This window comes from Lissotriton helveticus, chromosome 5_1, assembly GCF_964261635.1.
Source record: "Lissotriton helveticus chromosome 5_1, aLisHel1.1, whole genome shotgun sequence".
Lineage (NCBI taxonomy): Eukaryota > Metazoa > Chordata > Amphibia > Caudata > Salamandridae > Lissotriton > Lissotriton helveticus.
In genome coordinates this window covers 823,378,871-823,450,959 of record NC_136065.1, presented here as the reverse complement: position 1 = coordinate 823,450,959, position 72,089 = coordinate 823,378,871, and positions in this window count along the sequence as shown.

Here is a 72,089-nt window from a genome sequence, read left to right as displayed (position 1 = left end):
CCACAGTCCAGTCCTGATCGGCTGTTCAGCTCCGGGCTGTCTCTCGCTGCGGTCTGCGCCCATGACGGTGCGGGGCTGACCCCCCCCCCCCCCACTCCGGACTGCTTTCATTTCCCGAGGCTGGAGGATCCCGCGGTCCGTCCCGATCATCTCTGCCTCGCCCCCCCTTTCGCGCTGCACAGGCTGCTCAGAGCCTGAGATGGTCTCTGGCGGTGCCTCCCGGACATCGGAGCTCCCTGTGTTTCCCACTCGGGAGTTGCTGGCTCTCTGCTCCCGTGTCGAGGAGCTTGGTTCTTTGGAGCTCTGGTCCTAATTTGGCTCCTTCGACGATGCCCGGAGCTTGCTTTGATCTGCCGCTGCCGATTTGGAGAGATTGCACGCGGCGGCCTGAGGAGGCACCTTGAGGAGGTGACTGTTGTTCACTGGGCGCCGAACCCCCTGCTGTTGCGCCTCCATCCCAGTCGAGCCTGTGCGCCTGTTGCTTTGGTCCGAAACGCTGCTTTTCTGAGGCTTTGCACTGTGTGCAATCTGTGCCAAGCGCCGCATACCCCTCTCTCCAACCCTATACCGCGAGATGAGTAGGCATCGGTAAGTCTGCGGGATCTCAGCGACAGGAGCTCCAGGATAGTTGCAGTTCGCTCCCATATTTACCTTTAAACTGAATCCCGAACTAGAAGCTTATGATCCCACACCCCACTTCCCAGAAATATTTGGTCATAATTCGATTTTTGCACTATTTTTTACTCTTACTTTTTTTTCCCCTCCCTCATGACAATCTAATCTAATTGGAACTCATTTTGTCTTGTTTACTCTCGGGCAATCTACATTGTTAACTAAGACTCCATTTTGTCACTCCCCCCTGCCCATCGGAGTTATAGACACTGTGAAAGGACTAACATCACCTACACGAATTCAGCAGCCATCTTGAAAGTAGCCCTGACACCACTTTTTTATCACTAAATCCTTCGTCCCACAACCCTTAACACTCTCTACCTTATTACCTTGTGCACTTTACAAATTTATGTTCAGATTATTATTGCACTGCTGTTCACTTTGGGTACTTTATTAATTTAGATTGATACTACTATGTTTAAATCTATTATTTTCATTGTCGTTCCCCCTCAAACCTACACTGCATATCTCTCTTCGCCTCTAACCCTATAATTGTTATTACTGCTCATTATCACGTGTCCTTACTCCATTTAAATATTGTACCTTGATCATGTTCTCTTAATTTATATGTCACTCCTTTTCAATCTAAATTCTCTATATTAAGCGACTGCATCTTGATATGTCCCTCTCTCCCACATACTTTTTTTTTAGCATGCATTACCCCCGCTATCCATAATTATAACTCCCTCTTTCCACTTACTTCCCTTTCTCTTCTTTCCCTCTTCTATTCCACCTTTTAACCATTTCTTCTTCCTACTCAATTACACCACGTATTTCCATTTCCCTACCTTTACCACCTCCCTCTATTTTTATCGCCCATCCCACTGACTCTCCTTTTGAACCACCCTACTACCTATACCCCTTCCATAATATTTTCTTCCTCATTCTCTACTTCCCCCTATTCTCCAGCCCCCTCCGGGCTAACAGCTTTTTGTTCTCACTCAGTTTACAATGTTTTTATATTTGCACTACCTTTTATACCGTTACGATTATGCTTTTTTACTGTGACGCTTTCCATCTTATTTCTTTTTTATCCAGGAATGTTCGTTATACTATATCCCCTTTCTGTTATACACCCTGTTATACTGGTTTTTTATTCTCCTCTGCTTAGTCCACCCCACTGCCGATCATTGCAATATGTCTCACGATACTCTACTGAACGCTCTCAATGTTTAAACCTGTAACACCCAATAACCCTACCTACTGCTCCCTTGGTGACTGACCCCCCACGCAGCCGAGTCAGGCACTGAAGCGGGTTGAGGACAGCCGCCGTGACCCCCCCCCGGGCAACGCCCACTGAGTTAGGCCACCCCCCCCACCGCCTACGACATTTAAGAATGTGCTGCTTCCGGAGGCGCAGCGGACGGGCGCAGCGGGCACGCCGGCGGTGCGCCGAAGACGCGCCAAAGGCAAGCCCATCCGCGCCCGCCCGCGACCTGACAGGACCAGGGGCCACGCCCCCTGCCCCTCACCCCACCCAGGTCAGGACCTACAGCTCGGCTGCCATAAAAAAGATTAGGCCCTCTACCATGGCGCAATGCCCGCTCTCCTTCCTCCCAGTCGAACTTCCAATCCAATGCCCTGGCTGCAAACACTCCTTTGACACCATTGAGACGCCTGCCACGTCCCAGGAATACCAGATGTACCTGTTAAACTGTCGATCCCTTCCTCGGCACAGCACACAAATATGTCTTTTACTAGAAAATTACAACCCAGACGTTATCTTTCTGACCGAGACATGGCTCATGTCTCATTCAGAGCCAGACATAGTCTCAGCCCTACCCCCCGGGTTCCAAATCCACAGACTAGACCGGACCAAGGGAAGAGGCGGAGGCCTGGCTATCATCCTAAAAGATAAGTTTGGTTGCCGCACTACTACTGAAGCTATTCCTGAGTGCGAGAGCCTAGCATTCAGCATAGACTTCACAGCGAACAGCTCCTTCTCTGGCACCCTGATATATCGCCCCCCAGACCCAGGAAAGCTGTTCCACAGATCTCTCCCAGATATCATCGCTAATCGACTTCTAACCTCGGCCAACTATACGGTTCTAGGAGACCTCAACTTACATTTTAACTCCCCTACAGACCTTGCTGCCAGGGAACTAACAGAGGACCTAGCAGCCTTACAACTGATCCAGTTGGTGAGATCCCCCACCCATGAAAAGGGGAACTTACTTGACCCAATTTTTAGCAACTGCTCCAAGTTAATGGTCGGACAACCTATCTGCCTCCCATGGTCAGACCACTTTCTTGTCCCACTCACCTGGTCTACCACCAAGCCTCCTTCACTGACCCCCCATCCCATTACCAAGAGAAACTGGAAAAAACTTCTCATAGAGCCATGGACAACTAACCTTGAATGCTCTCGCCCACCTCCCTGCACAAACCCCAACCAAGCAAATAACAACTATGAGGGTTGGATCAGGGAATCACTGGACACGATCCTTCCTCTACGGAAATCCATTCCCAAGAGGTCACACAAATCTGCTCCTTGGTTCTCAGATTCCCTGAGAGACCTAAAACGCCTCTGCAGGAAAAAAGAGAGAGCCTGGCGACTAGACTTTCTCCCAGAAAAAAAAACCCAATACAAAGAGGCTATTAAGGCCTACAGAAATGGGGTTAGGGCGGCCCAGGCCTCCTACTTCGCAGACCAAATAATGGCAGCAAAATCAAAACCCAAGGAAATTTTCCACCTGGTCAAAAAATGCATTACCGTCAACACTGCCCCCCCAGCCCCGAAAACGCTAGAACAATGCAATGAACTTGCAGACTTCTTCCATAACAAAGTCACTCAGATCTATTCCGCCTTCCCTACAGCTGCCAACAACTCAATAACACCCAATCAGACCTCTCCGACTAATTCCCCCTCCCCAGGACAGCCAACGCTGGACCACTTCCCCCCACTAAACCTGGAGACATTGCAACAACTGGCACGCCAAGTTAAATCTGGCTCTCCCCTTGACCCTGCCCCACCAGAAATATTGCTCCAAGCAAGCCAAGCCATTCTTCCCGTGGTGCTAGAGCTCCTCAACTCATCCATATCCTCCTGCACAGTACCCAATGGATGGAAGAGAGCTATGGTACGGGCTCTGCTGAAAAAGCCCACCCTCAACCCAGAAGATCACTCCAGCTACCGCCCAATCTCACTACTTCCCTGGGTAAGCAAGGTACTGGAGAAGTACATAAATACCCAACTGACACAGTTTCTGGAAAGCCATGCACTCCTTGACCCATCCCAGACAGGATTCAGACCCAAACACGGTACTGAAACCGCCTTGCTGACAGTCACCGAAGAGTCCCGAAGGATACTAGACCAGGGAGGATCAGTGGCAGTGATCCTCCTTGATCTAAGCGCAGCCTTCGACACGGTCAGCCATGCCACCTTGCTGAACCGTCTGCGCAACATCGGTGTCGGAGGCGATGCTCTAAGATGGCTTGATTCATTCTTGCACAATAGATCCTTCCAGATCTTTGACGGGGACACAATATCAGCCAGAAAACCCCTGAATTGTGGAGTACCGCAGGGCTCTTCACTAAGCCCCGCGCTCTTCAATGTCTATATGCAACCACTGGCTGGACTCGTCGAACCCTCGGGTATAAAAATCGTATCATATGCTGACGATACCCAGCTAGTGGTTTCAATGACTCAGGAAGGCGCCGGTCACACCTCAGGAAGTCTGACGAACTGTCTAGAGGACATTAAAAAGTGGATGACATGCTCCTCTTTGAAACTTAATGGAGACAAAACCGAGCTCATGCTCTTAGGTCCCGCATCACCCACGTCACTTCCCTCCATGTGGCCTGGGTGTCTGGGCACCCCTCCCACTCCCAAAGAAAGTGTAAAAAGCTTAGGAGTATGGCTGGACAAAAACCTCTCCTTCTCCACCCAGGCTACAAAACTATCCGCCATCTGTTTTAGCTTACTCAGAACTCTAAGGAAAGTCCTCCCCCTCCTCCCAATGGAAGCCAAACAAGTGGCAGTTCAGGGCCTGATTCAGTCCCGGCTGGATTCAAACAACGCCCTGTATGTGGGTGCCCCTGAGACGTCCATGCGAAAGCTACAGGTGGTCCAGAACTGCGCAGCCCGCGCCCTGCTACAGATTCCAAGGACACAGTCTGCTAAACCCGCACTGAGCAGCCTACACTGGCTCCCAGTGAGACAGAGAGTGGCTTTCAAGGCACTATGTATTGCCCACCGAGCTTTCTGGAAGTCAGGTCCAGCGATCATTAACAAACTGGTCACTCAATACCACCCTAATAGACCCCTTCGGTCCACGGAGGCCTTTCTGGCCGTAGTCCCAAGAGTACGGAGAGCCAGGACCGGAGGAAGGATGTTTTCCTTAAAGGCCGCTAAAATGTGGAACTCACTCCCACTACAAATCCGGTCCAACCCTAACCTACTCTCATTCCGCAAACAATTGAAAACCTTTCTGTTTGCCAGGCCCACTTAAATCTCAGTCTCCGCCACCCTCAGCTCGGCTATCCATGCTCTAGCGCTTGGACGCCCATTTGGGCAGCAATCGCGCTTTACAAATCACAATACAATACAATACAATACAATACAAAAACATTGGTCAGTATTTTGGACCAGAATTGGGGATACTGCATGTAAAGATCAGCAGGTACCCCATCGGGTCCCGGGGCCTTATGTTTACTTGTGTCTTTAATGGCCTTTTCAACCTCAAAAATGTTAAAATCCATGATCATGGTATTCCGCGAAGGGACACTAGCTGGAGGGATTGGAACCTCAGTTTCATAGATTTGTTTAAAATGATTAAGCCATCTTTCGTCTTCAATCACGCAATCCATGTCTGATTTCCCATCCTCAGTGAAAAAGGGCTGGTTGATGATGGCCCAAAATTTCTTACTGTCTCTCAGTGTATCTACGGATAGTAAACTCTCCCAAGCTTCCTCCTTAATCTGAGTCTTGCGTTTGGCAAGTGCAGTTTTATATCCCCGTCGCAGACTTGCCACTAGGGTCCTGTCTCTGGGTCTCTGTTTGAGTGCTTTCAGTAGGGCGCTGTGTTTTTTCGAACATTCCTTATCGAACCATCTGTGTATATACTTATTGCCTTGCAGGGCATTCCTGGACTCCAGATTCTTGGAGATACTTAAACATATCTCAGTATAGGCGGCCACAACCTCAGACCCCAAGGAAGTAGGATCAAGGCAAACTGCCATCTTTGCCTCTGTTTCCTGTGCTAGTGTTTGGAAGAAGTTTTCGGGGACAATCTTCTCCCACTTTATCCTCCTCCCCTGCTCCTTAGAGGTGAGATCCCTTGGGGCTACCACCCCTGTTTCCCTCCCAGTCAGGAAGCAGTCCAAGTCCATGGCCAGCAAGACAGGGTTGTGGTCGCTAAAGACAGCGGTCACCACTCTGTATTCACGAGCCCTGGCTAACACCCCTGATGATACAAAAATGTAATCAATGATGGTGTTAGCATCTCTCCCGATGAATGTGGGTGCTCTGATCTCATTTGTGCCAAAGCCCAATTCAAATAGGTTTAAAGTGGCAAGAAAGCTCTCAAGCCCCTCCCCCTCCTTAGTGTGTTCAAAATGGGGGATCCCTTCAACCAATGATCCTCCATACCTGTCGTTATAGCAGTCCCCATTACAGGGGTGAATGCATCACACACCAGCTGGTTCTGAAGAAGCTGAGGGGCTTGGCTTGTGAAATGGAGTCCTGTGTAGTCCTTGATGCTGCTGTCAACAAGAGGCTTGTGACCAGGGCACAAGTCCTAAAAAAAGAAGTGGGGGGACACTGTCACCGGAAGTGATGTCGTGACAGGAAGTGACGCCACGAAAGGTGGCTTGCACCATCGGGCTCATTGCCTCCCCTCGCTTACCCCTTAGATGCGATTGCATCTGAGAAGTCAGCGCGTGAGGAGCATGCTGTGAGCTCCGAGCTCGTCGTTCCAGAGAGACCAAAGAGTGAAGTCCAGCTGTTTGGCAGGGGGGACGGTGTCCACCCGGTAAAATAAGTGGGAGGTCGCTGTCCACCCGCATGGTACCCCGACTCGAGCCATGCTTGTGATGCAAGGGCATGCATCGACAAAGCATCATGCTGTGGCCTGCGAAGCAAAGTCCTTGTGTCAGGACAGTGTATGTAGCAAAGATGTGTCCGTTTTTCTGGATCCACAGATGGGCTGATAGAGCACCTTCAGGCCCTCTTCCAAGGGTCTAGGACTGAGGAAGCACAACTTGGCAGGGTGGAAATCGCAGATGGCAGAGTCCAGGTGCTAGGTTCAAGTTATTTGGAGCCTTCTGTCCCTGAGGATCTAGTCAAGTGGCCAGCCAACTAGCAAGAGGACAGCAGGTCAGAACCGCAGGGCAGCAGTCCTTCAGGGCGGCAGACCAGCAGTCCTTTCAGCAGCATAGCTAAGGTCAGTGGCGGTTCTCCTATTGGTGCTTGGGGGCGTTGCCCTTCTGCTTTCTCGCAGTGCGAGAAGGCAGAAACATAAATGGTAAAAACTACCATTTTATGTTTCTGCTTCTCGCACTGCGAAAAAGCAGAAGTGCATGCCTGGTTGGGGGCGGGCGGGTGGGTGGTCCTGCTCGAGGGCAGTGGGGAGTGGCTTACCCACTGTTGTGGGTACTGACTGTTTGGTCGGCCTCAGGACAGAAATAACCAGTCATGCACACTCCCCCTTTTTCTCTATATAGGCTGCTGCATGCAGCCTACATCGAGAAAATGGCCCTGCCGGGGCGCTCTCCGCTGCGCCTCACCAATCAAAACGCTGCCATTGCAGCGTTGTGATTGGCTGAGGGGAGGTAGGGAGGCAGCCTTTTCTGATGATGATGAGAGCTGCAGGAATTGGAAAACAACGCGAGTCAGTACCCGTCCAGAAGCTGAGGCGGCGCGGGACGGTGAGTTTTATTTTTTATTTTATTAAACCCCTCCCGCCTCCCCCCATCCCCGTGATAACCCCATTTCCACCCCCCCATCCGCCCATCATGCCGGCTGCGACTGCAGTTATTGTTGCTTGTAGAATGTTTGTGCGCGGTGAGCTGCTTGAATGAGCCAGTCCTGCTTGGTATGTTGTTTGTGGTATGCTGTGTTTGTGACGAGGCTCTTTTTATGGAACCACTCGCAGTAGGTAGCCATGCACAGGAAACTTCTCACTTCCGTTGGTGTCGTTGGAGCAGGAGTGTCTTTGATGGTCTGTGTCTTTCTCGGGTCCACCTGAATGCTTTCCTGGTTGAATACATAGCCGAAGAACTCAAGGGAAGGTTGGAAGAACTGGCACTTCTCTTTGTGGAGAGTCGCTCTGTGGGCGCTGAGGAGCTTTAGGGTGTTGCAGAGAAATTTATGATGATTGGCGGCCGTTGCTGAGTGGATGAGGATATCGTCACTCACGTTCAATACTCCTGGTAGCCCGGACAGCAGTTCCGTATGGTGTTCTGGAACACCTCGGCTGACAAGGATATTCCAAAGTTCAGTCGTTTGTATCTCCTCAGCCCTAGGTGGGTGCTGAAGGTGATGATGAACCAGCTCTATTCTGACAGGGGCAGTTGGAGATACCCTGCATTCAGATCGATTTTTGAGAACCACTTGGATCCGTTGACATCCGCGATGATGTCATCCATTGTTGGTGTTATGTGGCGTTCCCGCTTAATCGCCTTGTTCGGCAGCCGCATATTAATGCATAAACAGATGGCTCCCGGTTGTTTGGGCTTTTCCGCGATGACCATCGGGGAAACCCACGGCGTCGGGCCGGACACTTTCTCAATAACCCTTTGCTCTTCCAGGTTTTCCAAGTCTTGCTCTACGAGTGGTCGCAGGTGGAACAGGATCCGCCGATGCCGCAGGGCGACCGGGGCAACTGACTTATCGATATGCAGCTTGATGGGTTCACACTTGATGCACCCAAGGCCTTTGAACAGCTCGGGGAATTGCCCCAGGAGTTCTTCTACATGGTGCGCCCAGATCCTCCTGGCAAACGCGATCAACTTCAGGTCTTCGGCGGTGTGGCTGCTCAGGAGGGTCTCCGCCTCTCTGTCAATGACATGGATCATGGCCATTACCTCGAGGTCATCGGCTTTGATGGGTAGTCAAGTCAAAAACCACTTTATTCGATTTAGTTAAAAATCATAAAAGCATACTACAATCAATATAAAAGGGCAATTCGGTTTAATGGAACAATACATAAAGTATTAACAATAATATATACAATTTAAAAACAGTTATAGCAATAATGTACACAGTTTTAAAAACAGTTAAAAAAAAGGGTAATTATCAGCTAAGAAATGCAAATGCAAAGAACATATTTCATCCTCTAAGGCGAACCTCCTTGCTATATTTACAGTCGCCTCCTCCTTGTGATCCTAGCAGCAGCAACAAGATAGTTAGCCACGCTGAACATAACTAGGGGTGAATCCAACATTTGGAGATACAGGAGGGCTGGTTTTGCCTGATGGAATGCTTTATCCTTCAATAAAGGCACCAGGTACTTCTGTCTTGGCGTGATATAAAAATGACAGAACAGCATATGGTGCATATTATCTTGCTGAGAAAAATTGTCACAGTTGCACACAGGTGCATCCTCCTGCTTAAACCAACCTTGGCTGTCACAAAGAACCGTATAAATCTGGTCAAAACGAAATTTTACCAGAAGCCACCTATGAAAAGGGATGTTAACTATGGCAAGATACGGTTGTATAGCCAGGCAGGTAATGGTCAGAAAGTGGGCTCCGACCGTGGGCTTTATGAGTTGGCATTCCTCTCTCTCCAAGCTTTTCAGTTTGGAGAAATTGAGCTTGACCCAATCAAGATCAGATTTTTTTAAACCCGAAGGGGCGGAGAAAATCTCGGGACGACCAAGTTCCAAAGAGCACTTATGAATGTAAGACAGCCAAGGAATGTCTTTAAATCTGTCCAAATGTAGACAATCCATCAGTATTTTGTGATTTAAACCTAGGTTTACATTAGTCCAGGTCCTAATCCATAAGAGAATAGGTGCCATTGAAAGAATATCGGTAATGTACCCTAGGCCAAGCTCCTGATGTATAGAAAACGTGGCTGTCGATTGAGGGAGCCCTAATATAGATCGAAGGAACTTATTCTCCTCCCTTTGAATGGTTTCACTATTAACATAGCCCCACAGGCCTGAACCGTACCTGGCTATTGCCACAGTTTTTGCCCTGTACAGGCTCAATATTGCACCAGTAGGCTTCCCGCCAAGTCTCCTGGAGAAACTTAAAATTGCGTTTGCCGAGCTCCTAACCGCTTTAGTTTTGGCTGTAATTTGGGGGACCCAGCTACCCTTTGTATCATAAATTACACCAAGATAAGTAAAAATGTTGACATTAGTGATCACTTCACCATTACAGTAGAAAGATTTGGTATTATTTTTCACAGCCCCAAATGCCATAACATGAGATTTGGAATTGTTTACCACTAAGTCAAGAGAAGACATAAAATCACTAAAAGCATTTAAAAGTCTCTGTAATCCTAAGTGTGTCCGGGCTATCAAGGCAGCGTCATCCGCGTACAGGAGAACAGGAATACGAGTATCCCCTGCACGCGGTGTATCCAAAGTGGCAGTTAAAAGGTTTTTCTCCAATGAGTTTATATAAAGAGTGAACAGCATGGGAGCAAGGATGCAACCCTGCCGAACACCCCTGCACGATTTAAACCAGGCTGTGCGATTTCCTTCTTGGTCCATTCTGATCAAGGCCTTTAAGTCTTTGTGAAGTTCAGCAAGGTAGTACACAAGAGTAGGATCAAGACCCAGTTTTAACAGCATGGTCCACAGCCGAGCTCTGTTGACTAAATCAAAGGCCGTGGACAGGTCCATAAAAGCAACAAAAATTGACCCCTTTGTAGCCGTAGAATATTTTAAAATTAACAAATGAAGATTTAAACATTGGTCCTCTGTGCCTCTACCTGAGCGGAACCCATATTGAGCTTCTGTTAAAATGGCGTTTTCCATAGACCAGTTACTAATTTTTGCCAATAAAACTTTGGCCAGAACCTTCATAGAGGAATCCAGCAAGGATATAGGTCGGAAACACTTAGGGTCACTTCTTTGGCCCTTTTTAAAAATAGGGACTATTATAGAACAAGCCCAAGTTTTGGGGAATCCCCCCTCAAATACACAATTAAAAACATTCACTAAAATCTCTGCCCACATCCCTGGGTTTAGTTTATAGAGATCCAGAGGGACCCCGTCTGGGCCAGGGGCTTTATTACCAGCTGAGCCTTTAATCGCAACCTCCACTTCGGTTTTACTAAATTTTAGCTTGGGAATGGAGGCTGGGGAACGAGGTATTGAAAATGTCTCAACCATTTCATTTGACCCATAGATATTAGAAAAGTGTTTAATCCACTCTGCTTCAGAGATGTTAACTTCAAGATCTATGTTGTTTGATTGGGCAAATAAAGGGTTGTTAATTATGGACCAGAATTTGGAGATTTGTTTAAGGGTGGTAGAATCCATCAAAGAGTCCCAAGCTTCCTCTTTGATGGTCTTTTTCCGAGTCTTGACCACCACTGCGTATTTTTTCCTCAGTTGTGCCACCAGTTGCTTGTCTCTTGGAGAATGTTTAAGGGCTTTCAACAAAGCTGAGTGTGCTTTGGAGCATGTGTGATCAAACCAGCCAAAAGCTGGGGCAGGTCCCCTCCTTGGTCTGGCTGTTAACTCTTCTTCCACTCTGGAACAAATAGCCTCAAAAGCACTAACCACCTCCTCCCCCCCCCTATCTGAATCCCTACATGTCGCAAGTTCTACGGCCATATTTTGCTCAATTAAGCCTAAAAAGTCCTCCGGGCAAACTTTGCACCATTTAAGACGCCTTCCTTGGTCCTTACTCCTTACATCTTTTATAGCGGTGGCCCTCAAGGCCACTTTACTCAGACCAATGGAAACATCCAAGACTAGCGACACCGGGTTGTGGTCACTAAACCCACTTACAATAGCATTATAAAACAATACATAGCGGAGAAGACCCGGGGACAAAAAAATATAATCGATAATCGATTCACTTCCCCTTGCCTTATATGTGGCCACACGATCCTTCAAGTCTGCAAACCCTGGTTCAAATAAGTCGTTAGAGGATAGCAAATTTTCCATTGCCACACCCTTTGGGCTATGCTCGAAATGTGGCAGAGTCGTATGATCTGGGCCCGTATCATCCTCAATAAGACAATGTAGCCCACACAAATGAACATTACAATCTCCCATCAGTATGAGTTGAACAAAAGTGGTTTGTTTTGACATATAATTGGTTAAAAAGGAAGACAATCCTTCTATAACAAAATTAGCGGGACCCCCCTGCGTGGAATTATAGCAATTTATTAATACTAATTTATTATTATCTGCCAGGAGGATTTCCACCAACTGGAAATAATATGAAGAACTGGGGATTTCCTTGACAGTACCTGCCAGTTTAACTGAAACTAAAATCAACAGACCCCCTCTATCCCTTCCCGCTATAGAACTCTGCGATTTGACAAAAAACGATTTATAGCCATCCACCCAGAAAGCATTGTCCCTTGCCCAAGTTTCCTGCAAGGCCACTATATCGTGTTCTTTTATCTTTTGTAGCCAAACTGTGTCCTCCTGCTTGGCCCGTAGACCCGCAATATTCCAGGAAAGTAGCCTGATGTTCCCCCTGGCCAGATCTAAAGGGTCATTTGCGGCTACGCTTTCTGTGTTGCATGAAACATTTATAGAAACAATTTCATTACAAGGGGCATTCAAGCTTATCTGTTCGTGCTCTAGTCAGTCAATATCAATTTGATTAGCTAGAGCCGCAAACCTATTCGACACAACTAAGTCTGTGGTAGGAGTGTTCCTTACAGAATTTGCCGAGCCACCTGCCCTTGGTTGCTTTGTCACCCATTGGCTAGTTTGTAACGGCAAAATAAGTTTGTCTTTAGCCCAAGCATTTACACTATGATGTGACAAAGTATTCTCTCCTCCACCTGACCTAAATACACGAGGATAAAAAAAGCCAAGGGGCATCGCCCGAACACTCATACCTACTGGGTCCAAAGGGGAACTATCCCAAAACAGACGGCTAGAGACATTTCTAGATTTAAAATTCACTATTACACAGTCTCCTGCTACCTCTTTCTTGGTTGAGCCCACCCAGTTAACCCTTCTACCTGTCAGAATGTTATCAGCGATGTCGCCCTCACCCGTGCAGTTCGCATTACACCAGTTTTTGATATGCTTAAGAAGGGTGGCATGATGTTCTACCTCCCCAACAGCAAGTTTAGGCACATTAACCAGAATTGCTACAAATGGTGTAGCATCAGGAGGTAGATTTACTGGGGGTACCCTTCCCACCCGCTCCCCCTGAGCACCTCTAGACCTAACTATTGGGGTTACACTAGGTGCATCCTCCCGTGTGGGAATATATATACCCTTATCAACTTTTCCTTTGTTTTGGGCAGGATTTTCGATGGCCACTCTAGTAGCCATGATGGGTATGTTGGTTGGTGGGCCACCAACCTTGGAGGCAGAAACCTGCACAACTGTTGGACATAACGCCGGAGGTATAGATGAAGAAAGGGCCCGGGTATTTAAAACATCATTGATGCGCTCACATTTCACCAAAAGGTCCTTAACACAATCCTTCAAAGTGTCCGTAATGTCAGTGGCAATCTGGATTAGGGCGGATTCAAGCCTATCCGAGAACAGTTTCTCTAATAAGGACGAGATGCCCTCCTCAGTGACATACATTGCACGTTGAGCCCCAGGCTGATCCTTTAGTGTGCTTCCAAAATCACCCAAAACCACCGGTATAGACGGTATCACTGTTTCAGGCAGAACCGGGGTCGGGAGAACAGTAGGGGATTGTGACCAGATGGGTCTACAGGACTCAATAAGCACCCTGGGTTCCAACGGGATGCAGTTAATGGTAGAGGTATTTAGTGTATCAGGGCTCACTGGTGAAGTATCCAGACCCAGCTCACGCTCTGACTCTGCAATCTGTGTAGTTAGTTTATCAACTTTCGATGTCAGGTACGTGATGATGCTGGTAGTGTACTTAGGCACCTTAGCTTTCACCTCACATACCGCAGATGGCACATGTTTACGCTTACCCATGATGTTAAGGACGTGGCCCGTCCCGTCCCTGGTCGTCCTTTGACGGCCTTAGACGGCCCGCCCTCTGCACGGGCTCCGCCCGGCGCCGTCCGCGCGCGTCCGCGACGCGGAGGAAGCCACGAGTGTTTATGCGCCTCCGGGCGCGCTGAGCAGGAAGTGGGCGTCTGGATTCAGGCGCAGGGGTCGCTGGGAACCGTAGTTCCTCCCCACCGCGCTCCGGCTTGTTGGTGGTACCGGCAGCGGGAGTAAACTGACGGCGTAGCACCCCCAGCACCCTGCGTTGACCCTCGTGGCAGGTAGGATCCGCTTCGAAAGTGCCCCCGCTCCTCAGTGGGAGCCACGAGTGTTTATGCGCCTCCGGGCGCGCTGAGCAGATAGTGGGCGTCTGGATTCAGGCGCAGGGGTCGCTGGGAACCGTAGTTCCTCCCCACCGCGCTCCGGCTTGTTGGTGGTACCGGCGGCGGGAGTAAACTGACGGCGTAGCACCCCCAGCACCCTGCGTTGACCCTCGTGGCAGGTAGGATCCGCTTCGAAAGTGCCCCCGCTCCTCAGTGGGAGCCACGAGTGTTTATGCGCCTCCGGGCGCGCTGAGCAGGAAGTGGGCGTCTGGATTCAGGCGCAGGGGTCGCTGGGAACCGTAGTTCCTCCCCACCGCGCTCCGGCTTGTTGGTGGTACCGGCGGCGGGAGTAAACTGACGGCGTAGCACCCCCAGCACCCTGCGTTGACCCTCGTGGCAGGTAGGATCCGCTTCGAAAGTGCCCCCCACTGATGGGTACTAACATCTTCCCTTTTAGGGTAGGGGCGTGTCGGCTCCATATGCATATATCCTGGTCTTGGATGGCACTACGGGAGGGCGAGGGTGCAGGCTCTGGTACTGTTGCAGACCCATGATGTTTACCGTCGCTCCTGTGTCGATAACCGCTTTGACATCAGTCCCGGCAACTTGAACCACACAGGTAGGTTGGGGTCTGCGGCGTTGTTTTAGTTCCTTCATGAAGGATACTATGTAGGCCTCCTCATTGTCATCGTCTGACGATTCTTCCATGGTTGGTAGGTGTTTCACGTGCCTCTTCTGGGTGTGGTCGGGTGGCGTGGCGTCTGCTACTGATAGCTGCTGGACGGCTCGCGTTGGGGGTTTCTGTCCTCGGAAGTTTCTGGTACTGTTGCGCCATCTACAGACCGATGCAAAGTGATTGGGGATTCTGCAGTTGGCACAGGTCTTTCCTTGGGCAGGACAGTCCTTGGCAGCATGAGGCTCATGTCCACAGTACCCACACTTTGTTCTGGGCGCGTCTCCTCGCGGTCCACTGAGAGGGTCTCCTCACGGTTTTGTCCTTACCGCACCTGCCCGCTCTGTTTTGATGTACTCAACCTTCCCTTGGGGCTTAGTCAGCGCTTGGTCCATTGCCATGGCTCTTGCTGCAGACAGGTCGTGCGACCTGGCTAGTATCAGGATGTCCTCTAATGTGTTCCTCGGTTTTCGTAGTATGAGGCCACATAGCGTCTTCTCGCAGCACCCTTGGATAGGTTGCCTCCTGATTGCTTTCGGCTGGTCTTCATCTGTGCATGTGCTGGCCAGTTTCCTGAGGCGGGCATAGAACAAGTCCATGGACTCTCCATCTCTCCGGCGTGCTTGTTCTAGCTTGAAAACATTGAAATCCGGGTTCAGCTGCGGGTCAAAATGGCCGTTGAGCGCCGTCACAGTCGCGTCTTAGTCATCCACCGCCCCTGTGTTGGGTAGATGCTTGCATAATTTGAATATCTCGTCTCCAGCATAGTGGAGCAGCAGTGACCTCTTTACTGCCTTGTCCGTCTCTCGGGTCGCGACGAAGTAGTTGTCTAGACGCTCTATCTACGTCTTCCACCTGGGGGAGGCTGTCGCTGGGTCTTCCAATTCACTAAAAGGGGGTAGGACTCCTGACGCTGCGTGCTGGAATGGGATGTGGATGGGCGTGGCAGCGGCGTCGTCGTCCCCCATGTTGCTTTGCTAGGGGTGTTCCCGGAGTACTAGGTCAGCCTCCGTAGATGAATGTGGCGTCGTGTGACCTGGACGGTGTTGTGGTGACGCTTGTTCCTGCCCTCGGGGCACCCCAGCACAAGTGGGCCTCCCTCCTCCACTCTCGTCACTTTGTGCTCAGGGATGGCCTTCTGCCATGGCGTCGTTCTGCCTTCCTTCCTCTTCCAAAGTTTTTTTTTTTCTTCAGGTTTTACCAGTGCTTGTTGGGTGGTTTGAGTTGTATTCCCCTCCTTCACCGGGCAGCACAGGGTGGCCAGCACCCTCTCGCGCGTATGCTGGTGAAGTCTCTTCGTGGAGGGGTGCACCAGTAGAGTTGGTGCCCCTCGCAGCTGTGAGGAATAAGGCCAGCCAGGCCTCGCAGCAACAGGGCCTCTGCACATGGGGTCAAGGTTTCACTGTCGTTTTCCCCACTCCTTCGCCCGATGGGAAGATGGGCGCGGTCGACTCGCTGGCCTACTGGTGCTTCGTGCAGGAGACGCAGCATCAAACGGGTGCACCGATTACCCGCGGGAAGCAAACATCAATGCCCGGTTACTTACCGGTAATACACATTACTCCGAGTCCTGGTCTCCCCGTCCCATTCCTGACAATTGAGCAGCTAGTCTGCTCTACAGAAACCCCTACCTAGCTGAGCTGTTTGCACTTCCCCCTATGATGACGTCACCATCACGCGACTATAAAGGGGGAAGTGCATCTAATCAACATCCTGAAAATACCAAAGAAAATCAGAACGAAAAAAACAGACAATCACCCAAAGAAAAACCCAAACCAGGGAGGGAGGGAAGGGCTCAGGAATGGGACGGGGAGACCAGGACTCGGAGTAATGTGTATTACCGGTAAGTAACCGGGCATTACCTCCTCGTCCTGTCTCCCTGTCCCATTCCTGACAAGTGAGCCCATACCCAAGCACACGGTGATTGTGAGAAAAAAACAGACCAGAAAGTATGTGCAAAAAATAGGTCCATTTTAATCATCAGAAAACAGTACAAACTATAAATCATGTACAGAAGACAGGACACAAGCCCCAAAGGCAGCAGAGGCCGCCATCCCCAACTGAAGATGGTAATGTGCAACAAAAGTATGGGGAGAAGCCCACGTGGCAGCATTGCAAATGTCCTTCAACGAGGCCCCTTTGAACATGGCCCAGGAGGACGACACGCTCCTAGTCGACCTACCCTGAACAGAAGAAGGCAGAGGACATTGGGCAGAATCGTAAGCAGAAACCACAGCGCCCCTGACCCAACGAGACAAGGTGGACAAAGAAGGACGAAGCCCCAGTCCCGAGAAGCCATAGGTAACAAAGAGGGAATCAACTTTACGGAAACCAGCCGTACGCTCCAAGTAGATGCGGAGAGCCCTCAGCACATCTAACGAATGGAGGAGCACCTCCTCAGGAGAGGCAGGAGCCGGAAAAAACACCGGGAGAACAATATCCTCCTGACAGTGAAAGGAAGACACCACCTTAGGAAGAAAGAACTGACTCGGACGGAGAATGACCTTATCATCGCAAAAGCGCAAAAAGGGAGGGGAAGCCATCAGCGCCCCAATCTCACCAACCCTCCGCCCAGAAGTAATGGCCACCAGGAAAATAACCTTAGCAGAAAGGAACTTCAGGGCCACGGAGTCCAAAGGTTCGAAAGGAGGACCCGTCAAAGCCCGGAGAACCAATGGAAGATCCCAAGGAGGCACAGGAAAACGAGAGACAGGACGCTGAAGCAAGAAACTCCGGAGAAGGCGAGCCACCAACGGGGAGACAGAGGAAACAGAAGAACCCCGGAAAGCCAGAATGGCAGCCCATTGGGCACGAAGGAAAGAAACCGCAAGCCCCAAGACGAAACCATCCTGCAAGAAGTCCAAAACCTTCACGGCCTCACAGGAGGCAGAAGAGAGACCCCTCACAAGACACCAGGAGGAGAAATTCTTCCAGTGACGGTCATACGACTTCAAGGTGGAAGGACGGCGAGAAAGCTGGAGACAACGGGCAACCTCAACCGAGCAACCCAGACCCAGTAAAGTCATCCTCTCAAGTGCCAAACCCCCAGCCGGAGGCGACGCAGAGAGGAGACCCCCAGAAGAGGAGCCCGCAGCGGGGAGGGAGACAGCGGAAACCTCCAATGAGGGCAAACCGAAAACGTCAACAGAAGGGGGAACCAAGACTGCCGAGACCATTCCGGGACCACCAGGAGAACCTCCGCCCGATCCCAACGAATCTTCCGGAGGACCCTCGGAATTAAGGCAAATGGAGGGAAGGCAAACAGCAGACCCCTTGACCAAGGAATCGAGAAAGCATCGGTAGCCCACGCCAACGGAGAGGGAACTATGCTGCAAAATCAAGGAAGAAGGGTGGACTCCTCCGAGACAAACAGATCCAGCCAAGGAAGGCGGAACCGGAGGACAATCAGGTCGAACAGATCCGGGGATAGACAAAGGGACACCGAGGAGGGGAACACCCTGCTCAAAGAATTCGCAGGCCCATTCTCCTTCCCCGGAAGATAGACCGCCGTCAGAGACAAGAGAGTCGACTCGGCCCAAAGGCCGATCTCCCGGGACAGGAGAAACAGGGCACGACACATGCCCCCCTGGTGATTCACATAAGAACGAACCACCTGATTGTCCGTCTGCACAGAGACCGCCAGACCCCGAAGGAGAGGAGCGAACCAAAGAAGAGCCAACCAAACTGCCCTCAACTCCTTCCAGTTCGAAGACCGGAGGGACTCGAAACTGGACCACAGACCCTGAGCCTTGGAGGCACCCAGAACGGCACCCCACCCCAAAGCACTGGCATCCGTGGACAACACGATCACAGACTGAGGAGGAAGGAGATCGAACCCCCGGGAAAGAGAGAGAGGGGACAACCACCACTGGAGATCCGCCCGAATCCCCGGAGTGACAGGGATCAGAGTCTCGTAGTCCAAGGAGGCAGGATCCCAGTGTGACAGGACATGATGCAACAGGGGGTACAGGTGGAGCCTGGACCAAGGAAGGAGATGCAGAGTGGAAGCCATCTCCCCCTGACTCCTCAGCTAGAGACGGGCAGACACCCAGGACTGAGACAGAAGCCAGGAAAGATGACGAAACAAAGTCAACTGGTGCTCCTGCGAGAGAAAAACCATGTCGAAGTCCATGCGGAAGAGAGCCCCCAGGAACTTCAGGGACTGGGAGGGCACCAGGGAGGACTTCCTGTGGTTGATAAGGAACCCAAAGGAACCGAGCAGAAGACACACTTGGTCCACATCCGACAGAGCCCGTGAAAAAGAAGGAGACTTCCAGGGGCCCCCCGGCCACGACCCCTGCCACGAAAGGGCTGAGAAGCGCCACGAGCAGGAGGCCCAAAAGCGCGACGGTAACCAAATCCACGACCCCGAGAAGCAGGGCAGACCGGAGCCACCAGCTTGCGATTCTCAGCAGACTGCTTGACCATACCCTCCAGCTGAGGACCGAACACCTTCGAACCCGTAAAGGGCAACTTAAGGAGGACCGACTTCTGCGAAGAGTCCGCCTTCCAGGAACGCATCCAAATATGACGACGGGCAGCGATGGAAGCACCAGAAGCAGCCGCCGCCGCCCCCAAATTGTCCATGGAAATATCCAACAGGTACCTAACCTGTTGCTCCATCAAAGACAAAAGAGGCGTGGCATCCTCGCCGTCCTGCAGTAGAACCGACAGGGACTGGAAATCCTTAAGGAGCGACTGAACCATATAGTTGGAATAGGCAGTCGCATGGACAGAAAAATTGGAAGCAGCATAAGAACGCTTCACAGCACCTTCAATACGCTTATCCACAGCGTCCGCAGGAAGGGCGTCCTCCGAAACCACCAAACCCTGAGAAGAGAGGCCAGCCATCAGATTATTCACCTTCACAGCCTGAGGGAACTCAGCAGAAAAACCCTCCAGAGGGTAACGCCGAGACAGGAAACGAGGAAAAGCAGACTTGACCACCTCCTGCCATTCGTGGGACAACACCTTGCGAATAGCACTGCGCAAAGGCAAAGAATCCGGAGCAGGCTGGACATATTGCGTGAAGAAGTCATCCTCCAAAACATCAGCGGCAGGAGGAGAGAACCCCAAATTGGACCTAACATGTGCGAACAGTTCAGTGAGCTCAGCACCCTGAACAAAACGTCCACGCACACCCTCATCCTATTCAGGACCCAAGTCATCCTCAGGGTCAGCCTGTGGATCCACAGAAACACGAGGTCTCTTGGGAGGAGGACCAGCCGCATCCCTAGCCAGGAAAGCAGCAGCCACAGCCTCACCGACAAGGAGGCGCAGGGCATCCAGAGGGGACGCAGAAGATGAAGCCTCAGCATCCATCCGAGCACAAGTCCAAAAACCACACCAACAGGCAAAAACAAGGACAAAAAAAATCCAAGAAGGACCCCATATATACAGGACGAGGACCTGAACACCTGTGGCAGGAAAGGCAATGGGCCGGCATAAAAAAGCCCAATTAGCAGCCAACACGCCCCTAATGCACAAACTAACGGAGCGCCATAACACCAGCTCCTGCAAAGCCCCAGCCCGCTAAAGCAGGGCGAAAAAGGACCGGAGGAAACCCAGGGACGGCCGCTGGAGCAGGCCAACCAAAGCCCGGTGAGTGAAATGACAAAAAAACGGCTGCTAACGCGAGCCGCGTGTACAAACAGTGCCCCAAAACAGAGACGGCCGCTAACGCGAGCCGCGTGCAAAGCAACAGCCCCAAACACAAGAGGCATCGCGGGGGGATTGGCAGCGCGAGAAAAAAGGCGGCTGCTTAAGCACGCCGCCGCATCCACAAACATAACGGCAGGGAACTCACCCGGTATAACGGCAGCCCCAAACAGCACAGCCAGGAACGCGGTCTCAGGATCGCAGAAAAAAAAGAACAGGATGCCCCTGTGCGTGTGGTATCAGTCGAGACTACCTCCAGCTTCCCGAGGCTCCTTTGTGGCATGAAGCCTGCCCCCAGGGTCCGAGGGGCGGCCGGGCTTAGCTCCGCCGCAGCGTTACATCCAGCACTTCCGGCTGGCCGGGCTTGGCTCCGCCGGTCGGGAGCTCCAGGAACCACAACTCCCAGCAGCCCTGTGGCGAGGTCGCCTCCCCCAGCGTCAGCAAGCAGCGCCAGGAGGCGCTTAAAGTTAGAACTCCTTCCTCGTCCCGCGAGGACGTGCGCGGGACGCGCCGGGCTAAGCCCGGGCAAAGGGCGGGCCCTCTGAGGCCCTCTGAGACCGCAGGAGACCGGGCCGGGCTACCCCCTTTGGCCTTTCTTAAACAATAACGTACCAAGAGTAATCCTACATTGTGTCGGACTACAAAAGATCTACGTTCTGTTATATTCCTGATGGAGGGTAAAAGCAAAAGCAGAGCGACGGTAAGAAAAACACCTATGCACACACGTTCTGCTACAAGAAAACAAACATTGGTGCCAACCCCTCTACCCACCTTAACTGCAATTGACAGAATGCTGCAACAGACAATTGGGGTTGTTGTAAATGCTATTGAACATACAGAAAGGAGACTTTCCCTACCAGCTAGTATGTGTTTAATAAGTCAATCGCCAAAAAATACTACCACACATGTAAGTGTTACTAATGAAACAACGATATCCCATGACTCCCTATTGTTGGAATCTTTCGCTGGTTTGCCAAAGTATGGTCCAACCCAACCTGATGTAGCACAACCTTTAGAACCCACTGTGTTCTGTGTTAGGGAGAACAGACTGTCAATAACACCTGACTTGTCAGCTAGTATAACACCACAGCCCCTAACGCAGAATGATATGCCTATAGACATAGGGGAATTGGATATTTGTGACACTAATGCCATTATTTCAATTGCACAAACTAGTGACATCAGCTTGTTAAGTAGCGAAATTGATTGTGACACAGCACCATCTAAAAGGAAATCTACCCAAAGTCGAAAAAGGTTGATAATTAACAAACAGGGTAAAACATACAGAAGGAAAAAGAAGAGAGCTTTACAAACCTCAGAAATTTACGAAAGAGAGGGTGAGACACACTGGAATAGTGGAAGAACACACATAAAGGATACACATTCAAAGGATATACTAACTCCAACTAATGTTGAGGTACTTGTAACATATCTTGAAAAAATGGTAAAAACCTATATTGCACCAGTGATGGTATCTCTAGAAACTTTAAGTAAAAAAGTAGAGAATCTAGAAAAACTGGGCATAGCCAATTTGGATGTCCTAGAACATCTGGGCACGCAAGCCAGATCCCATACAATTAATGTACATCCTGGGAGCCTGAGCAAAAACAGACCAAGTCCAGCAACTTGTATCCCAAGTGCGTCCACTATGGTGGCAAATTCGGTAACATCTGCAAGTGGAATGCAGAGGCCAGCAACCATCGCCCCTAACATAGTAGATGGGCAGAAAGTAATTGGGGGTCAGAGGAGTACCAGCAACCCTGTCCATAATAATAAGAGCTTGCCAGTACCAAGGCGCAACATTAACAACATCATTCCAGCCACTATTAATTTGCCATCCGAATGTAGACCATATGTAGCGATCCTCGCTAATGTTCCTAAATTGCTGCCCACCCAATTTGAAAATCAGGAAACCCTAAAAAATAAAACCCTGCACTGGTTGGTGAAAAATTGTGGCTTCCCAATACGAGGGGCAGATGAGATTACAACTACACAGAGGGTAGGCTGGGTGGGACCAAATAAAAAGGAGATAAATGGAGACTGTATAATTATACATTTTAGGACTACAGAATGGGCGAGAGATTCGATTATGCATGCACCGATGCCATCGAATCATGAATATAATACCACGCTGTTCCCACTCGATTATTTTTATAGGAATCAGTCAGGAAGACAAATTACTACACATACCTTCCAGCATCCAAGAGTTGCCCATATTAATTGTCCTAATGTTGCTCCCATTTTTCCCCCTTTACTCTCTAATGTATATGACAATTTTTTGGTTCCAATCTCTAATAGATTTCAGTTGTTCAACTCATTAGAGGAGAATGATTGACTGAATGTTCCATCTTTGGCCCCGCACCTTGAAAGTGCTGCAATGGGTGACACAGTAATTTTGGAAAAAGAGTTGGGGGACGAAAATTGTGTAAAAGCTGTAATTGAGCCAAAGTTAATTTTGCCCAATAATGAGTCATGTATAGATATTGACACCGATAATGATGTAACTGTGACAAATGTTAATGTCAGCGTTACTGCGACAGTAAGCCTAGAAGTATCATCTCTGTCTAACCACCTTGAAGGTACAGGAGCCAGTTATGCTGACTCCCTTGTAATTACTACCTGGAATATAGCGGGAATTGTTGCAAAAGTTTGTACGCCGTTCTGGGAAAATTTTATTACATGTGGTTATGATATAATATGCTTACAAGAGACATGGCATAGGGAACAAATCCAAGTGGAAGGTTATACCTCCTTTAGCGTGGCAGCAGTAGCATCTAAGGCTGGCAGAGCAAAGGGAGGCCTATTGACTCTGATCTCGACAAAATTAACGGAATTTTATGTTCGGGGACATACAGTAGTGTGCCAGCATGCGTCTGTCTTGCGGCTAACACACAGTCATGGTAAGGACTTAATTATTGTGAACTTCTACAATAATATTGTGGGCCCTAATCGGGATAAGATTGTCCCAGATGTTGAATGTGCTATTGAAGCTGCAATTGCTCTTTCAAAAAATAACTTTGTAATACTGTGGACAGGTGATTTTAACATTCAAGCCTGTAGTCACGCCCGGAAGGGGATTTGTGGTCATCATGAAGAATATGCAGGGGGTGACAGTGCTTTTGTTAATCATTTCCCACACAGTAATTATGGCAGCGCATTGAATAACTTGATAGCCAAATTAAATTTGGAGCTGCTTGAATGCACAAAGAATAAAAATAATGAAAAGTGCCTAACTTTTAGGGGGAGAGATGCCCAATCGAATATTGACCATATTCTGGTGTCTAATGGATCCGTTTTCTCCAATGTCTGGGTAATAGAGCAGCCTGTGAGTGATCACAATAGCATTTCAGTAGAGTTAATGGGTTGGGGCCCATAAACCGTTGTGCACGGCAGGTCTGTCCATGGGATCTCTGCTGTAAAACCAAATGGCATGAGAATTAAATGGACTAAAATTGACCCTAACAAACTAACGAAGGATGTTATTTGTAAATGTCCCAAAGAGGTCGATTACTGCCTTGCACCAAATGTAATAGCGCCAGCCGTTCTTTCTAATTTTTTGAAAATGACATGCACAGTTGAAAATTCTTTGTTAATAAGAAATAGAAAGCCTAAAAGAAATAAAACTGTGTGGTTTGACAAACATTGTGCCCAGGCCCTAAATAGGCTAAAAAGAGTACTTGATGTTAAACCTAGAGATAAAGAAAGAGTTAGAGAAGAACGGGTTAATTATAAGTTGGCCCTGGCAACCAGGAAAAAGGAGTTGCAAAATGATGCCTGGTATAAACTTGATATGGCCTCTGCAACTAAAAATCATAAACTCTTCTGGGACACTATCAATGGCCCATTCTTAAAGAATGATAATACCCCTGAGGTCAGTTCCCATGTTAGCTGCTTTGAATGGATTGCGCATTTCTCAGAGATTTTTAACTCTGATCTTAATTTAGATGGGTCTACTTTTAATATAGACACAGTATCAAGTTTTAAATGGCAGAAAATGCAGTTGTTTTTAACTTTGAGTGAAGTCACAGAGGCAATTAAAAACAGTAAGGGGGGAAAAGCACCTGGGCAAGATGGGGTACCCATGGATTTTTATAAACATGAAACGTCTCTATGGCCCCAATTTTAACCCGTTATTTTAATGCTGCGGTGGAAGATAGTTTACCACAGACATGGGGCCAGTCAATTATCATACCCCTATACAAAAAAGGATCTAGGTCGGAGGCCCGAAATTATCGACCAATCTCACTTCTGGACTCGACAGTTAAAATCCTTAGTCGAGCCCTACTAGTGAGATTGGAAGCCTGGGCTGTAGAGCAAAACATCTTGTCCCCAGTCCAGTATGGGTTCCGTAGGGGAATTGGTACAATGGAGCAGTGCGTGAACCTGGAACTCATAGTCGGCAAGTATACCAAAGCAAAACCTGGTAATCTTTATCTGTGCTTTGCCGACTTGAGTTCTGCATTTGACTTGGTGGAACACGCACTGCTCTGGCCCACTCTCCTGGAAATGGGTGCCCCCATTGAAATTATCCATCTGCTTGCCCGTCTGTATAATAACTTATCCAGCAAAGTTAGGTTTGGAACAGATGGCGAGTGCACCCCCTTTTTTAAAGTTAAGAGAGGTATTCGCCAAGAATGCGTACTCGCCCCCCTACTGTTTTCTCTTTTTATAAATCAGGTTGATACACTTTTAAGAAAGACTAATGCAGATGCTCCCATCATTAATGGTAACCCCATCCCAGTCCTTTTATACTCGGATGACGCGGTTCTCCTTTCTAGGACTCATAATGGACTGCAACATTTAATTAATCAATTCCACGTATTTATTGAAAATAGGAAACTGAAAATTAACAAAGGGAAAACGGTTACCATGGCGTGCGGTAAAAAACCAAGAAAAAGCAAGCCCTTTTTTTTGGAAGGGGAGAGATTGGAATCTGTTAATAGTTTTTGTTATTTAGGCATTACCTTTTCGAGAGATGGGAGATGGATAAACAAACAAAAAAGTGTTCTTTTTAAAATGACCAGGAATACAAACTGTATTTTTAGATTTGCTGCCAAATTGGGGACCGCAGAATTCATGAAATGCTAACCCTATTTAACGTAAGATGTATTTCCTCAGCTATATATGGGGCCGGGGTTTGGGGGTATGATGCACAGAGTGCCAAATTGATTCAGGGCAAGGAGAATGTGTTTCTAAAACGATTAATTAGTGCTCCAGCCACGGTTTCAACTGAGTTAACACATAAGGAACTCGGTATGCATTATGTTAATGATTTAATTGCCCTCCGTCCCCTGTCCTTATGGCGTTCAATTTGGGCAAAGGAGAAGACAAAGTTTACGCAGGATGTAATAACCGATTGTATCAAACTTGACCGCCGATCGAATATCCCCTGGCTGAGTCATATATATCATTGGTACAAAACATTGTATGGTCTGGACATATTTAATGACTTAACAATGGGTTCTACATTATCGAAGCGGGAGTTAAAGGTCTCCTTTTTAAAGTATACAGCTGGGATTAGAATGGAAAAATATGAAAAACAAAGTAAATTCAATCTTTATCAGCAATATACCACCAATGAAGGTTTCCATTCTTACCTTGCAACAGTTAGTATTACTTCCCATCGATTTGTACTAACCCGTCTCCGCTTAGGAATTGTGCATCACCTTGTGGCCTTTCCTGTGACAAAAAAACCTGGCACTTGCTCGTGTCCATGTGACGGTAAATCAAAACAGAGCACGTGTCATTTTATGTTATCTTGTATCTTTTATAACTTTTTTAGAAAATTTTATCTGAAACCCATCTTTTTAAAATACAATACGCATGGTATTCAATCAGCGATGCAACTACTGTTTAACTTAGAGACCCCAGACATATGTTTTCATGTGGCCACCTATATTCTAAAATGTATTTCTGTAAGAAAATCAATTATTATATGAATTTCCTTAGCTGCTAAATGTACTGTGCACTTTAAGGAAGATGTTGGCGACATTATGCACTGTATCATGCTGATTTGCACATATATGTATGTCTGATAAATTGCTGCTACTGCATAATATGAACTGTTAGAATGGTTTAGCACTTGCACTTTGCTTTATTTTATTTTTAGTGTATATAGTTGATTAAGTGCTGCTAATTGCATATTGCACTTTAGGAAGGTTGTAATTGAACCTTGCTTTTGACTCGCTAATTTGCACATATATTGACACGGTAATGATATCTAGCACTTTATTTGCCTATTTGCACATAATAAAAGGCCGTATAATTGTTATTATTATAGTCAAATGCACTTTTTAGAAAGGCATAGTGATTACGTTCTACAAATGCTGCTAATGTATACAAGATACAGAATTAATTGTATAGGGCCTTAGTGTTTTATCTTGATACATTATGATACGTTTAAATGGAAGCGTGTTCTAGAATTGTAATTTTATTGATGTTTATTATGCCTGTTGCTATATGGTTGTATTTTTTTTTTACAAACCGAATAAAGCATTTTGACTTGATTTGATGCACTTCCCCCTTTATAGTCACGTGATGGTGACGTCATCATAGGGGGAAGTGCAAACAGCTCAGCTAGGTAGGGGTTCCTGTAGAGCAGACTAGCTGCTCACTTGTCAGGAATGGGACGGGGAGACAGGACGAGGAGGTAATGCCTCCAGCTTCCAATGAGGCAGCGCCGCAGGGGTCGCGCAGAGCCACCGCGGGCCTGTGGCAGTGCTCGCGGGAGAGCGGCTTACTTGGCTTCGCGGCTCAGCCACGCACAGGCGGGTGTGCGCTCCGGGGCGGTGCACGAGCGAGGGTTGGGCCCCCTCCGCTCGTCGCCAATGTTGTGTGGGGATTATTGGGGCCACCATAGGCCCTCGGTCTAGGGCGTGGGCTAGCGCGGGGGCAGGAGCATGCAACAGGCAGAGACTGAGCCCATACCAGACACTCAGTTGGAAGTGACGTGCCCCGAGCGGCCGTCCTTCATTTACTGATTCCCCGCAGGCCACGCCTGGCCTGCGGATGTAGGGATGCGTGTGGTGCATCACTAGACAGCTAACCATTACATTATCGTTGTTTGCAGCGTGTGTTGAGCGGGATGCATAAGGATACGTGTTTAGGCTATGTTACAATGTACAGTGTGAGGTGGCTTGGTTACACATGACTCGCATGAGCCCTGGTCGGTTTTGTCATGCAACATTTGCTGTACAGTACGTGAAACAGGCCAGTTGTGTATACTCGTCGTGAGCCTGGCTCTTCGCATGAAAGCAACTGCGTATTGTATCTCTTAGGCGGGCGTGGCATGTGTGAAAGAGGAGTACAGGAGACTGAACCTGCTCGCCTTTCCTGTCCTGTATCCTCTTCAGGTGAGCCAGACTCTCTTGGAGACAGGAGCAGCGTTATGATTGGGTGCTGTTCACAAGACTTCACAGACCCGACGTGCAGTAGACAGACTAGTAAGCGTTTTGTGTGCAATGTGTGGAGAGACAAGCTGGATACCCTCTATTTCTTAAATCTTCATAATCTGGAAGAGATAAACGAATAGTTCACTCTCCTCTGTATTATTAGTCCTTTCACATGGCAGCTATGCCTCTGTTTGCTTTCATAAAATTTTTGAATTAATTTAGAGTGCGCATTTCAAAGAGGTGACTATCCTATTTAATAATGCCCCCCTTTTTATCCCATTGTTGACATAAAACTAAAGGTAGGTCGGGAAAATACAGAGAGGGTGGCCACTCGCTACTATGCCAAGGCAGTTCTATGCAGCTGTCTCAGGCGCCATCCTGTAGAGGACTTCAGAATACCACAGAAGCATCCTTGGGAGGGAGCGCCACACCCTTGGCACCAGCCTTACCTGTCTTGGTACGGTAGGCAGAGAGGCTTGCTGGGCCTCGGTTAGAGGTAATAGCACATAGGGTGATGTGTGTACACTCTTCCGTGTGGGTCTGACTCCCCTCCCACGTCCATTACTGACAGCTGACTGGGGTTACTGTCTCCAGCGTAGGAACCCAAGGAAGGAAGTTTTATCCACAGTGTTACTTCTACTAACACACTTATGTCTGAACAGGGCGATCTGTTTATAGTGCACTAGCGCTCCCTATGCAGTCCTAAGCATCATCTGTGCCACAAACGTTTTCTTCCTACTGTAGTTTTCCTTGAAATAGAGACGAGAAAAAATACGGAACTGTGAACCCTCAGAAATAGTATTCATAAGATGAGATGTCGAGTATAATCTACATAGCGAATCTGCTCTGAGGAGAATCAGAGCACTATTGGATTTGGTTCATTGGGAAGATGAAGTACTGTTACTTAGTTATAACAGAGACAGGACATTTTAGTCAGCTTGGTGAAAGCAGAGACTCCTTTTTAACCCTGGGCGAAGCACTACGCTCCGCTCGCGGAGTTTGCGAAGTTTTTGCAACTTCGCACTACGCGAGCGGCACGTAGCACAGTGCGAACATGCGTAGTGCAGCGTAGCGTAGTGCAGCGCTCATTTTTTGCTTGTTCGCGGTCCTGAACGTCATGTTCGCGACCGCGAGCAAGCAAAATGACATCCCGGCGAGATTCTCAACGTGAGGAGGTCAGGTTTCTCATTGTGAGTGGTTGCGCATGCTCGCGACCGCTCTCAATGAGAAACTACCTGTTCGCATTGAGAAAGCTGCCGCTCGAGTAATAATCTCCTCGAGCAGCAGAAAACTACAGCTCGCACTGTGCAAGATGCCATTTTCAATGCTTGCACAGTGCCGGATGCTTGTTCGCACTGTGCAATCATTGAAAACGCATCTTGCACAGTGCGAACATGCTACTACGCAGCTCGCGTAGTGCTACGTGAAGTTCGCGTAGTGCGAAGTGCACTTCACGTAGCTTCGCGTAGCGCTACTCCGCGAACTACGCCCACCCTTACTCCTTTTGTTTCTGAGTTTCTAATCTTCTAGTAAAAGGCGGAAATATTCAGCGACTTTTAGCTGACACCTACGAAGCTTCTTGGTAATTATTCCAGCCTAGACTCTTCATGGTAACATCAGATGTTTTTATTGAATTCATGGATATTATTTTACACCAGTCGGGTGTGACTCTGGTAATACTGTCAGACGGAGTGCACCGTTAAATGACGGAATCCATATGCACCACGTCTGACCCAGTGCTTAATTTGTAAAATATGAAGTCCAGGTGCTCAAATGTTTGTCGGAGGCTACACCTACATTTTCCCAGCTCTTCCCACTTCATCCACTGGCTCCACCCTCTTACTCTATTGGCTCCAATCACATCCTCAACTGACAGACATTACGATTACCCCATTTAATGGTACTCGATTTACCAAGCAGAAAACAGAACGAGATGGGTTTGCAGGGCCCGGAACCAGCAATCAATCAATCAATCAGAGTACGTGTAAAGCGTGCTACTAACCTGTTAGGGTCTCAAGGCACTATGGGAGGGGGGGGGGTGCTGCTACTGCTCGAAGAGCCAGGTCTTGAGGAGTCTTCTGAAGGCGAGTAGGTCTTGGGTCTGCCGTATGTGGATAGGGAGGGTGTTCCAGGTCTTGGCGGTGAGGTAGGAGAAGGATCTGCCACCGGAGGTCGTTCGTTGGATGCGGGCGACAGCGGCGAGGGCGAGGCTGGCAGAGCGGAGCTGGCGGGTGGGGGTGTAGAAGCTGAGTTTGCTGTTCAGGTAGGCTGGTCCGGCGTTGTGGAGTGCTTTGTGTGCATGGGTGAGGAGCTTGAAGGTGATCCTCTTGTCGACGGGGAGCCAATGTAGGTCTCTCAGGTCGGGGGCGATGTGGCTGCGGCAGGGGATGTTGACGATCAGTTGGGCGAAGGCGTTTTGGATGCGTTGTAGTCATCATAGGTGTTTGGCTGGGATTCCTGCGTAGAGTGCGTTGCCCTTAGTCCAGTCTTGTGCTGACGAGGGCCTGTGTCACCGTTCTTCTTGTTTCGGTCGGGATCCACTTGTAGATCCTGCAGAGCATGCGGAGGGTGTTGTAGCAGGAGGAGGAGACAGCGTTGGCCTGCTTAGACATGGAGAGGGAAGAGTCGAGGATGAATCCTAGGTTGCGTGCATGGTCAGTGGGTGTTGGTGCTGTTCCCAGTGTGGTCGGCCACCAGGAGTCATCCCAGGCTGAGGGGGTGGGTCCGAGGATGAGGACCTCCGTCTTGTCCAAGTTCAGCTTCAGACGGCTGCTCCTCATCCAGTCGGCGACGGCCTTCATTCCCTTGTGGAGGTTGGTTTTGGCGGTGTGTGGGTCCTTGGTGAGAGAGAGGATGAGCTGGGTGTCGTCGGCGTAGGAGATGATGTTGAGGTTGTGATGGCGGGCCACTTGTGTGAGGGGGGCCATATAGACGTTGAACAGCGTCGGGCTGAGAGATGAGCCCTGGGGGACGCCGCAGATGATGTCGGTGGCTTCGGATCAGAAGGGTGGGAGGCGGACGCTCTGGGTTCTGCCGGAGAGGAAGGACGTGGTCCAGTCAAGGGCCTTCTCTTGGATTCCGGCTTCGAGGAGGCGTGTCTTTAGAGTGCGATGGCAGACCGTGTCAAAGGCAGCCGACTGGTCCAGGAGGATGAGGGCTGATGTTTCGCCGTTATCTAGTTGGCACCTGATGTCGTCTGTGGCAGCGATCAGGGCTGTCTCGGTGCTGTGGTTTTGTCTGAATCCGGACTGGGACAGGTCCAAGATGTTGTTGTCTTGCAGGTGGCGCCCAATTGCATGTTGACGATTTTCTCGATGACCTTTGCCGGGAAAGGGAGCAGGGAGATGGGCCGGAAGTTCTTGAGGTCCTTGGGGTCCGCCTTGGGCTTCTTGAGGAGGGCGTTGATTTCGGAATTCCTCCAGCTTTCCGGGAATGTCGCTGTTTCGAAGGAGATGTTGATGACCTTCCATAGTTGGGGTGCGATGGCTGTATCTGCTTTGTTGAATACGTGGTGTGGGCACGGGTCTGACGGAGATCCTGAGTGGATGGAGTTCAAGACCTTGCGTGTCTCGTCGTCGTTGGTGTTGGACAAGGAGGTCAGGTGGTTGGCGCTGGTAGTGTTCACAGGGGAGGTGGAGTCTGGCGTAGTCGGGGTGGTCGTGGTGTTGAAGCTGTCGTGGATGTCAGCGATCTTGCGGTGGAAGAAGATGGCTAGTAAGTCGCACAGTTCTTGTGAGGGCGGGATGTCGTTGGCGTTGGTGCTGGGGTTAGAGAGTTACTTTACGATGCTGAAGAGCTCCTTGCTGTTGTGTGTGTTGTTATCCATGCGGTCTTTAAAGGAGGATCTCTTGGCTAATCTGATGAGGTGGTGATGTCTGTGGGTGGCATCCTTGCGGGCTGCGTAGTTGTCCGGTGTGCGTTCGTGGAGCCATATCTTCTCCAGTTTCCAGGATGCGGGTTTGGAGGTCTGGAGCTCGTCGGTGAACCAGGTGGCTCTCTTGCTGGTGTGGCTGTTGGAGGGTTTCTTGAGCGGGGCGAGGGTGTTGGCGCAGTCGTCGATCCACTGCCTGAGGTTGCAGGCTGTGGCGTCTGGGTTGGTGGGGTCGGCGGGTGGGTTCTGGGCAAGGGTGGTGATCAGCTGGTCTTCAGTGACTTTGCTCCAGCTATGGCGAGGCAGCTGTTGGATGCGGTGGTGCGTGGTTGGTTTCTTGAAGGTGAAATGGATGCAGCGGTGGTCGGTCCAGTGAAGTTCGGTGGTGTGGGCCAAGGCGACTTGGGTGCATGTGGAGAAGACGGGGTCCAGCGTGTGGCCGGCGGCGTGGGTGGGTGCTGTGAAGAGTTGTCTGAGGCCAAGGTTGTCGATTAGGGTGGCGGAGTTGGCGTCATTGTTGTTCTCGAGGTGGAAGTTCAGGTCCCTGAGGAGGATGTAGTCTGTGGAGGCGAGTGCGTGGGTGCTGGCGAGGTCAGCAATGGAGTCGCTGAACTGAGCCCGGGGTCAGGGGGTCTGTAGATGAGTGTTCCTCTGAGGGTGGTGTTGGGGTCGGTGTGGATCCGGAAGTGGAGGTGTTCGGCGGTGTTCAGGGTGTCATCTGCGTGGGTGGCGACCTTGAGGGTGGACCTGTGGACGATGGCTATTCCTCCTCCGATTCCGTTGGCGCGATCCCTGCGGTGATCTTGTAGTCGTCCGGGATGGCTATGGCGATGTCGGGCGCCGAAGAGTCGTTCCACCAGGTCTCAGTCAGGAAGGCCACGTCTGGGGCGGAGGTGTTCAGCAGATCCCAGAGATCGACGGTGTGTTTGCGTGCGGAGCGGGTGTTGAGGAATATGCAGCGGAGGTGGTTGGGTCCAGTCCTTGGAGGTTTGGTGGCTCTGTCGCAGGTGAAGCTGCAGGTGCGGCAGGAGAAGGGTCCGTTGGTCCGTTTTGGGGCGGCCTGGAAGCAGGTGTGGTTTCGGCTGGCGTTGAGTGTGTGGAGAGTGCTGGCGTCGTAGTGGAGTCTGGTGTCGTGGTGTTCGCGGGGTCCAGTGGTTCTGGTGCTGGGCGCGGTCCAGGCGCGGACGGGCGCAAACGGGCTTGCCTTAGGCGTGCCTTTGGCGTGCCAGGGGCACACCCGCTGCGCGCGTGTGCTGCGCGGCTGTGCAGCGTCCGGCATATATGGGGAGGTGGGAGGGAGGAGCAGCTGGGAGGCTTGAGCAGTGAGTGGGCAGGGGGTGGGGCCGCAGGGGGCACTGCGGCTGGGAAACAGTGGTACAGAAAGCAAAATGGGGCACAAGGGAGGGAAACGAGTGGCACAGAGCAGAAAACGAGGCACGAAGAGGGGGAAACAGTGATACAGAAGGCAAAATGAGGCACAAGGTGGGAACGAGTGGCACAGAGCAGAAAACGAGGCACAAAGAGGGGGAAACATTGGTACAGAAGGCAAAATGGGGCACAAGGGGGGGGAACGAGTGGCACAGAGCAGAAAACGAGGCACAAGAGGGGGAGACAGTGGCACAGAAAGCAAAAAGGACAGAGGACACTTACCAGCGGCAGTGGCAGCGGCAGCAGGGGTACACAGTCGGAGCTGCGTGGAGGGGGAGCGACCTACCAGGAGGGTCAGGGGTCGCTCCCAAGCACATCTTAGCAGTTGTACTCAAGGAGCATTAACTGGCTGAGCCGCCGCAACAGGATCCCCAGCCATCTACTATACTCTGCCTGGAGTGTAACAACATTTGAAACTACATACAAACCTGATCATAAGGACACCTGGATTATTTAAACCCATGCACTTCCTAGTGCTATAAGGGGAAGAATGCCAGATCCCACCACATGCTCCAAGTGCCCCGGTGTCTGCTCTGGCACCATCTGTTAAAATGTGCCAATGCCAAATGAAAAGAATATTACAATATGACACACAAAACAGATCCAAGCTCTCCTCACATACCATTACCTGCAACTTACCAAAAAGGGTAAATCCGGATAAAAAACACACAGGTTCCTGACAGAAAGGTTATTGGGGCAGCGTTGTTTTAGGCTGGAAGATCTCATTGGTTTATGTGAATCTTTATTGTGTATTTAACGACGAGGAGCACCATCACTCTGCTTCAGTAACAGGGTGCTTGCTTAAGGTAGGTAAAGCGATTTATTAATGCGCTCATCTTTATTTTTGTTATAACTTAAGTTTTATGGCTAAAATTATTTGCATTTCATATATTACTCTTGTTTCATGTTTATACAACTTTCAATAAAAAGAATTTGGACTTATTGCATCTCATTCTAAAACTGGTTGCCTCAATCCCATTTAATTTAAAAGCAGTTTAAACTCGTCTCTCAAAAGGCTTATCTTCACCCCAAATGGCCCTTCAAAAAATACCTGCAACAAAATAGCTATTGGTGTTTACCCCTGGAACAGAACTCAGAACTCAAGCCGTTCCGAAAATGGATGAAAAACATGAAAATAATAACAGGCGGAAAGTGCTACTTTTCTAAAACAGTTGGGAGCCAGAAACCACTAAAGGTCTTTTACATGAACACAACACAAGCATGCTGTTTTATCAACACCCTCGACAAATAAGGTGTTTTTCAGTTCAGTATTTTTAAAAGCTGGAGGGCTGAAAAGGACGGTTAGTATTTCTTAAAAACAGAAAGAGATGGAAACAAAATAAAGAAATCAGAATTGAAGTAAAAAGCCCCTCAACTGATCGGGCTTCCTAGCTTGCCAAGGTGGGCTTGGGGGGCAGACGACCGCATTGAGGTCTCCCCCCTGGACTGTTTGGGAGGGGCGGGGGGGGGGGGTTCTGCAGCAGCAAGGCAGGCTTTTTATGGTTTTGGGCTGGTTTTGTAGCCCAAAAGGAGCCCAAGCATAAATGCGGGAGTAGGTTAGGCATATTTTTAAAATTTTTGTCAGGTGTTAGCGTTTGTGAGGTAGAATTATGGCGGCTGAGGATGTGCGCGTGCTAGAAGCCGTTCGGCTTCTTAGCGAAGCAGGAAGACTCGACTTGGTGCTGGGAGACGTGGGGGGGGGCCGTCGCGCCCCGCGCGTCAGGCCTTCGCTGGGGTGGCAGCCGTCGTTGTGGCGTGCATGTCCCCGAAGCGGCCTCGTTTGGAGCCGGTGAGTGACAGGGGCCGCCCGTGCTCTAAAAAGGCATCCCCAGGGAATAAAGCTGGCTGGAGAGGGGGGAGTGGGCCATGTGTTTCAGGCCCGGCCGAGCGCATATGCGGGCTGGGCCTGGAAGCGGCGACAGAGGAACCGCCGGAGCTGCCTGTTGCTCCGTTGGTTCCAATGCGGGCTCAGTCGGACCCCGCGCTGTTGGTGAAGCGCGGGGGCGGGTGGGGTGTAAAGAGGCGCTCTGCCTCGGTTTCCGCCCCCACAGGCGGTGAGGCGCTAGTAGCGTCCGGCTGGGAGGGTGAGCAGGGGGATGTGGAGGCGTTCGGGGCCCCAGGCAGTATGTCTAGGCCTGGTGGGGGGGAGCTTGGGGGCACAGCGGCTCTCGTTCCAGGTGGGGAGGTTCCTGGGAGCAGTCTCGTGTAAGTGGGCAGGGGGGATGTTTTTGTCCCTCTGGCTGCATCTTTTGAGGCGGTTGGCGCATTGAGTTTTGGGAGTAGGGGTGCGGGGTAGATTGGCAGAATGGGGCTGGGGGAGGAGGGGGGAAAGACATTTCCAGCCCCCTCCTTTTTTCTCCTCCTTATTCCCCCAGGTTGGAGACAGGTTCAGTGGTGGGCAGCTCATTGGGGGAGGGGGAATGGGCTCAGGTGGGTGGTTGGGGCGGTTTTCCTCCTCAGTGGGGCAGTACAGTTCCAGGGTCTCGCCCACTGCCCCCCTGCTGGGCTATATGAGTCCAGTGTACAGAGACGGTAGGAGTCGAGGGTGCTGGGCGGAGGGGGGTGCCAGCGGGAGTGTCCAGGCTGGGGGGGTCCCCTGGGGGGGATTATGACGCTTACCCAACAGGATCAGAGGGGGTTCGGGGTAGGGGCATGTTGGAGGGGGCAGGGCCCTCTGCCCCCCCATCGCAGGCCATCAGAGGAGGTTCAGGTTTACCCGGGGAGGGCGGACTGGTCAGGGGGCAGTTATCAGGTGCGGGTGATAAGGGGAGTGGGGGCCTGGTACAGGGTCCGGCAGGGGCGGTATTACAGGCTATGCTAGAGTGGAGTAGCGAGGAGGAGGGGGAAGTTGGACACGCAGCCGCTCAGAATACAGAGAGTTGTGGGGTGCAGTTAGGGCAAGAGGAGCAGGAAAAGGCACAGTGGGCCGGGGCAGCGGCATTTGGAGATCTAGGGGGTTGGGAGGCTAGCGGTGGTAAGGGTCCCAGCACATCAGTCCGATCTTTTCTCCACAGGTTAGGGAGCGTCTGGGAACAGCAGACTCGGTAGGGTGGAGTGCGGCCCAAATGCGCCAAGGAGAAGGGAGGGTGGAGCCCCGCATGGCACATTCCATACCATCGGGGAATCCCGGCGCGGCCAGCCCACGTAGGTCAAGCGCGACCTCGCTGGCCCCAACTTTTGGCAGGAATCAACAAATGGATTGGTCAACGGAAAGAGAGGATAGATGTGGTCAACGTTCGGGGGTGTACTGGCGTGTACAGTCTGCTCCCCCATCAGGTGTACAGGCTAAGGCCAATGGGGCAAGTACAAGTTGTGACGGGTTCGGTAAGGCCCGTGGTGGTTTGCTGTGTGGTGAACCTCTATTGATAGAGGAGCCAGTGGTACTGGACTATGATGAGGACAGTCCAGAGGAAGGCAAAGTGGGGGATCATGGGGAAGGGGGGGTCCTTCTCATGAATATCGCAGTGTTTTACAGGCACCGGAAGTGCAGCCCAGGAAAAATGTGGCATTTGGACCCAGAAGAGAGCGCGGCCCCTCGGTGAGGGCTCCTCGGACGGTGGATAACGCAGAGACTGTGGCATGGAGGTCGGCGCCCGGTCGGGCCCCTCTGTTAAACCCAGGTGAGAGCGGTGAACCATGGGCCAGACCAAAAATGGTATCTGTGGGGACTGGGGGTGAGGAAGCTGGGGGAGTGATGAGGGGAAGCTTTACAAAGGCTGTTATGTTAAAGATCAAGGTGTGGGACAGGTGAAGTGGAGGGGGCAGTGGGTTCCAAGGTGGAGAGTGGGATGAATACTGAAGCGGCGGACACAGGTAAAGAAGTTTTGCATAGCAAAGAGTTAAAGATTAAGAAGCTCTCCTACATGGGTGTTACTAAGCCGCTGGGGGCCCATCTGATGTTGGCTACAAAGGAAAGGATTTGGAAGGGTGAATAAGTTGAACTTCTTAAACTCTTGCACAGGGAAGTTCGATCCAAGGAAGGGTCTAAGGAGTAGGAGTATGAGTTGGCTAAGCGTCCAAAAGTCCCTTTAACAATAGAAAATTGGAAGGCAGCATTCTAAATTTATGCCAGCGTATACTGTGAGAAGTTTCCAGAGAGCTGTGTGGCCATTTCTAAGTATATGGACGATATCAGAAAGGCGCAGATCATGGGTAGTGGTTTCGCATGGGCCAAATACGATGAGGAATCTAGGGCCCGTATGGCCTGGGACCCAGAGGCAAAGTGGGGGGAGCTAGATATTGATCTGTGGCAACACACAATGGGCGCATCAGCGGGGGGTAAGACCATATTCACAGCTAGTGGTCTACCTTTCAGGGGAAGCCCACCCGGGGAGGGGTGGGGACGACAACAGCAGCACAACCACTATCTGGGGCATGCTGGGACTTTAACAAAGGCATGAGCGCAAGGGAATACTGTAAGTTTAGGCACGAATGTTCACAATGCGGCAGGAAACATCCCTTGGTCAGGTGCTGGGGAATTAGGAATACAAACAACCAGCAGTGACAGCAGCCGGGTCCTAGCACAGCGGGGCCCGCTCAGCAATCTCAGGGTGCTAGAGGAGGTAAAGGATCGCAGGTGGCTGGGCCCAAAGGCTCATACGCCGGTTAAGTTGGTACAGTTGACAGAGGCCATGGGGGAGTACGGGGATGTGAGGGCAAAGAGGGTCTTATTGGAGGGTTTTCAGGAAGGGGTCAGGCTAGACTACAGGGGGCGGCGGCTGCGGCGGTGGTCCAAGAATTTGAAATCGGCAGGTGAACATAAGGCGATTGTGCAAGATAAATTGAATAAAGAAGTGCATGAGGGAAGGATGGCTGGGCCATTTGATGATTGGCCAATGGAGGATTTGATCATTTCCCCAATTGGGGTGGTCCCCAAGAAGGAGGGAGGGCAGTACAGACTAATTCAAAACCTGTCATGGCCGGAAGTATCTTCCGTCAACGATTTTATTGATGAGGAGGCGGCTTCTGTGTCTTATTCTTCAGTTGACGTGGCTATGTCACTAGTTGTGACCGCGGGCGCAACTGCAGAGATGGCAAAATGCGATATAAAATCCGCATTTAGATTGCTTCCAGTCCATTCAGATGATCGAAATCTTCTGGGGATCCATTTTGCTGGTCAATGGTACGTGGGCAAAGTACTGCCAATGGGTTGTTCGATGTCTTGTGCCCTTTTTAAATGCTTCAGCACTTTTTTGCAATGGTATTTTACACATCGCTCTGTCCACGAGTTGGCTGAGGAAATGCTGGCTATTTCTCTCCGTACCATGAAATTTACCGATGGAGATGAAATGAGACTCACAGTTGGAGTCTGTATAGAAGCACAAAAGGTTTCTACCTATCAGCTGGTATGCGGCAAGAGAGCTGATAGAGGTTGTGAAGACGATGTATGTCCAAGGCAGTGGCTAAAAATACGCAGTGCCCTGAAGAAATTGCCAAAAATTAAGTGGCAATGAAACATGTCGGCAAGTGGAGTATGGTTGGATAAGTAGTAACCACACTCACTTTTTTAATATTCCACAACCAACACTAAGGAGAAAGAATAAAAATTGGATATCCGTGTTGCTTGTGGTTTCTATGTTGTATTGACTTCAAGTTTTGTCATTTTTTGTCTGTTTACACTGCATGTATTTACAAACACTTTATTTGTTTGTTTATTTGGACACATATATTTTCGAGCTTGATGGTACCAATGATGAGAACAGGGCAATCCTGGTGAGTACCTGCCAGGTTCCCGTTGGTGGTTCGCCCGTGAGGTGCCATCTCGCTCACACACACTTTTTTCTTTTGTCTTAACGTGACACCTTGGTGTGTGTTGTCTGTTGTCTCACTTCTGTTGTTATTTTATGAATAGGGACTGGGCAAATTTTAATTAAGGCACAGTGTGGGTGTATCTCCTACCCCATTTATTGAAAGAAGGGAGGTCTGTTGTAATGATTTGCGACACATGATACACCATTAAGCTAAAAAATGATTAGTGCCTAGGGTATGAGGGGCATATTATCAAGGGGGTTTATCTCCGCTTTTTTGGCTTTAAAAGCCAAGAAAGCGGAGATAAAATTATCTCCCTATTACCTAGCTGTCGCTAACACCAGTTAGCGACAGCTAGTAGGAGATAGCGACCATCTTGGGCCCCACTTTGCATGTCAGTGATATTTATCACTAATGACATGCAAAGTGGGCGTGCCAAGATGTTAGCGACTGGAAACAGTCGCTAACATCGCTATATCCTATTACCAACTTATGGAGATATTTGCGCTAAGCGCGAATATCTCCAAAAGCTAACACCTGCCCTGAGCAGTTCTTAGCCATGTTATCCAATGGGAGGTGGATAACATGGCTAAGAGCATTTGCTCGGTAATGCATGAATATCGCTGACTTTTCAGCGATATTCATGCATTGCGGACGATTTTTATCGCATTTGCGATAAACCTTGGTAATACCCAGGTTTATTTGCGATAAAAATCGCCGCAGCTCAGCGGTAAATTTTTGTCTCTAACCAAGCAATAGCGATAATTATCGCTATTGCTTGGTAATATGCCCCATGGTTCTTTTTTCTTTTTTTTGAAAAGTTTTTGAGTGGAGGGCGACCTATGACCCCAATTCCCTCTGAGCTCCTTGTTGTTGGATACACGAGTTGGTAACACATTATCTGGATGATTTCTTTTTCATTGGGTCCCCGGGCTCCACCGAGTGCCAGGCAGCTCTGGACACATTCCAAGAGCTCATGGTCAATTTGGGGGTACCGTTGGCTCCGGCGAAGACAATGGGTCCTTGCGCGACCATGTCTTTTCTGGGGATTGAGTTTGATTCAAGGGCAATGCAGGCTCGATTGCCGGTGGACAAGAAGGTGAAGATGTTGGAGCTCATTGAAAGTATGCTAGCCAGACAGAAAGGGACAGTGAGGGACATTCAGGTTTTACTGGGTCATCTCAATTTTGCTTGTAGGGTTGCCAGGGCATGGAGAACTTTTTGTAGGCGCTTGGGTAGGGCTCTGTCAGGTCAGCACTTGCCGCATCATCATGTCCACCGGTCAGCTGGACTTAAGGAGGATCTGAGTATGTGGGCGGTCTTTCTACACTCGTTCAATGGAGTCCCTTTGGTCAGGAAAGAGGATTTCCAATGGGATGTTCAAATATTTTCGGATGCAGCTGGCAGTGATGTTTTTGGACTGTACTGGCAGGGTAGGTGGTGTGCGGAGAAGTGGCCCGCTCAATGGTTGGATGGCGGGAGAAGCATAGCCTTTTTGGAACTGTTTCCAGTTTTGGTAGCCTTGACTTTGTGGGGGCAAGAGCTGGCTCATAAGAAGGTTCTTTTCAGGATTGACAATATGGTAGTGGTGGACATCCTCAACAGACAATCAGCAAGGGATGAACAGATTTTGAAACTACAGCGAGTCTTTGTGTTAGGTTGCCTTAGGTATCCCCTTTAGGGCCTTACACATTCCTGGTGTGGACAATGACATTGCGGATGCTTTGTCTCGTTCGCAGTGGGAGAGATTCCATGGGCTGGCCGAGGAGGCGGACAGGACACCGACCCCCATGCCTGACCACTTGTGGTATGTAGGCAACGCAGGGTCATACAATTGGTGGTCGGTTCATTGTCTGCATAAACCTGGGCAGCATACGCGTTGGCTTGAAAGGAGTTTTTGGCGTCAGGGGCTTGTAGGAGGGAGGTGGACTGGCATTGAGCTGAAGATGTGATACAGTTTATACTCGTTTTGATGGACAAGGGGCTGTCTAGAGTTACCATAGCGGGCAAGTTGGCGGGTATTTCATTCATGGGAAAACTTATTTGGGGCTACTCTCCGTTGGCAGGGGAGGTGGGGAGGAGAATGTTGGAAGGATGGGCAAGGGAGCGGGATGCGGAGCAGTCGGTTCTGAATCCGTTGTCCTGGCAGAACCTCTCTTGGTTGTTGGAAGTGTTACCGTCGGTCTGTAGGGATGGCTTGGAGTCTTGCTTGTTTTCCACACTCATGGTGTGGATGTTTTTTGGAGACTTTAGAGTGTCGGAGTTGTTGGGTTCCAAGTCTAGACAAGGCATAAGTTGGCAAGAGGTAGGCTGGTCGGAGACAGGAGTCCATATTTGGCTGCCAAATTCTAAAACAGATCAGAGGAGTCGGGGGAAAGGGGTATGGTTGGAAGCCCCATCCCTGGCAGGAACATGTCCGCTGCAGTCGGCATGGCGGCTGAGAGAGCGCTCTGGTGGAGAAGCTGGGGAGGCGGTGTTTAAACACGCAGATGGGAGTAGGGTTTCTGAATACCAATTGCACATGGTGCTTCATAAGGCTTTGAGGGCCATCCGGTTGGCTGGGGTGCAGTATGGTACTCATTCATTTAGAATCGGGGCTGCAACGGAGGCTCATAAAAGGGGCTGTCCAGGGAGGAATATTATGCGGTTGGGTCGATGGTCTTTGAACTGCTTTGAGTGCTATGTGAGAATCCCGGCCGGGGAGGTGCCTGCGTCATCCTCTTTGTCATAAGTTTGATATTGCTTTTTTCGTTTCAAGTTCGGTGGCTGGACCCCCCTCGACAGAACTGACTATATGGATTGTGGGGCATTCTTTTGTTAAATGGGCTCATGTTCAAGCATGTCGCAGTTATTTTGGGGCCTGTTTGGGTTTTAATGAGCGTGTTTTTCGAGTGGTGTGGAAGGGAAAGGGGGCATGCTCTGGAAGGAGTTGATTCCTGCGCTGAATTCGTGGTTGGTAGGGGGACAATGCCCGGATGTGCTCTCAATCCATTTCGGGGAAAACGATTTGTGTGGAGTCAAAGGAGTGGTTTTGCTGAGGGCGATGAAAAGGGACCTAGCGCTTATTAAGGAACAGTGGGCGGAATGCTATGTTTTATGGACAGAATTGATGCCGCGCAGGAATTGGAGAGGTGCGAACAAACCTAAGGCGATCAACAGGGCGTGTAAGAAGTTTAATTTAGAGGTTTCAAGGTTTGGCAGGAGTCTGGGTTTTGGGAGAGTGACACATGGAGATATTCATTTTGACACGGTGGAATTTTTCAGGAGTGACGGTGTACACTTGTCCAGGTTGGGGATGGATCTGTATCTTTTGGAGCTGAGAGAAGTGCTGTCTAGGTGTTTAAAGGTCCAGGACTATGCCAGCTAGAATTTTCGGGACATAATCGGTTGTGTTTTTGTGGGGCAGAAAGGTGCGGGGGTAGTTTACCCCCCACCTTTCTGGGTGGCAGGGGTTAGTGTTGTTTTTGACAGAATTTGAGAATTGTGGTTGTTCAGTTGAATAGTTGGGTCATGGATCAGATAATTTGGGCAGGATACAGTTGCTGGGGTGGTTTACACAGGTTGGGGGATCAAAGTTGTTTGGGGCATGCAAGGGGGTTTGGTCTAACGGTTTGTATGAATTGTTGGGTTTTAGTTGGGTAGGCAGGAATTGGCATTGTTTGTATTTTGTAATTGTAATGTATGGGTGGGGGGGCAGATGACCACAGGGAGGTCTCCCCCCCGGGCAGTTTGGCAGGGGCGGGGGGTAAGGGTTCCGCAGCAGCAAGGTGGGCTTTTTATGGTTTTGGGCTGGTTTTGTAGCCCAAAAGGAGCCCAAGCATAAATGCTTTGGGCTCCCTCTCCCAGCCACCATTTTAGGTTTGGTGACCTGGTGGCTGGGAGCAGGTTAGGCATATATTTAAAATGTTTGCCCTCCCTCCCTCCCTAATTTTTGGTTTGAGACTTTTTTGCATTAGTTTATCCCCGGTTTTTGTTGTTGTTTGTTATTTCTCAGCGTTTTTTTAATTGAAACAGGTGAACAGGGTTTTATGCTTGTATTGTCGCTTGGAACAGGTGCTGTGCGGTGGTTAGTGGTGTTTTTGACAGGATTTGCAGAATTGTGGTTGTTCAGTTGAATAGTTGGGACTGCCGCATTCGCCATAGCGCTCCGGCCATCACAAATTGAGCTATCACACTCCTTCCCGGCAATTCCACACAATTCTGATGGAAGCCCTGGACTTGATGTGAAAGAAAGCACATCTATCCATGTTTACTCATCAGTATTCCTGAACCTACAAGGAAACCAACATTAATGCGATAATAGGCATTGTGTTAATAACTGTTGTACAAAACAATAATGTTGATAATTCTTGTCCTGATGATGATGTCACAAATGTGAAAAGGCATCGAAACGTCGTCGACTAAAAAGCCCCATATGCAATATGATAATGTTACATTATTTGATGCAATGGTATGGTTATGTTTAAGAGATTGAGTCTGTAGCACTGAATACAAGTAAACAGACAGATTTTCGCTTTGCCCTTTTGGCCATTTCTTTGTTGTTTTGTCTTGATTGTTGTGGGTCATGGCTGTGCCCACTTGTTATCTCTTTTGGTTCTTAAAAATTCACTTTATCAACCAGAACATTTAAAATAAATTTCTTGTCCGGCTGGACAAAAGACATACTACTTATCAGGTGTATGATTATTGTTTTTTGATGTTATCTTGTCCACATGTAGGGACCACTGTTTTTTGTAAATTGATACTGCCCAAGGTCCCTATGGCATACCTTTTGGGTTCCCTTGTCTTTGTGAAAACATAGTTGGGTCATGGATCAGATAATTTGGGCAGGATACAGTTGCTGGGGTGGTTTACACAGGTTGGGGGATCAAAGTTGTTTGTGGCAGGCAAGTGGGTTTGGTCTAACGGTTTGTTTGAATTGTTGGATTTTAGTCGGGTAGGCAGGAATTGGCATTGTTTGTATTTTGTTATTGTAATGTATGGGTGGGGTCAAGGAAATGTTAGGGGTGGGGGCGGTGATATGGGGTTAAGGAAGTTTCACTATTTAGTGAGGTTTAGTTTTGTAAGGCGTTGGCTGAGGTTTTATAATTGTTAATGTGCACCTGTTTCAATAAAGCGGCCTTTTTCACACAAAAGCTGGTTTGTGGTCTGCTCCCCCCCACCCCTCCCTCCCAAAGCCTGTCTTAGCAGAGAAGGTCGCTATGTCTTCTCTCGGCTGTTTCTCCTCGCTGGAGGGGCACACCCACCCACCCTCCCTCTTCCCCTGGCGACAAGGCCCTGCAGTAAGAGTGCAAAGCAGGTCACCAAACAATTGCAGTTTCCAGGTTGATTTGCATAGTTCCCTTCACCCCCATCCAGGAGCTCAAAACTGTTGAGTCTCGGCCAGGAAAAAACCCACGAAAGCAAGAGGTGCATACATGCATCTGGCCCGAAAAGAACCCCCAACTCAACCCCCTGCCTTAGCTGCTGCTGGCTGCGTGTCGTTCCAGGTATCGCCAACCTGCTCGCGATCCCGCCCTCCAAGCCTGTAAGTAAGACTTTATTAGCATGCAGGGTTCGTTTAGCTACTTACGGTTACTGGTGGGCGGTACTGTCTTTATTAAAAGGCCTGCTGCTGCTGCTCTCCACGTCGAGCTGAACTGCTGGTGACTCATGGGGTGCGTGTTGGCCAGGGCGTGGCAGTTTGTAAAAAATCTACGCATGCTGACGCACAGCCCCTACCCCCACAGAACGAAACTAAGCCCAATCAGTGTCCAGCCCACCTGCAACACTGAACTAAGGGCCTAACGAAAATCCGCACTACGGATATGGTTAGAATCTTTCTATTGTTGACACTGACAGCCACAACACTGTTCACTGGGGACTCGGGAGAGGAACACTCTCTGCGGTGAGTCAGTGAGGTTATTATATCATGTAATTTGCCGCAATGCCATATCACGTACAGACTGGTAGTGTTGACCCGGCCCTGATAAATAAGTGCCGTGCTTAGCACCAGAAAGCAATGGCACAAATTAAGCACTGGTCTGACCCACTCCCAGCAGGCATTCTGTAATTCTCCTTTAAAATAAATGCTGCTGAAAAACAACACATGGAAATGTCAGGGGCTGTGGGGTGATAAAAGCCAGACAGTTGCATTCACTTCATCTCATTCACAGAATTGACAGAACTGCACAAGGCAAATATCTGATCATACTTTTTTCCAAAAATGAAAAAGACATCTGTGCAGCCATATTTATGGAGATTTACATTCCCCACAGAATCCTGCAGGCGTGCTTAATATTGTTTTGACGTTTTAATACTATTTTACTGAACTTTCGAAGAAAATGCTGTGCATATTAGTATCATAAAGTTTTTTATCAAACAGGACTGTCAGCCATACACAGATATCTCCCAACAGAGTTCAACACTCACATTTGCCGATGCTTGGCTTTCAACAGTATGGTGCTTTCAGATACTTAACATGTAGTCATAGAAATGAGTCAATAGCAACTGTCAAGCACTGTCAAGCACACTCAACAGTATGCAGTGCACAGTAAAATGGAAGCCTCACCCATTATTGTGTAAAATAAAAAATCTCTCAGTGGCTTATCGTGAGCATTCTTGATTCGTAGCAAGGGTGCAATGGATTCATTGCAAGAAAGAGAAAAGGACCCCTCATGCCCTAAGGTGGGGCACACTAATTAATGCTAGAGAGTTGTAAATGAAATGCCTTTACTGTGTTTAGTATTATGTAGTTCTGGATACGTACATATTAGCATGGTAAGAAGGGACAGCAAAACAGTGCAGGCGTCGCAGGAAGGGATAGCAAACATATACTACAAGGCGGCATGTAGATGAACATAGAAGAGGGATGCACAGGACTGTGCTGCTGCTTGCCAGGAAAATAGCAAGGCAATGAACAGAACAGAGAGAGATATGCAGAACCTTGCTTCTGTTTGAGAGGGACATAGCAAGGCGATGAACATAGAAAAAAGACACACAAGGTTGTGCTGGTGTTTGACAGGGACATAATAAGGTAATGGACATAGAAGGGAGATGTACAGGGGTGTGATGCTTCTTGACAGGGAAATAGTAAGGCAATTACCAATTTCTTTATTGAGCTTCCTGCTTTCTCAAATTAGCTTGAAAATGCACCATTTGCCCACCCCCTGTAGGTTGTTCGGGCTTGCTCGCCACGCTTGCTCGCCACGTTCGCTTGCCATGATGCAGTACAACATTTATTTTACACCTCACCACTTTCAAATGTCACCAGCCACCACTGGCTAAACTGTTGGGTTCTGAAGTCCGACATTTATACCTAGCGCCCACCTTTATGTAGTGGAAACTTCTAGAGGTTTCCACCCCCCTGAGGTGTTCGGCATCCCCTTTCTCCACGTCATGATCACAATAGACGTGACAATCCCTTTCTGAGAATGCTGAGGCAGTGCCTTTGCGAGGTGCAAGTGTGATAGATGACAACTCCTCCCCCTTGTTTTACTCAATGGCCCATCTTGCCGGCACCTATCTTTCCTTTGTCTTACTGCCTGGGGGTAATACACAAATACCAATTGTCGGTTACACCTAATCATGTGACCTGGAATTAGGCTGCAGGCACTCAATTGTTAGGACAAGAAAACCTAAACTTTTTTAAAGTGACATTTTAAGAATTGTCATTAAAAATCCAATTTACCATTGAAGAGGGCTTTCAATTTTAATTCTTTAGACACCAAACTCACCTTGTCTAACTGTTCCCAATTGGAAGTTACAGCTTATTCAATGTAATAAGGTAACTCCAATGTTATCCTGTGGGAGAGGTAGGCCTTGCAGTAGTGAAAAACGACATTAGTAGTTTTTCATTACCAGGTGGTGCTTAACTTGAGCCGGTGGTTTCTGGTGCTCGGCACAGCACTTAATTGCCAACACCGGCACTTACATGTTGGCTCTTTTTGTCTAATTTAGAAATATGAACAACAATAGTTGTTTATTAATCCAATATATATTTGAAACAACTAATACTTGCCACCTAAGCCAATTTTATAGCTTCAGGGGCTTGGAATAATCTGAATTGTCACACTTGTAGGAGTGTGGTGGTTTGTAGTTGTGTACACACTATAATTGACATGGGCAATGGATAGTGCAATGTGTAGTGGCTGCCTTCGGAGGGCCCTGAAACTTATTTCTTTACAAATTAAGCACTGTTACCAGGACATATAAAACTTAAATGTACATGTCCTACTGTTTAAATACACTGCACCTTGCCCTCGGGGCTGTCCAGGGCCTACCCCAGATTTGACTTATAGGTATTAGAAAGGAAGGTTTAGGCCTGGCAAAATGTTTATTTTGCCACGTCGCAATGGCAGTTTAAAAACTGCGCACGCTGGCTGCTTTGGCAGGCCTGAAACAAGTTTATAGGGCTACTTAAGTGGATGTCAAAAACAGATACAGACCCACTCGTAGCATTTAATTTGCCAGCCCTGGTTACATGTACCCTCTTACTAGGGAAGTAGAAATAAGTTAAATGTGCCAATTGGGTGTAAGCCGATTTTACCATGTGTAAAGGTGATACATGCTCAGTTGTGCACAACACGTAGCCAACAGCACCTTCGTTCAGGAAGAAATCACCGTCTTCCCTTTGCCTGAAACTACATTTCCCATGGCAACTTGCACTAGTTGTGTGCGACGGCGTCCCATAAAGACGGACTCGCTACAGTAAACGCCGTCGGATTTTTCCATCACGTTCTGGTGTTGTGGTTATTCGTCCAGTTGTTCTGCCCTTTGTTGGTGGGCTCCTGGCCAGGAGTCCGTGCAGGGGACGGCCGTGTGATTCTTTCGATCGGCATTTTCGGCCGATGTGGTGTTTGTCTCTCTATCTCTCTCGCGTTGGTAAGTCCTGCTGGTACTCCTGCTGGTACTCATGCGGGAGAAGGAGTCTCCTTGGTATCCATTTCCGATCTGCATTGACGGCCGAATCGGATTCTGCCCCCCGTTGGTGAGTACTCGGGGTGTGCTCGTGCGGGGGACGATTCTTACTTTACTTTCTTGCATTGCCCCCATTGGTGAGTGCCAGTATTCGCGCTCGTGCGGGGACGATTATTCATCGAGCTATCTCTACCGGTAATTCTTCCTGCTTACTTCCAGTGAAGGTGCGGAACTTGAATAGAATTCAACGAAGAGAACTAGCTCATGGTAACCCTATTCATGATTTTACCTCACGTGTGTTATACATCATTGACTTCAATTCCGGAGTACTCTTACCTTGTTTCTGTACAAACTCACCTTTCTTCAGTGTTGCTCAAGAAGCAAAACCTCCCCTTATTGAATCTGAGGCCTTAGCGCTATGCTTACATAATAGTGTCTATTGAGATTCAGCGCATACAGACAAAAGGGTAGGTTCTGCAGGTTTCTTACATCTATGGGGTTATAAGGTGTGACTATATAGTGATTGCTAGACTGATGTATACTTGTGGTTGTGTTTCTGTCTTCCCTCTACAGTTAGAGTTTACTTGAGATCATAGCATTGATTGCAACAGGGCTCAAGCACAGTTGTCTGCTTGGTTTTGGCTTATTTACAGGTACTGCCATAGTATATGATTTATCATTGTAGAAACTGTCTTGCTATAGTTCTTGGTACTTATTGGTTGTCCCTTGTTGTTTCAGGTCTCCCTCCTTGCTGTCCCCTTCCCTTCCTTCCCTCACTTGATCCTGCCGCTGACCTGTGCCATTACGGCTAGTAGGCTTGACAAGATCAAGAGGTAGACTTTTCTGGCATCACACCGATCCTGAGGACCGACGACGTAACAAAAGAAGAGAGCACAATGACATTAGCACTGGTCAGGAACGGTAAAATACGCAGAGTCTTAAAGCCAGCAAAAACGAATTCAGCAAAACACGAGGGGTGAAGGCAAAAAGTTAGGGCAGAGTCATACCAATGATGCCTGTTTAACATATCCTTAGAGACAATTCAAGAAAATAGAGCTATAAATTGTTCATATGAAACCTATTGATCAAAGTCATAACAAACATGTTTTACTAGACTTGACAATGTTTATAGGGTACAGATAAACATCTTTAACAAGGAGAATGAATGATTTGACAGCCAAAAACTAGCTTCTACAGATTTTAATCTAATGCACATTAAAACCAGTTTTTGCAAAGTTGTTTCAAGATAACAACCCCTTGTTGCCAATTCTCTGTGAAATGACGAGCTCCTAAAATATTTTTAATTCTATCTTCTGAAAGATGCTGCTGCATGACTGTTAACCAAAGGTGCATTTCCAGTCTGCACACTGGGGTATTGCAATATATGCTTGTTTGAGGCTGCACACGTGTACAGGTCTCAGAATATTTAGACACGTGGGCTAACACACCTAATTTTGGGATGTGTGACTGGAAAGTAACAGGTTTGATTCCTTATGCATCTTCCACTCCTCCTGAGATTGAATAAGTGAGTGCTAATCAGTTGGTAATATTACTACCTGTTAATTACTCTGTTATGAATCTGAGCTATTCGAAATCAAAATAAAATTGATGTTGTTAGCACCCCACATTGAGCAGTTCACATGTGAGATGACTGAGCTACATCCATGGAGGAAGCCACCAGGTCAAAAGAACTGGCAAAAATTGTGGTTGCCTTGGAATAACTTTGCTACAAATGGTGTTCTAGCATACAAAGGACACAAGAATTCCTTCAAGCTCTAGATCACATTGAATGTGTTTTGCTGATGTGCAATGTCCTACAAAGATGCCACTCCAATAGAAACAAAAATACTGCCACTTAATACCATATATTAGTATAGCAACAACCATGCTTTTAATATTGTTCTGAAGTCCCAGCACATAAAGTGCAAAATCTACGAAAATATCAATGTAGTTTTTAAATCTTGCAGGGGCAACGTGCATTATGAAATGCAACATTTTTAAAATTTTTATTTTTATTTAGATTTTATGCAAACTAAACATGAGACTCATATAGTTGCATTACCATCACAGCAGCTCTCAACATATAGAAAATTCCTGTACTGTACGTTCATCAGTAAATTAATAGACATTCCATACGACATATGCGCTTATAGCATCTCCACCCTTCTAATCTTTACGTAAATCACCGCCCCTACGTAACGTTTCACATCAATATAGAGTAGAAGCGTTGTTGCTCCCTAACTACTTGTCTGTCAGGGTCGCAGGTTGAGCAGCCTCCCGTTCCCCACTCCCATGATCCTCCCCTTCTGCCCCTCTGCTCGCCACATATGTTTTATACAGTTCCCAGAAGTTCTTCAGTATCGTAGGTCACTATAGATTTCAGTTTGTGTACTGCAATAAAGCATATCACGTGAGCACTGGGCCATTGTAGGAGGAGGTTCTCGTGACCAGCAGATCGCCACACACCATTTAGCTAATAATAAACTCATAGCAATCAGTCTTTGGTGCCCCCCTGGGTAGTGGTTTGGAGTAGCCAAGCAAAGCGAGTGCAGGCTCTGGTGTCAGCGACAGCTCTGTCACACGGCTCAATTCTGCAAAGATCAGGTCCCAAAAACAAAATATGTCCGGGCTGTCCTGGCCAAATGAAAAAAGTCAGCCTGCGTGCGGTACACCTGTCACATGTTGACTCCTCCCTCAATCCATACCTATGTAGACACTCCGGGGTGTAATAGACCCTGTTGAGAAATTTGAAATGTATTAATCTATGTCTCCCGTTCAGGAATATACGCTGTGTGCTTGTGCAGCAATATGCCCATATGTCATTCGTTATGTCTCTCTGCAGGTCAAATGTGCTTTAGTGTAACTATGACGTCTATTAAACATCGAGACTTGGTAAATTCTGGATACTATCTTGGTGGGCATCTGTTCTGTAATAAGGTTGGTCAAGGACGAAAGTTCCAGGGGCTCTGACATGTCTTTCCCCAGGATGTCGCTGAGTGCATGTCTAACTCTGTGAAATTGGAATTGTGTGAGCGGAGTCGTTATCTCATCGTCAGTTCCCAGGTCCACCCAGCTCTTAGCCACGCCATCAGTGAAGAGGTCCCCTATGGGTTGTGCCCCAGGAGTTTTCAGCGCCAACGTGACCCCTTTGTCTTTACCTGGTGATAGTCACTGGCACCAGTCGAGTCGGGCAACGGGAGAGTACAGAATAGCTTCATACTGGAGCTACAATAAGTAATGCCGAGCATGTGTAATAGTGTTGAATGAGTCAATAATCCCCATTCGTCTATCAGGGGGTGTGAACATCAAAGCCGGAAGTGGCAGAGGGGCCGCCACTACATATTCTATGCGAATATGTGGTATATCAAAGGGGCCATGAATCCAATGATATGCCTGTGTACCTTGTTCAGCTCTATAGTATAAATCAAAGTCGGGGGCACCAAGTCCTCCCATAGAATACGGGAGTGTAAGGATCTGCCACCTTGCGCGTTCCTGTTTGCCTGGCCAACCTAGGTGGATCATAAGAGACTTAAGTCGTTGGAAGAATACCCAGGGCAGAACCATGGGGATATTTAGGAAGAGAAACAGAAAACGTGGTAGTATAATCATAGTTGGACTTGGCATTATTGGCGTGAGTCTCCCTTCCATTTTGACGGATTGCCTCCTCTGTTTTGATATGTTTTTGCTGGATTTATGCTTGGGGCACTGTGCCACTGCTAATCAGTGCCACAGTGCAAGTGCTCCCTATGGTAAGTTAATGTACTAATTGGTTATTCCATGATTGGGTTGTTTGATTTATCTGTCAGCCTCTAGTACAGTGCACCATGTGTGCTCAGGGCTTGTAAATCAAATGCTGCTGGTGGGCATGCAGCACTGGCTGTGCCACCCACAGAAGCAGCTTGTAAAGTGTGTCTCAGGCCTGCCATTGCAAGGCCTGTGTGCAGTCTAGCGCTGCCATGTCGACTTGGCCAAGTGCACCCACTTGCCAGTCCCTAAACCTTCCCCTTGCTTCATACTAGACACCACTATGGTAGGCCCAAGGGCAGGGTGCATTGTAAGTATAAGGTAGGGCATGCTCTGATGTATGTAGCATGTTCTAATAGTGAATTACAGCCATTTTCATTTTTCACTATTGAAGGCTACCTGTTCTCATAGGCCAGAATGGGCAGTTAGATTATTACATTCTTATAATTCTAACTGGCTCAGGGAACATGGTAGAAATTCGAATTTAGTATGCCTGAACTCAGAATAATAAAACACATCTTTTAGTAAAGTTGGTTTTAATATTCTGTGTTTGAAAATACCACTTTTAGAAAGTAGGTATTTTCTTGCCTAACTATCCAGGCCTGCCCCTGCTGGGTTGTGTATTCCTTGTCTGGGTTTGTGAGTGACAGGGCTGGGGAATTCCAGGAGACAGGCTGGGGCAGCCTGGTGGTGAATAGAGAGATCTGCTTCTAGATGGGAGGGAGGAGTTGCACCTGGGACCTGAATAGCGCTGGGCCTTCCCTCTACAATGCTGGCTCCCCCCCTGTGGCTTGTCTGATGTCTCTGCCCTGCACTGTGAAAGGAGAGGAGGAATCATGCCAACAGAGTGCTCCAGAGCTGTATCTTCCCTCCCCTGTGCTGGCTCCATCTCCTGTGGGGCGTCTGATGTGTCTGCCCTGCACAGTGAAAGGAAGAAGAGAGTCATGTAAACAAAGTGCTCAGGAACTGGTTTGGACTAGGCAGAGGCCTTTCTCCCTTCAGAGAACAAAGGACTTTGGGGTATAAATATTGGGACAACAAAAACAGTAGATGAGTGTAGGGTCCAAGGGGACATTTATAGACCTGGCATAGTCACAACCCCCTAATGGACATATATTATAGCAAAAGAGTGACTATGGGTCTAAAGACAAAAGGAAAAAATGTGTATGACTATGTGTGCCTTGGTAACTCTTTCTGTAAGCCTCAAATGTTGAGGTCTATAACCGGATATTAACACTGTGTGAAGAAATATCCATCAGTTACTTTCCTGTGCCACCCTATTCATCATCTGAACCACCTCACACAGTGGAGAGTCCAAGCCATAGCCACCTCAAATGATGTTTTTGTAGAGTGGGTTAATCGCTCTAGAACTAGGACTCGTGTGGCCAGAGGCTGGTGTATGAATAACAATGTAACTGAAAGCAGTGCATAAAGTGGTAAAGAAAAGTGCTCTAAATGTTAAAATTGGAGAATGAACGCAATAATCACTTTATTCTGAAGCCGTCCATTTCCAACTTAATAAAAACAGGTGAGTGCAAATAGGCCAGTAGTTTAAACAAATATCTACTGACTTGATCTTTTGGTCGACATGTTTCTGCGGACATATAAGACCCACAAGGTATCTACCGCTTCTTCAGGACCTATTAAGTATTTGCTACTGCTTTGAACAATAATATAAATATAGTGAACACAGAAATGATCATTATATCACCTGGTCACTCCTGGTATTCCCCCTTGTGTGATAGAAGATATCCAGATTCCAAGGTACATACAACATAGACAATACAAGAAAACAAAACAGAAAGGATAACAAACTAGCATTAGTTTAAGTTATCATTAGTTATCACATACTTTGAAAGGACTATGCATGTCCACGTTATGTTGGACATGGTTATCGAGGAATTATGTCCCCGCACTCACCTCTATTGCGAGGAAAACGTGCCTCTCCTCACCTGGCATACAGCTCAGGATAACGGGGCACCGCCCTGTGGTAGAAGAAGTACTTAGTCATAAAAAACTCTCACGATCACTGGACAGAAGACACCTCTCTCTGTGTATTATGCCACTGGATTATTTAAGAGAAAGATCTCTTTTTTTATATTTATCCGTGGATTTTTTCTATAAATCTCATTCTCTCGGATTATATGAGTTCTAAAACTGCGTTCACTCGTGTCTTCTTTTATGAACTCTGTTATGGAACACAACCAGAAACACATAACTTCGTCTCACTCTTTTGCTATAGTATAAATATTGGGACCCTTATCCCAAGAAATTAGATCACTTCTGGGCAAGAAACCTTTCTGCCAAGGAGAAGAACCAAGGAAGCTGCAGGAGTTGTACTGCCCCTCTGCCAGTGTGCTGTTTGCTGGGTTGGCCTGCAGTGGTTGCTTCATTGCCAAGGGAAAAGAGGAGGAACTTTGTAAGGACTTTCATCTACAGAATATTCTCCAAGGGCTTGAACTGTGCTTGCCTCCTGCTGAAGTCTCAGGGACAAAAGACTTCACCTCCAGCTCCCTCCTGAATTTCCTTGCTGGGAATTCTGACTCCAGTCAATTGCGTGCCACTGGGAGCTGGAAGCGCGACGTATTGAGAAGAAGCGTGTCGCCGCCGCAGCTGAAATCATCGCAACGCCGGAGAAGCGAGCCTTTGTCGCATCTCCCTAGAAGCGTGTGTTCATCGAAACTGCCTGCTGTCGCATCACCGGAGAAGTGTGACGCCATCGAGAGAGTCGCCATCGCATCACCGGAGAAGCGTGTCGCAGGGCCTGTCGCGACTCCAAAGTACAGAGTCATCACAAGGCTGCCAGGGCGTCATCGCTTTGCCGCATCAAGGGCGCCATCTTCTCGCATCGCAACCGGATCATCGCATTGCATCAAGGCGCCATCTTGTGCACCGCAAAGGGCCCGCAGGCCGAGAATCTATGCATCACCTCCGCACCGGTAAGGCTCATGACGAGTCCCCTACTCTGTGCAAGCATTAAGGAAGGACACAACCATTCCCCTGGGTCACGGAACTGACGCATCTCCCCCTTTTGCAAGCCTTTTGTTCACTTTGTGTTATGCATCCAGGTACTTTGTTGACAACTTTGTCGCATTTACCAACAACTTGAACTAAGAGACTTTAATCATCTTTTAAGTAATCTTAAGTGTAGTATTGTGGATTTTTGTCGTTTGTGGTCTTCTGTTTAAGTCTATATAACGAAAACATATTTTTATAGAACCTGTGTTGTGTTCATCTGTAGTGTTATCACTGTATTACTGTGTATATTCACAAATGCTTAACACACTGCCTCTGAGATAAGCCTGTCTGCTCATGCCACGCTACCAAGGGGGTGAGCAGGGGTTATTAAGGAGTGTAATCCCCTTATCCTGACTTAGAAGTAAGGGTCCCTATGTGGACAAAGGTCAGTACCATTGCCAACTAGAAACCCCCAGATCTAACAACCATTTTCATAATGGACACCCTACCCATCAAGGAAAGCGGTAGCTGGACCCATCTAACTATGTCCTCCTCAAGTTTGCTAATGGCAACCCCTAAATTTTCTCGGAACACCACTTCCTAGTTGGTGTGTATCTTAATTCCCAAATATCTCACTGCTTCCGTGGACCATTGCAACGGGTAATCAGGTTCAAAGGCTACTGTGGACGGTGTTAGGGGATATATAATGGACTTAGTCCAGTTAACGCGCAGACCCGACATAGTGCCAAAAAGTACCACCTCCCGTAATATTGGGGAAAGGTTACTGTCAGGGTGTCAGACATACAGTAACATGTCGTCCGCATAGGTGGATACCATCAGCTCATAGCCTGGAAACCGAATGCCTCTGTGGCTATAGTATTCTCTAAGCGCACAGGCCAGGGGTTCAGCAACTAGGGCATATAATATGGGGAACAGGGGACAACCTTGTCTAGTACCTCTGGAAATTTGAATAGCGTCCATAACCAAGGTGCCTATTTTAATTCTAGCCATGAAAGAGTTAAACAATACCCCAATCAGTTGCATAGAAATTGGCCTAACACCCATCCTAAGGAGTACTTGTCTTAAAAAGAGCCATTCGACTGAGTCAAATGCCTTCTCCATGTCTAATTAACCGCAATAGCGGGGATCTTCAGTCAAGTATGCTGTAGCGTGGCAAACACCGTACGTAGATTATAGGTCAGATTTTCAAACGGTACAGAACCCGCTTGTTCCAGCGCCACTAAGGTGGGCACCAGAGGGATTAAACGGTTCTCAATCAAGTATTTTTTGCAAATATTTTCATGTCCACTATCAGCTGGGATAAAGGGCGATAGGATGCACAGTCATCAGTAGCTGTCCAGTGGAAGGTGTGTTTCCTGCAATAGTGCAATGTCGATGTCGTGCCTTGACAAATAACTCAATATCTTACGTATTTTCCTGTGGTCATTAAGGCCACGCACGTTCCATGTGAGCGCGCTTACTGTATCAAGGCCTGTGTCCCTGCGGGACCTATCTGTATCTGTCATGGAGTAGTTTTACGTATTTCTGCATAACGTCCTGCACTATCATCAAAACGTGAGTGCGACGCGTGTCCTCACGGAGTGCAAAAACATCTGAAATAAGCATTGCGAGTCTCAATACCTTCCCACACCAGGCTGTGCCCAACCGTGCCTGTACGACAAATCCCCGTCCGCCCTCCCCAACAATTAGCATTTTCACATATGCAGATTTGAATAGACTAACTTCAGGATCCCAACCCCCCCCCTCCCCATAGTAAACTCAAACAGTGTGATTCACACGAGGGCAGATGTTGCGTGGCAGGTAAGTACATGTGCTGCATCTAAACACAGCATCAACTCCGATCCACCGCCCTAGCAAGTTTTAATCTGCAACAGGAGCAACCCCCACAACTTAATCCAATACTCAATGCAGCATTGCCCCGTGTCCCCCCACACCAAATAGACGGTATAACTTGGCTGCAGCAAGGGGAGGTACCGGCACGGAAGCCAATACCCAACAACGTAGCCTCCCAAATGTCAGGTCTCGGCCATACTCTCAAACTAAGCTTGCTTACGATACAATGTGTTCTGCTTTACTGAAACTCCAGCAATGTCAATCTAAGTCTTGCTCATCCAGACTGCCACCGACACCCCCTTTCAGCACTTCTCTCGCCAGGCTAGGGCGCTTCTCCTAAGCCCACTCCTTCAAAGCTTGTTGCAAGGTCTTAGGCTCGGTGGAAATCTGTGAGCGGCCGTTCCTATTCACATGTAGTCTGGCAGGGTATAGCATGGCATAGTCTATGTTCTGGTCTCTCATCCATCATTTTAATGGGGCAAACTGTCAGCACACTTCTTGGACACGAGCCGTAAAGTTCGGATATAGGGAGATGTTGGATCCCTTGTACTGCAGCGTTTGCTTGTTCCTTGCAGACGCCAATGCCGAGTCTCTGTCCCTATAGTTCAGCAACCGCGCAATTATGGGTCTAGGAGTCGCCTCAGGGGGAGGGGGAGGGCGAAGGCCCAATGATCGGTGCTCTCTCTCCACCACAAACATATTGGAAAATGCATCATTTCCCAGAAGCGTGGTCAGTGACGTCTCGACAAACTTCTCCATGTTGCCTGTTGGTGTCCTGACCTTTTGACTTTCTGAGGTCAAACATGAATTTGGGTTGATTTTTATCCACTCTGCCCATTTTGTGTCGTGCTACTTGTTGAATCACAGGTCCCAATACACACACCAGAGTTTACCAGTTTAGCAGGGCGAATTCCAGTCCGTTAGATTCGCACAGCAGCTCCCCTAATACATAATCCACAGAGGCTCACAACTCTTTGCCTGTTAAATCCAAGATTCACTCCCTTATAGGTGATCAGGCATGCAGATCTCCAATGCCGTCAGCTCCTCCTCCACAGTCAGGCCATTAGATTGTTACTGAGCTGATTGCACTGCCGCAATGTCGTGAGTGGGATGCGTAACAGCCACCGCTTTGTGCCGGTCTCTCAACGCTTTTCACCACGCTGCCTCCCAAGTAAGTTTGAGTACAAGGCTATTCCCGCAGCCAGGTCGTATTTGCGCAGCGGTTCTATGCGGGAATGCATCCTTCAGTCTGGTGTCCAGCTTCCCAGATCCTCTCCTCCTCCCCCTGGATCAGAACAAAATGGCGGCTCCGGATACAAGGCCGCACCAGGACGAGACTCTAGTCAGGCACTCACGTGTGGTTGTTTGGGAGGATCGCCGAGCCAACTGAGGGAAGGCAAGCTGTCACGCGCCAGCGCTGCTCTAGTCGCCATCTCAGCTTCGGGTTCGCTGTAACGTTCAGGCTAATGGCGTCACCAAGCCCGTAATTTGCATAGTTATGCCGGATTAGTTGGCCACACTTTCATTTCCATAGAGGTTTGGGAGGACGCTATACCTCGGACGGTGTCATATGGCTGGGCTCAATCCGAGCTCGCTCGTCTCCCACCGTCCGCAGCTCCCCGGGCAGCGGCATGGCAGTTCGGGAGCAAGCAAACCTCCGCTCCACACCCACCTCCCCTCACCACAGGCCGGCACTTCAATGCACGATACAGGCCGTAGCGTCCAGCTTCCCACCAACGGTCGTAGCAGCGGGGTAGAGGGCTCAGGAGCAGCTCTACTTGTTGCCGGTCTTTCTCCGACTCGGCGCAGTGGGAATGCAGGGCTGCCAAGACTGCAGACTCAGGATAATTGCTGGATAGTGTGGCAGCTTCACGGAGCCGAGAGCTCAAGCGGCCATCTTGCAGCTCGCAAGCTCCACCCCCTAAATGCAACATTTCTTGCACATTCTTGCCATCTTCCTTTGAGAAGAGTGACCATATTCTCTATAACGGCTGTTCATAAATGACTTTACTTATTAAAGCAATTAGCAGGGCCTTGGTAGTGGAAGGGCTAACCTTGGAATGGACCACAAGAGAGACACAACATTGTAACCAATTTGTCTTTGTGACACTGGCATAAGAAGTGCCCAAAATGTTTTTTTACTGTGCAATAATTTTGATATGATAACCCATTATACTCAATTTCAGAATTATGCTGCTTTTGATAGACCCAGGTTTTGTTTGATAGCAGAATAATGCTTCACAAGCTTTTTGCCGCTAAACCACCATAGGGTTAAGAGGCAGGCCACAGCGGTAAAAGCCTGAGGAAGGGGGATGCTGGTGTACAGCCTCTGTATAGCCAACATCCCAGAGAAAAACCACAAGGCATAAGTTAAAGCAAATTCTACATTCATTATACAATGCACCTTGAGAAACTGGTTATACAGGTGTTTGCTGTAGGTTAACTGTGTTGGTGATGGAGTAATCCAGTGGGACGGTCCAGAGCAGTAGTATTGAATGCCGCTTCCCCATATTCCGGATAACCCCGGTGGCTAGAACTGGCTAACCCCCTGAACTGTTTTATAGCTGGCACCTACCCCTGAGACACCCAGTCTAGTGTCACTGTCTGTATAAATGGCACCTACCCCTGAGACACCCACTCTAGTGTCACTGTCACTCTGATCTACAAATAGTTGCCTGGAGGAAACTGGGGATTCTTTACCATCTACAACCGTTGGTTGTATTAGTTTTCTATTGTGTTCTTGGTTGTGCCCATCTGTAGCCCTGCCCTGGGATGTCTTTGAATGTGTCATCCTGTTCAATTTACGAAAATGCATTGTATGTTTATAGTCCACATCTAAGAGCAGACGTACCACATGCATTCGCCACATGTTTATATTGCTATCACTATGTTGTAACACTCCCCAAAAATTATTGAAAAGAGGTGTTCGCTTTACATGGGAGAGGAATGGCTGTGGTTAGAGATAAATTATTTGTTCAGGTTTTACATAGGTGACCTGTCTTTTCAGTCTAAATGTATGTCACGCATCAGACATCTAAGTCATCCCTAAATTTAAAATGACACAACCACCACTACATATCATAAAAAATATTAACAAATCAACTGCAAAACATTAAATAACTTACTAAATAATTAAATATAAAAAACTATAAAATACCCCAACATCGATTTACGACAAATATTACAAAATTTAAAGTAAATATCTACATACAAACAAATAATATAAAATAAACAAATACATATTAATATATATATTTAAAAATGTTAACAAAAGTATTATAGTCTACCATTCCCATTCCAGTTGAAGAAACAGTAGTGAAATCATAGGATTTCAGAGAGTTCAATTTACTATTCTCACTCAAGTCTGTGCAACAGTAGAGAAAGCGTTGGAGTCCGGAGGGGTAAAATTTAATATTCCTACTCTAGTCTGTGCAACAGTAGGGAAAGCGCTGGACTTCGGAGGGGAAATGTTAGAATTGGGGGTCTCTGGTTGGCGCAAGTAGGTACTTGTGACAAGCAGGGACCCTCTCCTCTAAGTCAGGGCAAAGGATGACCCTTCAGAATTACCCTTGCTCACCCTCTAGGTGCGTGGCGTGAGCAGCCAAGGCTTTTCTTCAGGCGTTAGTCAGTTAAGCATTTGCAATCATACACACAGTAAAATATACCAATCCCCCCACAAATGGACACCAGGCTGTGAGTATATAAAAATACGCTTCTTTATGTAAAAATTAAATATACTCTTTAGAACAGACTTATCACAAGATCAAATAACGGTTCTGTATGCCCACAGGTTGTAAATAGGCAAGCTCTCTTTTAGTTGTAGTTCAAATGTTCTGTGCTTACTTCAAGTTGTATTCACAGTGTTCTCTTACTTCCTTGTCCGTTTCCGCCCAGATTGTGCACTTTTCCACCCCTTTAGGACCTACGGGGTCCTGCTATGCACCCTGCCGCACTCCGCGGCGCCTCAGATGTGTGAATTCCCGACGCCCTGCCAAGTCTCACGCTTCCCGCGTGAGGCGCGATCGGCCCGGCCGGGTCTCTGACAGCGGATGGCCCCCCTGGTCTACGGGACCCACACGGGGGGGAGACACCGACCTCAGGGCTATCCAGGGGGAGGGAAGGCCCAGGAACCCAGTGCAGCCCCAGTCACTCGGGCCGGGGCTTAGATTGCAGCCTGCGGGACCCGACAGCTAAAGGATTCCAGCGGGAGGGGCTGGAGCGCTCTCGCAGCGCGGAGCTGAAGGCAGGCAGAGAGAGCGGTGCGAGTCAGCGGGAAAGGGCGGCTCGCACCGCAGCGGATCTTCAGGCCGGGGGGGCACTTGGGAACAGGGTAGACAACAAAGGGGGTCAAGGAACGTTGCGGGCCACGAGCCCGATGGCAGTCTCAGTGGCGGCTTTTCTCCGGTGACAGAGGCGAGGTGCCCAGCGGCTCAGGCAGAGCGAGGCTGGCACCCGAGGCGTCCGTCCAGCGGAGGTCTGTCCCCTGGGTCTGTTGTAGTCCGGCACAGGATTTCTGGCGGGAGGGTGAGGCACCGCAGCGAGCCCTCTTAGGCGGTCGACACAGCGATCCCCTCAGCGGGGGAAGAGCGGCTCAACGGAGCGGAGCTCTTCCTCGGCGGGGACGAGAGGACACAGTCGGTCACGGCCTGAGGGAGGGGCTGGGGGGCACCACAGCAGCGAGCCTTCCCAGGCGGTCAACACAGCGATCTCCTCAGCGGGGGGAGAGCGGCTCAGCGGAGCGGAGCTCTTCCTCGGCGGGGACGAGGAGACACAGTCGGTCACGGCCTCAGGGAGGGGCTGGGGGGCACCAAGGTCACAGCTCCGGCAGTAGTAGATATCCCGGTTAATTACCGGCAGACGAGCAGAGGGCAGGTTGAGCCAGATGGTCCTGTGGCTCAGGTCAGGGGGCAAGCTCAGTCAAGCCCTTGGAGAATGTTTAAGCACAAAGCAGCAAAGTCTTTTCTTATCAAGTCTTTTCTTCTCCTTTCTCAGCAAGGCAAGCAGCAGGCCAGTTCTCCCAGCGTCTCTTCTCCTTCTAGGCGGGCAGAGGTCCTTCGTGGTAAAACAGGATTCTAATTTACAAGGAGCAGGGCTCCTACTTTTATACACAGTTTCTTTTGTTCTCACTGGCCAGGGGGGCCTCTGCATAACTGCTCTCAGCTCCTGAGCACTTGTGGTGGGTACTTCTGCTTCTGCATTCAGTGTGAGGGCAGGCACATCAGCCGCTCCCCAGGGGGGCGGAGCCGGCATTGTGAAGACAGGGGCAGCCTGAGCACTCTGTTGACAAGCTTCGGTCCGTCCTGGGCCAGGTGCAGGCTGAGTCATCAGTCGCTCCCCAGGAGGGCGGAGCCAGCATTGTGGTGGCAGAGCACAGCCTGATGCATCATTCAGGGGAAACTCCCACCACCCACTAAGGGGTCATCCTGCTATTCACAACCTGTCAACTCCCAGCCCTGTCACTCACACAACTCAGACAGTCAGATACACACAAAAGCAGAGGCGGGCTGAAATAGTTAGGCAAGCAAATGCTAGCTTTCTAAAAGTAGCATTTGCAAACACAGGATATTAAAATAAACTTTACTAAAAGAAGTATTTTATTATTCTGAGTTCAGGCATACTAAACATTAATTTCTACCATGTTCCCTGAGCCTGCTGAGATTATAGAGTGTAATAATTCCAGCAGCCCATCTGGCCTAGAAGGGAACTGGTAGCCTTACAATAGTGAAAAACGAATTTGGCAGTAATTCACTATTAGAACATGCCACACACATCAGGGCATGTTCTACCTTATACTTACAATGCACCCTGCCCTCAGGCCTACCATAGGGGTGACTAATATGAAGTTAAGGGAAGGTTTAGGGGCTGGCAAGTGTGTGCACTTGCCCAGCCAGCATGACAGTACCAGACTGCACGCAGGTTCTGCAATGGCAGACCCTAGACACATTTTAAGGCTGCTTCTGTGGGTGGCGCAATCAGCGCTGCAGGCCCACTAGCAGTATTGGCATTCACAAGCCCTGGCACTCCTGGTGCACTTTACTAGGGACTGACAGTAAATCCAATGAACCAATCATGGACATCAATCACATATATACTTTTCACAGGGAGAGCATATGCACTTTAGCACTGGTCAGCAGTGGTAAAAGTGCCCAGAGTCATTAAACCAACAAAAACAGGTCAGAGAGAGTATTGGAGGAAGGCAAAAAGTTCAGGGATGACCCTGCCAAGAAGGCCAGGTCCAACACAACCCCCTTCCAGCCAAAACGCAGGGTAGACCAATCACCACCGTGATGGGCTTCCCTGCTTTGGGCGATAGAACCTGGACCTGGCCCGCAACAGCAGGGGCACATTCCAGTTCTACGCCAATCTGAACCTATTTCAAATCCTCTGTCCATACTCTCAGGGTCCACCAAGCCAATCCCTGGGGCACCCTTTTCTTCCTCTGTGGACACCACCTGTGCAGCCTCTAACCTTAACTGGCTCACAGGTGTGTCCCAACAGGCAGTCATCAAATCACAGTGGCCACTGACGGTAGTCAGGGCTGAGACCCAGGCCTCATGCCTCTCAGGGCTCTCAAACCTCTGTGGCCTCAGAGAGCGGGGGGCAGTAGCCCCAGGTGCTTGGCACCCTTTGTCCACTCTCCCTCCTGTCAGGTCAGGTATGCCATCCTGGCACTGACTCACCAGCCCCAGGCCTATACCTGGCTGCTGGACCAAAGACTGGGGTGGGCTCTCCCACAACCGGTCCTCCTCCTTGGGGCTCTGCACCCTCCCACCTGGAGTGGTACCCCCTTCCAGAATTGTCAGGGCACCTGTGGCAGGTGATCTGCACAATTCTCCCACCAGTTCAGGGGTGCTATCCTGCAACTGGGGCACCAGGTCAGGGGGGACACCCTGCACCTGGCCCTTAAACCTAGGGTCTAAACCCTCAAGTCGCACCTGGGTCAGAGGCGAGGACTCCCTCCCTCTGCACCCCCTTCCAGAGTACTGCCCACTCCCAACTGGAGTGGTACCCCTAGAAGGGACATGGGCCAGGACACTGATTACAGTGGTCCCACCCTCCAGGTCAGACAACACCTGAACCTGACGCTCCAACTCAGGGACCCAACCCTGCAGTTGAACACTTGCCTGGCGCACCAGGACTTCCCGGGGAGCACGCATGCCCCCCCTGAGGGTGGCACATAGCTCATGTGCCGTGCGACAGTCTACCTGGCGCAGATCTCCCAACCCCTGTCCCTCTGACAGTGTGGGAAGATCCCCCAGGACAGAAGTGGTGTCCCCCTGGTCATTCACTGGGGACGCAGCCCTGCTGGCTGGCCCCTGACCCAATGGTTCTTCCACTGGGGACTCTTTTCCCCTCTCGCCCCTCTTTCTGGACTTCTGCACCCTCCCAACTGGAGTGGTACTGCCAGTCACCAGAACTACTGGAGCCCTGTTTACAGAGCCTCCACGTTCTCTAGCCACTGGGGGATCCCCCTTAAAGGGTGACTCATCCGGACAGCCTAGGCTCCCCACCTGGTGTTCCCTTAAAGAACCATCCAGGCTCTGAGACTGAGGTTGGGCACTACCGGGACAACACCCATTCTCACTCCTTCCCCTTAAGGACAGGACGTGAGGCCCTACACCCCTCTCACTGCTACAGGACCTAGCTGGGCTACTCTGCGCCACTTCCACCACTCTGGGCTGGAAGATACCTGAGCCACTCCCCACAGGAACACACCCCAATGCCTCTCCAGACCCTCTGGATTCCACCACAAGGTCTGCCTCCAATGTGAGCTCCCTGGGGTCAGAGAACTCACTCTCAAACAGGTGTTGGCATAGCTCTGGAAAACTGGGACTTAAAGTATGCTCTCCCACAATTGGATTACACAGCCCCTTAGCAGGGTTAACCAAACTATCCTTCACCTCCCCATCCAGCGCCTCACACACATACTCCACACCATTCTTCTGAGACTGGTCAGACAGTAGCGGACTGTCTCTGTCACACAACCCACACTCTTCTGGGCGGTCCTTACACTCACCCACCAGGACCTCAACCATGGGGGAATCCCTCCCACCACTAGGACCATGAACTCCTACGCCAGCCACCCTATTCCCTTCAGGGACGCTGCGCACTACTGGAGCTACCTCATGCCCTTGAACCTCCTGGTGTAAGTTAACCCCCTCCAAGTCAGGTGCCATATCTCTAGGTGAGCGCGCTATGCTGTCAGCACTAGATACCTGAATGTTGCTGCCACCAGCTGAGCTGGACTCCACCTCCAGCCCAGCAAAACTCAATCCGCGAGCTACACAAATCTCTGGATGTTGGGCTGAAGCCCTCCTGGCTTCAAGCTCCAAGTCAAGTTCTTTCATCCTCAAGTAGTGAGCTCTTTGGTGTTTTAGCGCCTCCATGGCTAATTTTTGGCTTTCCATTGCCAATTTATGCTTGTCCATTTCCATTTGTCCTTTTAATTTCGCCATCTCTATTTCATGTGCCCTGGTTGCTGCCCTGTCTGCCAACTCCTCTGGCGACAGGCATCTGGTTGCTGCCTTTTCCATCCTCACTGAACCAGGCATGACGTTTCACAAGCACATGGAGATCTCCCAGCAAAATTATAAAAATGGAAACCTGTGGCTGCGTTATAGGTCTGCTCTCCCTATGTGGTGATCAGCAATTCACTGTATGTCAACTACAAATGCAAATTCGCAAATCCTCACCGCTGCGTCCAATGTTAGAATTGGGGGTCTCTGGTTGGCGCAAGTAGGTACTTGTGACAAGCAGGGACCCTCTCCTCTAAGTCAGGGCAAAGGATGACCCTTCAGAATTACCCTTGCTCACCCTCTAGGTGCGTGGCGTGAGCAGCCAAGGCTTTTCTTCAGGCGTTAGTCAGTTAAGCATTTGCAATCATACACACAGTAAAATATACCAATCCCCCCACAAATGGACACCAGGCTGTGAGTATATAAAAATACGCTTCTTTATGTAAAAATTAAATATACTCTTTAGAACAGACTTATCACAAGATCAAATAACGGTTCTGTATGCCCACAGGTTGTAAATAGGCAAGCTCTCTTTTAGTTGTAGTTCAAATGTTCTGTGCTTACTTCAAGTTGTATTCACAGTGTTCTCTTACTTCCTTGCCCGTTTCCGCCCAGATTGTGCACTTTTCCACCCCTTTAGGACCTACGGGGTCCTGCTATGCACCCTGCCGCACTCCGCGGCGCCTCAGATGTGTGAATTCCCGACGCCCTGCCAAGTCTCACGCTTCCCGCGTGAGGCGCGATCGGCCCGGCCGGGTCTCTGACAGCGGATGGCCCCCCTGGTCTACGGGACCCACACGGGGGGGAGACACCGACCTCAGGGCTATCCAGGGGGAGGGAAGGCCCAGGAACCCAGTGCAGCCCCAGTCACTCGGGCCGGGGCTTAGATTGCAGCCTGCGGGACCCGACAGCTAAAGGATTCCAGCGGGAGGGGCTGGAGCGCTCTCGCAGCGCGGAGCTGAAGGCAGGCAGAGAGAGCGGTGCGAGTCAGCGGGAAAGGGCGGCTCGCACCGCAGCGGATCTTCAGACCAGGGGGGCACTTGGGAACAGGGTAGACAACAAAGGGGGTCAAGGAACGTTGCGGGCCACGAGCCCGATGGCAGTCTCAGTGGCGGCTTTTCTCCGGTGACAGAGGCGAGGTGCCCAGCGGCTCAGGCAGAGCGAGGCTGGCACCCGAGGCGTCCGTCCAGCGGAGGTCTGTCCCCTGGGTCTGTTGTAGTCCGGCACAGGATTTCTGGCGGGAGGGTGAGGCACCGCAGCGAGCCCTCTTAGGCGGTCAACACAGCGATCCCCTCAGCAGGGGAAGAGCGGCTCAACGGAGCGGAGCTCTTCCTCGGCGGGGACGAGAGGACACAGTCGGTCACGGACTGAGGGAGGGGCTGGGGGGCACCACAGCAGCGAGCCTTCCCAGGCGGTCAACACAGCGATCTCCTCAGCGGGGGGAGAGCGGCTCAGCGGAGCGGAGCTCTTCCTCGGCGGGGACGAGGAGACACAGTCGGTCACGGCCTCAGGGAGGGGCTGGGGGGCACCAAGGTCACAGCTCCGGCAGTAGTAGATATCCCGGTTAATTACCGGCAGACGAGCAGAGGGCAGGTTGAGCCAGATGGTCCTGTGGCTCAGGTCAGGGGGCAAGCTCAGTCAAGCCCTTGGAGAATGTTTAAGCACAAAGCAGCAAAGTCTTTTCTTATCAAGTCTTTTCCTCTCCTTTCTCAGCAAGGCAAGCAGCAGGCCAGTTCTCCCAGCGTCTCTTCTCCTTCTAGGCGGGCAGAGGTCCTTCGTGGTAAAACAGGATTCTAATTTACAAGGAGCAGGGCTCCTACTTTTATACACAGTTTCTTTTGTTCTCACTGGCCAGGGGGGCCTCTGCATAACTGCTCTCAGCTCCTGAGCACTTGTGGTGGGTACTTCTGCTTCTGCATTCAGTGTGAGGGCAGGCACATCAGCCGCTCCCCAGGGGGGCGGAGCCGGCATTGTGAAGACAGGGGCAGCCTGAGCACTCTGTTGACAAGCTTCGGTCCGTCCTGGGCCAGGTGCAGGCTGAGTCATCAGTCGCTCCCCAGGAGGGCGGAGCCAGCATTGTGGTGGCAGAGCACAGCCTGATGCATCATTCAGGGGAAACTCCCACCACCCACTAAGGGGTCATCCTGCTATTCACAACCTGTCAACTCCCAGCCCTGTCACTCACACAACTCAGACAGTCAGATACACACAAAAGCAGAGGCGGGCTGAAATAGTTAGGCAAGCAAATGCTAGCTTTCTAAAAGTAGCATTTGCAAACACAGGATATTAAAATAAACTTTACTAAAAGAAGTATTTTATTATTCTGAGTTCAGGCATACTAAACATTAATTTCTACCATGTTCCCTGAGCCTGCTGAGATTATAGAGTGTAATAATTCCAGCAGCCCATCTGGCCTAGAAGGGAACTGGTAGCCTTACAATAGTGAAAAACGAATTTGGCAGTAATTCACTATTAGAACATGCCACACACATCAGGGCATGTTCTACCTTATACTTACAATGCACCCTGCCCTCAGGCCTACCATAGGGGTGACTAATATGAAGTTAAGGGAAGGTTTAGGGGCTGGCAAGTGTGTGCACTTGCCCAGCCAGCATGACAGTACCAGACTGCACGCAGGTTCTGCAATGGCAGACCCTAGACACATTTTAAGGCTGCTTCTGTGGGTGGCGCAATCAGCGCTGCAGGCCCACTAGCAGTATTGGCATTCACAAGCCCTGGCACTCCTGGTGCACTTTACTAGGGACTGACAGTAAATCCAATGAACCAATCATGGACATCAATCACATATATACTTTTCACAGGGAGAGCATATGCACTTTAGCACTGGTCAGCAGTGGTAAAAGTGCCCAGAGTCATTAAACCAACAAAAACAGGTCAGAGAGAGTATTGGAGGAAGGCAAAAAGTTCAGGGATGACCCTGCCAAGAAGGCCAGGTCCAACAGGAAACATTTATTATTCCCACTCCAGTCTGTGCAACCGTAGGGAAAGAATTGGACTTAGGAGGGGTGGAATTTAGTATACCCACTCCAATCTGTGCAACAGTAGAGAAAGCTTTGGACTTCGGAAGGGCCACATTTACTATTACCCCTCCAGTCTGTGCAACAATAGGGATAGTGCTGGACTTCAGGGGGATTACATTTAGTATTCCCACTCCAGTCTTTGCAACAGTAGGGATAGTGTTGACATTCAGAGGCGTAAAATGTACTATTCCCACTCCAACCTGTGCAACAGTAGGAAAAACATTGGACTTTGGAGGGGTAAAAATGACAATTCCCATTCCCGTCTGTGCAACAGTAGGGAAAGCGTTGGACTTAGGAGGGATCAAATTTACTATTCCCACTTCAGTCTGTGCAACAGAAGGGAAAGCGTTGTACTTTTGAGGGGTAAAATGTATTTCCCCACTCCATTCTGTGCAAGAGCAGGGAAAGCAATGGACTTTGGAGGGATTAATTTTACTATTCTCACTTCAGCTGTGCAACAGTAGGGAAAGCGTTGGACTTCGGAGGGGTACAATTTACTAGTTCCACTTCAGTCTGTGCAACAGTAGGGAAAATGATGGACTCCAGAGTGGTCACATTTACTATTCCCATTCCATTCTATGAAACAGTATGGGAAAGCGCTGTACTTCGGAAGGGTAAAATTTGCTATTACCCCTCCAGGATGTGCAACAGTAGGGGTAGTGTTGGACTTCAGCGGGGTATAATTTACTATTCCCATTCCAGTCTGTGCAACAGTAGGGAATGTGTTGTACTTCGGAGTGGTAATATTCCCTATTCCCACTTGAGTCTCTGCAATGGTAGGGATAGTGTTCAACTCCGGGGTGGGTATCATTTACAATTGCCACTCCAGTCTGTGCAACAATTCGGAAAACGCAGTGTTGTGTTTTTCTTGTATGACCCAGGGTCATTTTCCTTACGTTAGCATAATTATGTATGTTGTAGGCCGCTTTTGGTTTGCACATGTTACTAAATATCATGCTTGCTTATGTGCCACATTATATTTTTACACAGAACCAGCACATGTTTTCACGTTTTATTCTTTTCCTGAGTTTTAGTCTGAACTGCCTAGGCAAGGTCAAACAACATTGCCTCTTGTTATCCTCTCTGGTCAGACACTAGCACCTAGACATAATGAAAGAATGCAGCTGCTTTTTTAAATACACATATCTTGTCATATAACTGAAGACAGGGGTTTCTGAAAGCACACACACAGAGCGAAGGTCCTGAGACAAGAAATGCTGCATCAGCTGAGATGTAAAACACCCACCTAAGGTATGGGGCCCGCCACTAAACCCAGATATCTACAATTTATAACCACTAAGCCTCAGTAGTACTGGAGGGTTTAGGCAGATCTGTCAGATAACATGACAGGGTTCTTTATTGTTTATGGTTTAATAACCTTGCTGATGCCTTTATTGACATGTATTTGTTTTATAATTGTAGCTCAATTATTGCATTTTATAGCATGATAGTTTAAATAAATATTGTAAGCTGCCATTTCTCTTTTCTATTCTATTGTGGACAAGTACGAGTTAGAAAACAAAAAGGTGTATCCTGGTACCATGATCCCTTAGAGAGTCAGGAGTGTTGTGTTCTAGAGTGCCAAATCACTTGTCTATTTTAAGAGGGCAGGTGAGGCACTATAGCTAGTCAGACTTAGTTCAATCTAGAAATTATCATAATGGTAGCACTAATAACCCAAGTTTTCAGTGACACAGAATCAAAAGAAGGTTTTTCTTAAACAGCCATTCTGATGGAATTTGTCATTCTCTTTCTTTTATTAAAGTTAATGTCTGGTGTAGTACCCTCCTATGTATTTGTGGATGTGATGACATGTGATAACTAGGTCTTTCATCCCTGTTGATCTACCTCCAGGCACTTTAGGTAGCCCCTCATGGCTCAAATTACACATTGCTTGGTACTGGCAGGGTGCAAACTCCGCATCAGTAATTACCATCACCATGAGGTAACAATCCATCAGAACCATCCAATTACCAGTTAATACCCCTGCAATGGGGAAATACTGTGGGGACCCAGATTACCTGGCAGTATATCATAATGGATTGCCTTTTCTGTGGGGTATAGCACACATACAAAACCCACCTCCTTTTAGGATATAGGGGGTTGTTGTAAAGCAGAGATGGAGAGCTGGTGACAGAAGTAGTAGAGAATGTTGGCTGCCAAGGGGGAGCATATAATGCTCCCCTGTGCCTTGGCTGATGTTTAGGCATGGGTCTTCGAAGGAGCCCAGGCTACAAGCAGCCTTTTCCCATAGTGGTTTTACCTGCTGCATTTTCAGTGCCGTGAAATTGAGTTTTTAGTTCCGTTACTCAGTGAATCAGGGGGAGAGAAAATATGACCTCTTATAATTTTTTAGAATGGAATTCCATGCAGGAACGCTGCTCCTCACAGATCCCAATAGGGCCCCTGACTGCACCTTGCAGCTGGGCTGACTAGGCCCAAAAGTGCAACACCATGAGGAATGAGAAGCAATGAAAAAATAAACAAAACATCCTCTACAAGTAAATGGCTTTTGGATGACCTCATGCTTGAAGTGGGCAGGATCTATTAGGAACAACATTCCAATCTTTTTTTTTAATTTTTACAATAACAGTTTCCATACTTTAAAAAACACAACCACTCCAGAACTGTCAACTGGGACCTTGAGGTTCCTCTGGTTGAAAGGAAAGGAGTAGGTCTCCTGTAATGTGAAGCCAAGGGAGAGGAAGGCAGACAAAGAAGAAACAAATCATCTCACCACTGTGCCTTCTATATAAAATAAATGCAAATGTGTGCAATTGGTTAATTAGCAAATCTAAAGGCTGCTTGGGAGTCCAGATATGGCTTTAATTGATTAATTCATTTGAGGTTTCATGATCACAAAAGTTTATTCTTTTTGAGAGGTAAGGTAAGGGTGTTATCAGCTGCATTCTGGAGAGTGTCTTTATAATGGAAATGGAAGAAATTGGCTTTCTGATTCAAAAGGAGGATAACCCTCCTCAGGCAACAACCACAACCCTTGTCAGGATGAACCACAATAGTCACTAAATTAACTTGCCCTTAACCCCCAAGTAGCTTGGCACAAAAGCAGTCAGCCTTAACTTAAAGGCAATGTATACATTATTTTTGCAGCACACAAACAGTAATAACGTGAAAACACAATACAAACAAAATCAAATACCAATTTAGAAGTATAGAGAAAGATGTAGTAAATAAAATGACACTGAAATAATATAAATCCAGTAAGTAAAACCGGAGTTATGAATTTGTAAGCTTTTAGAGAACTCTAGCAATTAAATGATCAAAACGCCAACTGCGGGTATCTGGGCTTGTGAGACTGGGGCAAAGTTAAAAGTTAAGACCACGATGGACCATGGATTGGATACCCAAGGTGGATTGGCCTAAGTCTTGGCTTTCCGTCAGACTTAAGAGAAATGTTACCAAAACATCAGGAGAGCATACAGCTCAGTGGGGCAAGTTGTGTCAGTGAAAGAGTTGTTGTCACCAGGGAGTGCTAGATGAGGTCTTGGTGAAGCTGTCCGCAATGGTGAGCGAAATCTCAGAGCAGCAGAAGCTAGATTTCCAGGCCGAGGAGGTCATCAATGTTGATGGAGAACCTGTCGTCGTCAAGCCTGGTGAAGATTTCTATCTACTGACTTAGGCAACTTTTTGTTTTGGAAGTTGAAAACCTCCAGCAAAACAAAGCTGCCAGCTGTAGCGAAGAGCATTCCATGAGGCTGGGTACCATTCCCCGGATGTCCTGCTGAACAGGATATGCTGTATTTTAAGTCCAGTTTTGTGTTTATTTGATATTGTTGTTGAACCTGCAGTTCATCACTCACAGAAAATTGCATGTGGAATTGACTTTGTATCCCAACATGCCTCTGTGCGCTCCAGAACAACATTTTATTCTACTCGACTGGGCAGTGCCCCATTATTGCATTAATCATTTGTGGATTAATAGTAAGTGATTGAACCTCAATTGGCATCTTGCTTGTTCCTGTCACTTCAGTACCTTTCTGTAGTAGTACATATTGTCATAACTGCCAATATATCTCTACCACTTAGGCAAACATCTCCTTAGTTTCACTTATACTTAGTTGATCCCCACTAAGTGAGCTGTGTGTATATCTTATTAGGACCAAGTTTAGAGTTAGATGTCACAAACGTATTGTTTGTATTACATGTGGCAACCTCCCTTGACACAAGGTCATATGCTCTAGATACAGTTTTTTAATGAATCTTTACGGATCATATCGTTCTGG